This window comes from Panthera pardus, unplaced genomic scaffold (assembly GCF_024362965.1).
Source record: "Panthera pardus isolate Hobbes unplaced genomic scaffold, ASM2436296v1 HiC_scaffold_11, whole genome shotgun sequence".
In the NCBI taxonomy this organism is placed as follows: Eukaryota; Metazoa; Chordata; class Mammalia; order Carnivora; family Felidae; genus Panthera; species Panthera pardus.
Window position 1 is genome coordinate 89,180,984 of NW_026526666.1, and position 60,948 is coordinate 89,241,931.

Consider the following 60,948-nt stretch of genomic DNA (forward strand, 5'->3'; position numbering starts at 1 on the left):
AAACTCTGAATGCTTGTCTTTCATAAATACAAATTGAGACAGCAGATTAATTAATATAAGCAATGCATTTGGAATAAATTGGATCTGGGGATCTGTGGGCAGAATGAAAGGCTGAGGGCCACTGATCTAAACAAATATCTCATTTTGCAGGTGGGTAGACTGATGCCCAAGGACGAGAAAGGATCTGCTCAGGGTTGTCAATTAGTGGCAGAGCCAAGTGCAAAAGCTGGGTTTCCAAGATTCTAGGCTGAGCTTCCCTGGATCTACGTCCCCATCTTCGCAAGGACGGTCTCTGCCCCCAGCTACTTGGAAGCCCTTTGTCTTGAATCAGTCTCCTCCTCCTTCCCCTAGGCCCATCCCAAGGACTATAGTGGAGGGGGCCAGGAGACCCAACCCATTTCCCACCAGGGTCCCAAGGCCACCATCCGGTCCTGGGCCAGGAATTCCTTTCAGGGACTGAGCTAAACGGGGCGGAAAATAATGCTGAACCCCTGGAGGCCTCCAAGAGCCCCTGTTTCTACTGAACCCTGGCCTAGCAGGCCAGGCCTCCCCAAGTCTCCTCTCTGCCGGCTCTCCGGGCTCCCCCAGGCTTCCCCTTGTCAGCTCCCTTCTGCACACTCATATGTGTGTAGGGAGAGGAATGTTTAAACAAACTGCCCACATCCCGGGTTCCCTCTTCCCAGCCCTCTCCAAACAGGCAGGAGACTGTGCTAAACCCAGCACCGTCGTCCCTCTAGGCCAACCCAGGAGAGCCATGGTCAGAGGCACAGAGAAGAAGCCACCAAGAAATAGAGACACGGACACAAAGAGACACAGAAAGTGTGTCGGGCGACAAAGAGAGGAGATACAGGATGAATGTTTAAATCAAGATAAAGAAAGACATGGAGTAAGAGACGAAGAGAGTAGAAATGAGAAGAAAGAGGTGGAGGAGAAAAGGGGATTCGCGAAAAGGAAAATTAGAAGAAAGGAAAACAGGGAAAAGACCGAGAAATTAGAACTTGAGGAAAGTGACTGAGGGATCCATCTAATGGGCAGAAACGCGAAGGGAGAGAAAAGCCGAGACACAGAGAGCGAGGGCTTGTCGCGCTGGGGCGCGGGGGATGCGAGGGTCCCTGGGGGCGCTGGCGGTGCGGGGCGTGGGGGACGCGAGGGTCGCGGGGGTCCGGGTTGGGGGGACAGCCCCTTCTCCGGGAGCCTCGCCCCGCTGCGCCGGTCCCAGCAGCCACATTCCTCCGGGTTTCCCACACGCTCGCCATCAAAGAGTCCCCAAAGCCCAGCTTTTCCCGCGCCCCTCCCCCGCCAGGGCTGGAGAAGCTATTTTTCACCCCCTCCTGGTCTTTAATCTGTTGTGGGGAAAGAAAGCGGCTTTTGTTGGGCGAGGGGCTGCGCGGGGGGTGGGGAGGGGGCGCCGGCGATTGTGTGTCCCGCAGCTGCGCGCCTGGGGCCGCCGGGGGTGGGGGCGCGGGGCGCGGGCGGGGAGGGCCGGGGTGGGAGCCGCAGGGCCCCGGGGAGCAGGCGGGGAGGGCCGGGCTGGGGGCCACAGGGGCGCGGGCAGGGAGGGCCCGGAGGGTCAGGCGGGGCCGAGGTGGGGCACCCGGGCGCTGGCGAGGAGGGCCAAGGTCGGGACGGGGCCAGAATGGGGGCAGCCAGGGCTCGGGGTGAAGGCGGAGGGGGGGGGTCACAGTGGGTGAGGGAGTGGAGGAAAAGGCCACCCGGGCGTGCAGGCTCATTGTCCTCTTGGCCCTGTTTGCACCTGGCCCCAAGATTGAGGGAAGATGGACACATCCTGAGCAGGCACATTAGGGAGAAGGCCGCACGCCCAGAGAAGCTCATATACTAGGCAGGGGACCACGGGCACTCGGGGAGATACCCCCACCCTCACTCGCAACCCTCAAGGAGGGTCCCAAAACCCTGAGAAGGGCCAACGACACACACTCAAGGGAGGAACACACACGTTCAGAGAAGCACCCACTTACTCAGAGACGTACACACATGTAAGCTGCCTGACATCATGAGGGTCTGTGAATTTCCTTCCCTTTCCATCCTCAATTCCTCCTTAAGGTAGTCCCCATTCTCCAGCATTTGCTTCCTTTCTCCCTCCAGTTGATAAGCCTGGCGCATGCTTCAGAGCACAAGCTCTGGACTCAGGCTGCCCTGCTCTGCCACCCAACAGCTGTGTGACCTTGGGCAAGTCACATCACTTCTCTGAGCTTCAAACGATAGGATTGAGAGAGAGAAAATACATGTAAGATGCCTGGCTCATTGTTGGCACTCATCAAAAGCTGTCCTTTAAAAGGCTGCTGGTTGGGGCGCCTGGGTGGCTCAGTCGGTTGGGCAACCAAGTTCAGCTCAGGTCATGATCTCATGGTTTGTGGGTTCAAGCCCCATGTCGGGCTCTGTGCTGACAGCTCAGAGCCTGGAGCCTGCTTCCGATTCTGTGTCTCCCCCTCTCTCTGCCCCTCCGCTGCTCACACTTTGTGTCTGTCTCTCAATAATAAATAAACGTTAAAAATTTAAAAAAAAATAATAAAAAATAAAAATAAAAGGCTGCTGGTGCTTGGGCCCCTGTGATGACTACACTCATGAGTAGCTCCTACCTGTGCTTTCGGACACCCCTGCATTTCCAGCTCACTGCAGAGCTCTGGCCTGGTTGGGGATAGGGGACCCCCTTCCTCTCTGGCAGGGTCACCTTTATTCCCCTGCCCTCGACCTCAGTACCTGTCTTCGAAACCTTTGAACTGTGGCTGGGACCTAGGCCAACCCAAGACAATATCCGGGCTGGGTGAACATTGCTTTTCAAGGCCTTTCTTTTTTTCATTTTTTTTTTTTCTTGCCATATTTTTTTCTTCCTTTGGACTTCATCTTTCTAAAGCCTTTTCTGACCCCTTGTTAGTGGGAGCCCAAATACAACAGTCAGCATCTGTCTGCAGCAAAGACCTGAGAGTCACAGAATCAGAGTCATCCAGTATAACTTGCATCTAAGTTTTAAATCCCCCCCACCCCCAGATGGTCTCCCCAAAGTGATGACTGAGGTGGAACTTAATTCAGTACATGTTTACTAAGTGCCCACTCTGTGCCAGGCACTCTGAGGTCTACTGAAAACAGAGAGACAGATTCCACTGGCTACAAAGCAGGTGAGCTATATGCCTCCTATGGTGGTTGGGAGTGTTCAATGAAATCCTGAATGAAAGTGCTTTGGAACTAGTAAAACCTCGGCAATATGTTCATTTCCTTTTGTTGTTATTTAAGTCACAGTTGAACTTCCACATAACCTACTGATGCTTTCCAAATTCTAAAAGTTCCAAACTGTCCCTGCTTGATAGGTTATTGCTGGCCATACTCATTAGTCTAGAAATGCTAGGGCAAGGGAACCAGTCCTTTGTGTCTGCACACTGTGTGAAGTTTGAATGTGTGTCTCCATCCTTGTGTGCATCAATTTTTGAACCACAGGACCGGATTCAAATCTCGATTGGTGGAGTTCTATTTCCTACCAGCTGTGTGACAAATCTCTTTGAACTTCAGTATCTTTGTCATAATAGTACCTATCCCCCAAAGCCTCTAGAAGAGATTGTGTAAGATAGAGTTTATAAAGCACCCAACAAAGGATAGGTGCTCAGAAAATAAACTCCGTACCTGCTTCGCTGTGGGTGTCCACCCCTCCACCCAGATGCCAAGCCAGATCCTGGACATCTCATGGCCACTGCCTACCTGTTGAAACAAGGGGTTAGTTAACTTCTGGGTGGCATGGCTGTACCAAGCCAGGCTGGATTTGGGTTGGAAGAAGGAGAAAGGGAGGAAATTCAATTCCAAATCTGACTCTTTAATTTTTTTTTTAATGTTTATTTTTATTTTTGAGAGAGAGAGAGAGAGACAGAGGCAGAGACAGAGTGCTATTGGGGGAGGAGCAGAGAGAGAGGGAGACACAGAATCTGAAGCAGGCTCCAGGCTCTGGGCTGTCAGCACAGAGTCCGACATGGGGCTCGAATCCACGAACCTCGAGATCATGACCTGAGCGGAAGTCGGATGCTTAACCGACTAAGACACCCAGGCGCCCCCAAAGCTGATTCTTAAAAACAGGAGTAGTGGGGTGCCTGTGTGCCTGTGCTGACAGCCCAGAGCCTGGAGCCTGCTTCGGATTCTATGTCTTCCTCTCTCTCTGCCCTTCCCCCACTCTCTCTCTCTCTCTCTCTCTCTCTCTCTCTCAAAAATAAAAATAAACAAACAAAAAAAAAAACAACAGGAGTAGTCATTCTGCACTTTAAGAATAGATGTCTGTTGGGGTGCCTGGGTGACTCAGTCAGCCAAGTGTCTGGTTCTTGATTTCGGTTCAGGTCATGATCTTACGATTTGTGAAACTGAGTCCCACATTAGGCTCTGCGCTGGCCGTATGGAGCCTGCTTGGGATTCTCTCCCTCTCTGCCCCTCCCCCAGCTCAAAATTAATAAACATGAAAAAAGATTTTTAAAAAAGTAGAAACATCCCTTAAAGTATGGACAGGAAAGGGGTTTTTTTGGGGGGAAAGAAAGCTCCAAATTTCCAAGAAATTTCCAATGCTGAGTCTTTCTGTTAGAAAACAAAGGTTTTCTCTTGGGGCGCCTGGGTGGCTCAGTCAGTCAAGCATCTGACTTCAGCTCAGGTCATAATCTAATGGTTCATGAGTTTGAGCCCTGCATTGGGTTGGCTGCTGTCGGTGCCGAGCCTGCTTTGGATACCCCTCTCTCTGCCCCTGTCCCATGCTTGCTCTCCCTTTCAAAAATAAACATGAAAAAAAAAGTACTTTTTTAAAAAAGAAAACAAAGGCTTTCCCTTAATGTCCCCAATACCTTAGTGTCTGTCTTCCTATCAAATGCACCGCCCCCTCTTGCTTTTCTCTATCCTATAGAATAAAATACTGTCCGGCCCAGCTATGTTCCGAAAAGGTCCCCTGAAGGGGCAGAAGGAAAAGCATAGGCACAGAAGGACAGAAGCTTTGACACAGGCAGACATGGGTGCAAATCTTGGATCTGCCACTTACTGGCTATGTGACCTTGGGCAAGTATGTTAACCTCTCTGAGCCTCAGTTTCCTTGGCCATAAAATGTGTCTATGAGATAAGGTATGAGTAGGCACACAGTTAAGATTCAGTGAAGGATGATGATGATAGCACCAATTACTTCTGAACTATCGCGTAGCCTATCTTGGAGGCTCCTGGAATCCTCACCCCTATAAGGACTCATGCCTTAGATCCCCAGGCTTCCCACATTCCCCTTCTCAGTATTACCCACATTCCTGAGAACAGTCTCAGCAGGAGCCATTAAACTCACCTGGCACCACCCATTCCACACACCAGGGGCTATCGTGGCACAGAAAAATAACTAATTGGTTCCCACAGCGCTTTCCATCCCTCCTCCCCTTTCATCCTCCCAGCTGTGAGGCAGGTGGATATTATTTTCCTTCCCATTGTACGGAGGTGACAACTGAGGCAGAGTGAGGGGAGGCAGTCCATACAGGAATTTGAGCCTGGTCTTGATTCTGAATTGCCTGTGCTTTCCTTGTATCATAGGAGTTTCAAGCAGCACTTTGAGGTCTAGCCTTGCTAATGGGAGAAGGAGCGTGTTTTTTGTTTTTGTTTTTGTTTTTTTTTTGGAACATGTTCTATGTGTGTGGCTGGAAAGTCCTGAGCACACAGTTACAGGCACTTTAGGAGCAAACCAGTACCTATTAGGAAATGCAGCATCTGGGGATGTTCTGAGACCACAGCAGGCCACCCTAATGCTAATGAGAAGGGAGAGAGTGGACAGGGAGTCCAGTGAGGGGGAGGCCAGGGTCCTGGCCCCAGGTTCACGGCTGACATCCCCAGTAACCTTGGGCAAGCTTCTGAGGTTCCCTTGATTCCCACTTTGGAACACAACTGGAAAAAATAGATAGGTAGATAAATAGATAGAAACTCAGTTTAGGCAAAAAGACATCTGCGGTTCTCATCATCATTACTTTGGCTTTAAGCAACAGCTCAGAGACCCCCCACCATTTTTTAAAATTTTAGAGACAAAACAGTATAACTTAATAGTTCTGCCAACTCTTCAAAAAACAGAGAACACAACACTGAATTTTTTTTTCTTTTCTCCTTCTTCTTCTTCTTCTTTTTTTTTTTTTTCTTTCTTTCAATTTTGGCAAAGGAAGATTCAGTTCCTGGAAATGCTTACAAAATGATTCCTGACACTGGGAGGAGATAGTTTAAAAAGGAAGAAGGAGACGACAAAGAAAAACTATATACTTATATAGATCAAGGAAGAATGTGGAAAGAAAGGATAAACAAAAGGAAGAAAAGAAAGGACTAAAGGAGGGAGGGGAAAAAAAGACTTTAAAGGGCCCCAATTCAAGGAACGTTATCAAGTTCCCAGCATCTGCAATTGACAAGCCGCTCGCCTGTCCGGGCGGCGCAGACCCCGCCCCTTTCTCGGGTGTCGGGCGCTCATTGGTGGGGGCGGCAGTCGCCGACCGGTGACTGCCCGAGGAAAGGTTGCCTGGGACACGCATCCCTGTGTGAACGCATGACGTCCCACCCTGGCGCCAGGCTGTCTGGGGCTGAGTCTTAGATCAACACAGCTGTGGGACCGGGACCCACAGCTGGGCAAAGGAGCGGATTCCTCAACAAAAAATAGGATTGTGAGAAAAGTTCTGAAACAAAAACAGCGCAGACAAAAGCCTTAATGACATCCTTTCATAAAAATAAAAAATGCAAGAGGGGGGAAAAAGCTGGTAAAAGGAGCAGAACTGGGAACAGAAAGTTCAGAGGCATTTGGAATAAGAGGCTGAGGCCCCGCCACCACTAAACTAGCTGCAGAAGGCCTGAGCTAGCCCTCCGGTTCGCTGTTGGAAAAAGAAGTCTCTAGGGTTCAAACTTTATTCAGGATTCCCAACGGTACCCTGCTTCTTTTAGAATTAGAATCTTAGATTGGAGAAGACCCTCAGAGGTCGTTTGCTCTCCACCCCGCCCCCCTGGCCGCCCCCCCCCCGGCATTTTGCAGAAAATTCGGCTCAGAAAGGAAGGAAATTCGTCCAAGGCCACATTGCAAGGTGTTGGCATGGCCAAGCCACAATGCTGCTTGCTAATCCCACTGCATCCTTCTCCTGCCTTGTGTCACACAGCCCATGGGTATTTCAGCCTGAAAGCATCTGGGGAAATAATAAATGTGAAGGTGCTTTGCAAACAGCTACACAAGCCTGAGGCATCAGTGGTAGTAACAGAGGAGGGGAAAGGAGTGAAGAGAACCTGTGTGGACCTGTGGACGGAGCACCTACCACACACCTGGCCCCATGCCGTGTCCCCAGGCACCAAGGAGAGTAACAGATCTGGTGGAGGGAGCATGTCAGGTGCCTTGCAGAGCAGAGGCATGCAATAAGTATTTGTTGAATAAATGAGGTAGGTCTAATTAGCTTCATTTTATAAATTGGGGGATTGAGACACAGAGAGTTGACTTAGTACAACATCATTAGTAAAAGAGAAGAGATTTGAACATAAATCTGCCTGGCCCCAAAGGCCATAATTTTTCCAGAACCCGCCCCCCCCCCCCCCCCCCCCACACCCCGGGTTTGACCATTTTGCACAAACCACGGAAGTCTGCATGATAGAAAAAGAAAAGGTTTTCTATTTGGTCGCTCAGGAGTCGGCATAGCCACCATTTTCCCTTCCCATGACCAAACAGCTGGAATTCTCTTCTTTTGATGTCTGTAGTTCTAGACTGACTTGTGTACTCCGAAGTTGTTTTCTTCCTCCTTCTTGTGCTAGAGTATGAGAAACTTAAAACCATTAATATTCTAGAAGAAATCTTTAGAAGACCCCTTTCTTGGAACAGAGCCCTATGGTATGATGGCAAACAATGGTACTTCAGGGTTAGCTCTGCCATTAGCTATGGCGTGACATTGGACATGTTTTATAGCCCCTCTCTGGGCCTTTTACCGTCCCACACCTGCTTGTCCAAATTTCATAAAGCCTTAGATTCCTGGTATTGGGAAGGATTTAAAATAATCATTGACACCACCTCCCCATATTATTCCCAAGGCAACCAAGGCCAGGGTACCTAGGCTTGTTCGGGAGTGTGTGGCAAATTATTGGCAAGGCTGGGATGTTGATTCCAGTGTCCTTTATACTATGACTATTTTGAGACTCTCTTAGCTCTGGGCTCCCATTGTCCTGTTAATCAGTGCCACATACTATAGAACTCTTAATTGTTTCCTGTGTTAATCTTGTCTCCCCAAATTGTGAGATTCTTGAGAGCAGCAGTCACTGTTTTATGTGAGGGGACTCCATAAATATTTACCAACTGATTGATTTAGGAAACAACCATTGGGGGATCCCACCTGGTCAGTTCCAAGATGAAAACCAGCACTTTGAGGCTGCAAATTCCCCAAAGTTCTGGGAAGTTACAAGAAAACAAGCAGAGAATACTTGAGTGCAATGTCCTGTTGCAATACAGAGCTTAGCTCTTTCCTGGGCTCTCAGATAGAGCTGGAGCTCTTTCAGCAAGGCTAAGAATAATCAAGTCCAGGTGGCCTACCCTTCCATTGCAGAAAGGGACAGACAATAGAGTGATGAAATTACCAAACTATTGTTTTCTGCATAGAGGTGTGTGGAAAGAGCAAAGCAAGAATTAAGAGATTCGCTGACCCAGTGTGGGACTCCTAAAAAGACTAATGAAGAAACTATCCTGTCTGTAGGCCCATATTTAAAATCCAGTCCAAAAGTCTAATCAAACTCACTTCCAAAACACAATTGGGCATATATTTGGCTCCTTATGGAGTGCATAGGGCCAGAGGGTGGGACCTCCTTTCTTTCTCCATGCAAAAATCACGGATTCAGCCTGCTTTCTCCTTTTTTTTTTTTTCTTTTCCCCTGTTGCTCAAATAAATAGTGTTCTTTGCTCAAACCCCCTTCCCCTCCTCCTTCTGCAATCTCAGCGCCTAGCCCAAATCTGTTTTCTTCATTGTAACCTCAGCTTCACCGCAATTAATTTTTTTCCCCTCTGGTCACAAGATAATTCCTGACGCCAGTGAGTCTGGAGGTCAGACGAACAGCAAATTGGGGAACAAGGCGGCACTAATTCCTTACAAGTTTCCCTTGAAAAATCCTTTGCTTTAAAAAAAAAAAAAAAAAAAAAAAAAAAGCTTCTTTGCTGTTCAGGGATTTATGACCTCAGAGGAGCTGTGGGTTCGAACCAGTGTTGGGCTGTGGGTGGACTGGCAGGGGGCAGGGAACTCAAAGATCTGGGGCGCTGCCAGGAAAAGGCAAATTCTTAAAGTTAATAGTTTTAAGTGATTTTTAAAATCCTTGCTGGCAAAGAGGCCTGCCTCTCCCCAGTATCAGCGCTTCCTCATTCTTTGAATCCGCGGCTCCGCGGTATTCGGCGTCAGACCAGCCTGAGGAAGCCTGTTTGCAATTTAACCGGGTTGTGAACGCCCAGGGCTGGCGGAGGCGGGGCCGAGGGTCACGTTTTGCATAAGGGGGCGTGCCTTCGAGGCGGGCTCTATAAGTACGGGCCGCTGCGAGCGTGCGCGCGTTGCCAGCTGCCTTAGGGGTCCGTTGGCTCTCTGGGTCCTTTCGGCACCTCCGGTCTCATTCCTCAATATGAAGGCGCTGAGCCCGGTGCGCGGCTGCTACGAGGCGGTGTGCTGCCTGTCTGAACGCAGCCTGGCCATCGCGCGGGGCCGCGGCAAGGGTCCGGCAGCCGAGGAGCCGCTGAGCCTGTTGGACGACATGAATCACTGCTACTCGCGCCTGCGAGAACTAGTACCCGGAGTACCGCGAGGCACTCAGCTTAGCCAGGTGGAAATCCTGCAGCGCGTCATCGACTACATTCTGGACCTGCAGGTGGTTCTGGCCGAGCCCGCCCCGGGACCCCCAGACGGCCCGCATCTTCCCATCCAGGTGTGTGGGGGCGTGCGCGGGAGCCGGGGCGGGGCTGAGCTCCAGAGCCCGGATGCTGCCGAGACCCCCCCCCCCCCCCCAACCCCTGCCCCCGAGCGTTCCCAAATACCATGCATAACTTTCCCCTCTTTTCTTTCTCCCAGACAGCCGAGCTCGCTCCGGAACTTGTGATTTCCAACGACAAGAGGAGCTTCTGCCACTGACCTGGCAGTCCTGGCGCCTCCAGGTGAGTATCCGCCGCCTTCTCCAGGGGCTGGAGGTGGGGCGGTGCTTAAACGACAAATCATGGAATTGGTAGGCCTGCCAAGGGATTGGGGCCTCCTCAGCGTAGGGAAAACGAGGCGAGAGAGGGGCTAGTGACTTACCCGCGGTCACATCAAATGAATGACCGAACCAATTCCCATCCAGTGTGCGTTTCAACCTTCAACGCACTTTGCCCCTGCCCTCCCCCAGTGGCCAAAGACACGAGAAAGTAGGCGCAGGTAAATAAAATAGCCGTTCTGTTTGGGGTTTGGTAAAGGAAGCTGTGTCTTTCAGCCCTTGTCCAACTAGTGTCAATTCCAAGAGGGCGGGGTGGTTGCGAGCTCCGCCTGTGGTCCTTTGGCGCCAACTGGGTGGGGGCAGCGTGGGGCGCGGAGTTATCAGCTGGAGGTAGAGACCAAGTTTCCTCCCTGGCGCCGGGCAGTCTGCGGACGGCCCCCGCCTCGGCGCGCTCGGCGGAAACTGATGGCTCCCTGGTCTTCTTTCCTCCCCCGCCCAGAACGCAGGTGCTGGCGCCCGTTCCGCCTGGGACCCCCGGGACCCTCTACGGCCGGAAGCCCGAGGGCATGGATGGGCCCCAACCTCGCCCTGCCCACTTGACTTCCCCGAACCCCTGCCTCGAGGCTGGACCTGGCGCCCGGGAGCGAAGGACTGTGAACTTGGGTGGCCTAAAGGGCCAGAGCTAGCTCTGGGCACCAGCTGGGCAACGTCACCCAGCCCCCACCCCACCCCCAGGTTTTAAAGACTGTCTTTCAGAGTGGGGAGGTGGGGGGTTGGGGGGGGGGGAGTGGCTGCTCTCCAAAGTCTGCCAAGGCAGCAGTAGAGCTGGTCTTCTGGTCTCCTTGGAGAAAGGCTCTGTTGCCCTGATTATGAACTCTATAATAGAGTATATAGCTTTTGTACCTTTTTTGCAGGAAGGTGACTTTCTGTAACCATGCAATGTATATTATTAAACTTTTTATAAAAGTTAACATTTTGCATAATAAACGGTTTTTAAACACTTGAGTATATAGTTTGGTTCCTTAAGTTGCTAACACTCTGCGAAGACTGAATTTAGGGGAAATACATGTCCTTCTTGGACCTTGGGGAAAAAGCAAACTTGCTTATTTAAGGGGGATGGGAAAATGCCAGCTGAGACTGGAGTGTGGGGAGAGGGGGGCAGTGGAAAAGGCTCATGATGGGAGCTCCACATCCATTGAGGTTTGGGTGCAGAGAAGATCCTGGCCCTTGTCCCCTCATTTTACAGATGAGGGAAGATGTGAGGGGAAGTGACTAGCACAAGCTCACCCAGCAGGTTGGGAGCTCAGGATAGAAATTAGGTTTCCTGAGCCCCAGTCCTTAGGTCCCTTGAGCTCTTTGCTGCATTACCAGATGGTCGTCTTCTTCAATGTCATTAATGATTCATGAGGTCTTTCTAGCAGGGGATGTGGAAGAGTAGTCTCACCTGGTGCCCAGACGGGTGGTGGTTGATAGACCCATTTCAGAGATGAATAAGCACATGGGGGCCTGGTTTCATTTCCCTCCTCATGCTCTCTGGTTTGGCTTCCCCTTGGGCTTTCAAATTTGGAAAAAGTAGGAGAGGGGTTTTTCTCGTCCCTCAAATCCCTAGCCACTCTGATCAGAATGATTTGGGTGCTCGTTGGAAATACTAGTACCAACTAGTTGCGTCGTTGAGGGCTCTGAGACTAGACTGGGAATTTGAAGAAGCTGCCCTACTGCCTCCATTCCTTCCGGTATTTCCTTCCTATACACCTCCATCGGGAGTCTACTCTGTAAAGCATCTTTATCCCTTTTTCAGAAATGGAGAAACTGAGGCTCAGTAGATAATGGGTCTGAGTCAGGTTCTCAGAGCCCCTTGAGAGAAAGCGATGGGACTTTAACCTAACTACAGGGACGATAGTCGTAGGGGACAGGGACAGAGCCTGAGACTGGCCATCCCATAGGTCCAGGTCTGAGAGGAGGGCAGAAGACAAGACCCCCCCCAAACCCACACCATCCCCTTTTGCCCCCCACCTGGCAGCTCCCCAGGTGGGCTCCACCAGGCTCCTGGCCTCACTAGATTCCTGTTTATGATATGATCTCATCTGTGTTGGCCCCTGGCATGAGTTACTTCAATATTTCATAACAAACAGGTCACGTCATCACCCTTCATGCCTTAACCTTGGTGAGCTTTCAGGGGTGAACAGGGGCATGTGCAGGGGGGCGAGGGGGGGAACTTCTGTCTTTGCTAACCGGCTGACCAGCCGTTCCTGTTTCCTGGTTTCTTCTGACGATCCGATGGCAGGTATGAACACTCTTGAGAAAATACATGCACACACCTTTGAAGAGTAATAGCAGACCTCCAGTCCCCTGGGAAGTCCTCAGTCCCCATGTGTGGAACTCTTGCTCAAACCAGGTAGACCCAGGTTGGGTCCACCTTGGTTTGGATTGTTGGGTGTGCTTTGCTGGCTCTGGAGACAGACACACGGGTGCAGATCCTGACTCTGTCACATGCTAGCTATACAACTGCAAGCTAGACTGCCTCTCTTTGACCTTCAGGTTCCACATCTTAACTAATTGCTGATCCTGAGCATACTATTCGGAGGCCCCTGGCTCTACATTAGACCATGAACTGCAGTAAAGCCAGGCACGGAGCTTCTACCCTTTCTGCCACAGCATGCTGCTTCCTGCTCACTCAGAAGCGGTGGGACTGGAGAAGGCTGGAAGGAGCCGATTGGCTCATCTGCCAGGTGACCTTGAGCAAGCCGCTTCACCTCTCCAAGCCTCTCTCCTCCTTTGCCCAGCAGCTGGCAGCTCTCGAACTCTCCCTCCCTGGACAGAAGATAATGGTGGGAAAGTTCTTTGAAATGCATCACACACCTACAAGGTATTATTAAGCTAATTCCAAGGAAATTGCCTGTCAGTTCTGCTGAGACTGAGCTGTTCAGGTGGCCGGGACAAAAGCTGAAACCAGGCTGCCAATTCATTAGTCATTAGAGAGTGAAAGCAATTTGGCCTCAGGTCGGAAAAGTCTGAGAGAGAGGATAGTGTCTTTTGTCATAATCACCTATTGAGCGCCTGCCAGATGCCAGGCTCTATTTTATCTTCTTTCCTTCTAATCCTCACCACAACTCAGCAAAGTGGGTATCATTATCCCCATTTTACAGAAGAAACCGATTCAGAGGGGCTGAGGAACTGGATGCCGGTCACACCACAAAGAAGTGGCACAGCAAGGATTAGGAAGCCCAAGTCCGCGTAGCTTCAAAACCCACGTCTTCACGTCGACTCCAGGCCAGTTCTTCTTCCTCTCCATTCCCCGTGCCGGGTACTAGTTCAGTCCCCAGTGGGTGCTTGCTGAAGGAACGACCCAGGGCCACCTCGGGTCTCTCCCTCCTTTGTGAAAGGGGGTGACGGTCCTTCCCTTACAGGTTTGGAATTCAGATGAAAGGGAACATACATGAAGCATATGTCAGGCTCTCTGAAACACAAGGGTCGGTAAAACTCCGCGTCTTACGTCCATTATCGCATCAGCTCTGAAATAGGGCCATTTGGGAGAGATTTGTACTTTGTAAATAAAAAACAAAACGAGACTAACAAAACAGGCTCAGAACACGCGAAGTAACTTGCCCGAGGCCACCCAGCTCTTGAAGCAGGGATTCAAATTCATGCCCGTGACACCGGAGATGATGCCCTTTGGAGGAGGCCAGTGATAGCTCTCCCCAGCTGCGGATGCACCCGACAACCTTCAATTATCTGTTTTCCCGGCCTCATCACCTCTCACGGCCACCACTCTTCATTCCCCAGGCTACACTCTAAAGCCTCCTGTCGCTCTCTTTCCCGCAGAACTGCTTCTCGGCTCCCCTCTGCCCGCGCTCCCCACCCTGCAGCTGGGCAGCCGCTTTCCACCCGCCGCGGATCGGAGCCCGGCCGGGGGGTGGAGCCTCGGCCCACGTGGCCCGGAGCCCCGCAGGGCGGAGGCGAGCCGGCCCCGCCCCTCGCCCCGCCCCCGGCCCGGCGACCCGCGCTCCCCCCGCGGGCCCTGGGGGCCGCTCGCAGGTGTTCACTGGCGCCCGGATGTCTGAGCTCTGGCTCCGCTCTGGCTCCGGCTCCCTCCGCAGCCTGCGGGCGGGGCTCCCAGCCCATCCGGAGCCTCGCGGCGCCCCCGCCGCTCTGCCAGCAGCGCGGCCTCCCAGTTCCCAGCCTCCCGGCCTGGGGGGGGGCCCCCCACCCAGCGGAGTCGCTGACCCGACTGCTCTCCCGCTGCCCCCAGCTGCGCTCGGGCCGCTGCAGCCTCAGCGTGCCCCCACCCCGCTTCCTGCCTAGGCAGTTTTGCCCTGGCCGGGCGGCCGCCCTGGATCGCACCCCGTTCCTTCCTTCCTTCATTCTTTCAGGCTACTCGCATTCCTCGAGCGCCTGCGACGTGCCCCGCACAAGGCCAGTCCGACCTTCCGAGTGTGGCCCCAGGCCCACCGGGGTTCTCCGGGAAGCCTCTGTCCTCTCCCCCCCCCCCCCCCCCCCCCCCCCGTCTCCCTCCCCATCCCGCCCCACTCTCCTCGCTGATGTCCTGTTTCACCCACAATTTAGCATTGAATTGTTCTCTGGTTATTTCTCCTGTTAAGGGTCAGTCAGTGTCAAGGTCAAGGGGTCTCCTTGGGGCCCAAATCCGGGGTGAGTCTGAAAGTAGGGTAACGAGTCAGAGCGTGGCCAGAGTTGGAATTCTGCCAGACTGCGGCAGGGTTTGCGGATAAACCTGCCGGCCGATAAACCCAGAGCCTGGGTTAATAGACATGGTGGGAAGGTCAGTCTGAGTGGCATCAGTGGTCGAGGTTGGTGAGTCAGTCTATGGGTCGGGTAGGTGGACAGTCCAGATCAGGGCTGTGGGTTACTTAGGAAAGGATTTGAGGATTGCCTTTGACAAGTCAGATAAAGGGGGCGGGGGAGGGGGTGGTGCTGTAACCGTTTGAACTCAGATTCATATTCCTCCAGAGCTGGGGGCTGACTGTGGGTAGTCTCCCCCCTAAACCACCCAAGCTGTAGAACTGACTTTCCATCTGGGGACCCTCCTTGTCCTCAACACCACCGCCCCGCTCCACTTGGTGCCAGATGTAGGAGGCAGAGCCCTCACGGGGCCAGACCGTGGTCAAAGGGAGCCCAGGGGGGTAGTAACACTGGCCAAGGTAGGGAGGCCATAGGCTTCCGGCGAACCCCACCCTGGAGCCACCTTGGTCTGCAGGTAAGTTGATGTTCTTCCCTGCACCTTTTGTCATTTGCTCGTAAATCTAAAGCTTGTCATGGATAGAAGGGCTCTTCTGGGTCACAAATGTGGCCCAGAGAGGAGAAGGAACCTGCTCAGCGACACACAGAAAGTTGCTAGTCAAGACAGGACTCAGACCCAAGCCTCCTACCTGCCTATCTAAGGGCTCTTTTTGTGATATCTGCTTACCCCGAGCAGAGACCGTCATTCCCACTTTAGAGATGGGGCAGCTGAGACCCTGAGAGGCTTAGGGCCTCACACGCTTTCTACGGAGAGACTGTCAGGGGCTGGTCCACACCCCTGTCCCTCCGTGCACCCTGAGGCTCTGGAAATGTGAAGTCAAGGACGGTGGTTCGCTGGAGCATTGCCTCGTTGTCATTGCCACCCAGCCGCCTCCCTCCTGCTCTCATTAGGAGCAAATGAAACAAGGGTGGCCAAGCATGAGTTGGAAGCTGGGGAGAGGAGAGAAACACTTTTTAAGAACTGCTGGGGAAAAGCTTAGCTGGGTTCTTGTGGAAACATATGGAACTCATTACCCTAAGTCGAGGTGGTCCCTGGCCAGCTGGCAGTTGGTTTGGGGCTAAAAGTGTGAGCTGTGTGGCAATAAGGGTACCAAGGCATGGCGGACCCCCTGGAAATACCCCACCTGCTCACTGATCCAGGTTCTTCTTGAACCTGGTTTTGTTTCTAGTCCGTGCCATTTTTTAGCATTAAACCAAAAAAAAAAAAAAAAAGTTTAAAAATAAGGGTTTCAAGACATTCCAGGCTACTAGGCCACTGTAGGTCACGCGAGGAGGAGGTGAGGACTCGAGGACCATCAAGACAGATGCTACCGCACCACACACACACCCTGGCTCACACACATCCCTTCCCCAGCAGGGCCCCTGACAGGTCTTACTGTGGGTCCAGATACACGAAGGATTGATCCCAGCTTCCATTCAGATGGGTCCCAGGGAGCCTAAATGTTGGTCACGCATCTCATTAATGGCATTTTCCACTGTAGATTTGACTCCCTCTACAAAGAGAGCAGCAAGAAGGTGTTCAAAAGAGGCCACTCACTCGTGCACAGCATTTTCATCTACATGGTAATAGGAGACTTGAGGGGCTGCCTCTATTTCACTCCTGCGAGGCCCACAGATATTAGCGGACCCGCAAAAGGTCACCCTGGAGTAAGTGTCAGAGCCCAGGTCTCCAATACGGCCTCCACATCCAGTGCCGTTGACGTCTGTAGCTCTTTTAGAACTCTGTACAAACCAATGAATCACACAGAATTGGCCTCAGCCAGCTACTCGAGCCCTCCCGCATGTTCTGAGTCTGGGAATCAGACAGATGCTGGTTGAGATCCTGACTTTGCTACGTATCAGCTGCGCCCTTACAGGTAAGTTACTTATCCTCTCCGAGCCTCACATGACCGCTTTGATGATTCAATCAGATGACATATGTAAAGTGCCTGGCACTGGGTAGGCCCTGGGTGACCCCAACCACAGAGCTAGCTGGGCATGGCTGTCACATTCCTCATATAATTCTTTGCTCATCTTTCCAGGGAGGCAGTGTTGTTGGCATAATCCAATCACGGCATCTCAGCACTGCCTGCCCAGCACAGATGCCCTTCAGAGCCCTTTCACACGCACCCAGGAGCATCTGATCAGCGAGACAGCCAGGTGTCTTGAGGAGTAGAGCCGGGACTAAAAGCAGGACTCCAGCCCCCTAGTCTAGTACCTCCATTCCCAGGCTGTGCCACATTGGACAAGCTCCTTCACCTCTCTGAGCCTCAGTTTCCCCCCCCCCCCTTTTTTTTTTTAAAGTTTATTTGTTTCTTTTGAGAGAGAGCAAGAGAGGGGCATCTGGGTGGCTCAGTCGGTTGAGTGTCCGACTTCAGCTCAGGTCATGATCTCACGGTTCGTGAGTTCAAGCCCCACATCAGGCTCCATGCTGACAGCTCAGAGCCTGGATCCCGCTTTGGATTCTGTGTCTCCCTCTCTCTGCCCCTTCCCCACTCACACTCTGTCTCTCTCTCAAAAATAAATAAACATTAAAAAAATTAAAAAAAAAGAGAGAGCAAGAGAGAAAGAGAGAGGGAGAGAGAGAAAGGGAGAGAGAGAATCCCGAACTGACTCCATGCTGTCAACACGGAGCCCAACATGGGGCTCGATCCCACAAACCATGGGATCAGGCCCTGAGCAAAGATCAAGAGGCCGAGACAGCCAGGCGCCCTGAGCCTTAGTTTTTCATCTGTAAAACCCCCCACAGCACCTCTTTCAAAGGGTGGTCGTAGGAATGAATTAAGACAACAGAGGTAGAGTACCCGGTACAGGTGAGGGGCTTGGGGCTGGCAGCCTTCCTGATTTCATCAGGAGAAAGTCAAGCAGCAGCCAGCTGTTTCCTCATCATCCTCACCTGCAAGTCCTTTTGCCAGTGTTCAATTGAACTGACAACGGATAATGCGGATGTCCTAATTCTTGGTGTTGAAATGCTTCTGTGTGCCCACATTGCTCCACTTGGCGGCTGCGTGAACTTGATCAGGTGACTTGACTTCTTTCATCCTTAGTTTCCGCATCTTTCTGCACCTATAAAACGGGGGTGATCGTGCCTGCAACAGTTGTGAGGATTAAACCAGTTAACACACTGAACTCTCAGACTGGTGCTTGGTACATAAAAAGAGCCCCCCGGTACTAGTTGTCTTTCGTTATCTTAAGAGACCACGGGCAGTTTACGTTCTCATGCATTCTATAGCCATCTGTGCTTTATGAAGTCATAATGTCTCAATTTTTTAAGTAACGTTGACATTTCAGAGAGATGTGCAGGTTTTCATCACATGCCTTTCTGAGACCCAGCCAACTTCACACGTAGTCACACATGTGCACACGCCCCTGCACGTGGAGACACACACACTTTGAGAAAGCCGTGCTACACTATGCTGCTTCCCAAATGGGCTGAAACCACCCCTCTTACCTTGGAGAACTGCCTGCACTCTCCCTCCCCCTCATCATGCTTTGTGGAGTGAGACAAGAAAGGGTGGTCACCTCTCAGCAGGAGCGTACTCCTAGGCAAAACTGACTTGGGAGCAAGTCCAGGCTCCGGCTCTTAAGCTGAGAGTTAGAGCCCGGGTCCCAGTCCTGGCTCTATCCCTCTCTTGCTGTGCAACCCTGAGCAAGTACCTTCACCTCTCTGAGCCTTGGCGTCTCCTCTGTGAAAAGGGGCTGACCGTTTCTACCTTGCAGGATTGTTGTAAGGGTTAGAGAAACTCCTAGAAAGCCTGGCACACAGTGGCTGCTCCATAAATGAGAGCTGTTGAGAGCTTGGCTGTTTTTTAAATTTAGTAAAAGCTATCTTTTATATATTCCTCAATAAAATGGGGCCATTGTTTCTATGCCTTACATAATATGTTTTATTGGTTTTAAACACATCTGTTAATCCAACAAAGGTTCCCCCCCCCCAAACATTATTTTATTTCCCATTTTATTCATATTTTACAATGTCTGGGCAAATCATTGAAGCCTCCTGAGGCTCAGTTTCCTTATCTGTAAAATGGGGAAAATGCCTTCCTCACCAGGTTGTTTTGAGAATTTAATGAGGTGGTGTGTGTAAAAGTGCTTTGTAAAGTCAAACAAGTGGAAGAGATTATTTTCTGCCCTCGTTGCCCTTCCCCTCTCACTAGGCTGAATTCCTCAAAGACAGGAGGGAGTTTTGTTAACCTTTGTATCCCCAGCACTGAATGTGTAGTAATAAATCTAGTAATAACAGTGACAGCGATAAGAACTTTCATTTCTTGAACACCCACTGTGTGCCGTGTCCCAGACTAAGTGCATCATCGTAGGGGAAGGAGGAAGGATAGACATTTAGAAGTTTTTGGTTCCCTCTGCTGATTATTTAAAGGTGAAGGAATTGTTTCACTTTTCCCATGGGCAAGTTCTGTCTTCTGTACTGCAGATAAATTAATCTCATTCTCGGGTCTTATACATTGTTTGGCCAACTCAGTCGGGTAACAAGAATAGTAGTTTTTAGTTTCCTTATCCACAAAATGGGCTTGTGAGCAACTTGCCTCATATAAAAGTGTCCCACAAATGACAGCTTGCCTTCCCTCTTCTTTCCTCCCCACCTCCCCACACCTTTCCCTTGGAGAAGATGGTGATAGGTCAGGATGGTGATAGGTCAAGATGACTGGGCAGCAGAGGGCTGAGTCCCTTCACCCCTCTGGGCTTTTGTTTCTTTTTGGCACAGGAAGATCTTTCTGGAATAATTCCCTGATTCTGAAACCCTCTGAGTCTTGCCTCTTTCAGAAATTCTCCCTTATCGGCTACACTGCCAAATATTGGACGCACCCAAATACCACATGCCCCCCATGAGCATGTTGTGTGTTCCAAGATTTAATTTAGGGGCGCCTGGGTGGTTCAGCAGGTTAAGCCTCCGGCTTCAGCTCAGGTCATGATCTCACTGTTTGTGAGTTTGAGCACTGCGTCAGGCTCTGAGCTGTCCTGGAGCCTGCTTCAGATTCTGTGTCTCCCTCTCTCTCTGCTGCCCTCCCCCCAAGTGAAATAAACATTAAAAAAATTTTTTTTTAAAGTCCTAGAAGGCAGAGTTGTGTGTTAGGGGTTTGATTTCTATTTCCCTAAGCATTTTCTTCATCATCTCACTTCATCCTTTATAAACCTTTCAAAGTCCCCAGGTCACAGATGAGGCAGCTAAGTCTAAGAGACAAAAAGAGCCTCGGTTAAGACCACAGAGCCAGTCCTGTGACCCAAGACATGCCAGGAGCCTATAAGAGCTCAGGTACTCTCTAGTACCTTCTTTTCTTTTTTCTTTAAAGATTTTATTTGGGGCGCCTGGGTGGCTCAGTCGGTTAAACATCCGACTTCGGCTCAGGTCATGATCTCACGGTTTGTGGGTTCGAGCCCCGCAGCGGGCTTTGTGCTGACAGCTCGGAGCCTGCTTCAGAGCCTATGTCTCCCTCTCTCTCTGCTCCTCCCCCACTCTCACTCTGTATCTCTCTCTGTCAAAAATCAACATTAAAAAAAGATTTTATTTCTTTTTATCAGGTAAACTCAGCACCCAACATGGGGCTTGAACTCATGACCCTGAAATCAAGAGTCACATGCTCTACCGACTAAGCCAGCCAGGCACCCCCTTTGAGTGCCTTCTCGATACCAGGCTCTGTGCTTGGTTCATCCTCCCAGTAATTTAAAAAAGCAGATGTTGTCCCCACTTTCCAGACAAGTAAGCTGGGATTTGGACAGGTAAAGTAACGCGCCCAAGTCAGACAGCAGTAAGAGACAGAATCCTGATTTGATCAGGGCTGCCTCCTGAACGTGTGATTTTTGTTTAATATTTTGAGGCACTTTTGCCATTTGGGGGCCTCGGAAGACGGCCTCTTCGAGTCTCTGTAGTGGTAGTGTTGTACCCCAAAGCAAGGAGTGACTTTCAAGGCTGACCCCATGCCCAGTTTTCTCAACCTCAGCAGCAGGGTCAGGGGATTCCTAGAGCACAGCACACAGAGCTCCTGCAGCAGCATCTGCATCAAGTACCCCCATCCCCAAAGCCCATTGTCTCCCCAGGAGACAATACAGATAAAGGACCCAGCCTAGTGGGCTGCCTGCATCAATCTGTAACCATGGAAACCCCTAGGGAGACAATTCCAAAGCTCCCCCAGCCACCCTCCGCCCTGCAGCTGTGGCTCCAGGAACCCAGCCTCCAGCAGAAGGGGCATTGCTGATAATTGCCACCCCCCACCACTACCACTACCAAATGGGACACAGCTGGGCTCTCCTCCCCACGCATCGTCCCAGCCTCTCAGTCCTAGAACTGGTGTTAGCAAAGGGGCCTTGGATACATTTAAGGCCTAAAGTTTATTTCTGTTGCAGGAAGGTCAGTTCCGTGAGATTCGGGCGCAGGCTGAGATAGATCATTGATCCCAGGGTTGCCCACAGGGGGAAAGGGGACTCTGAATCCTTAACCCTTGAACTGTCAACCAGGCCTCCCGGGAAGGGCTTAGGTCCTCAGCACATGACTCCCCTCTGGTGGCCAGTTGCTGCAATTGTCAGTGGAGGCTCCAGGGAGGAACAAAAATGACTTCTTCCTGGGTAGCTGCTGTGATCCAGCCACCTACACATATTAGATCTAATCCTCATAACTACCCTGTGAGGTGGGTATTCTTACCCTACTTCCACGTACTGAAGCCAAGGCTTTCTGAGGAAATCCTGAAGTAAAGCTAGATGGCAGAGTGGATGAACCCTGGCTCAAAACCTGCCCCATCATCACCAGCCCTGTGACCTTGGGCAAATTACCTAAACTTTCTGAGCCTCCGTTTCTTCCTCTGCAAAGCTGGGGTGATAACAATACATAGTTCATAGGGATGTTATGAGGATTACATGAGTTAAGATTTCTAAGCTGTCAGAATGGTGACTGGCACATAGTAAATAAATACAATTCTGGGCCCTCATACTTAAGCTCTGTGCCTTCAAGGCATATCATTGAACTACTCCTGGCCTCAGTTCTTTCATCCGTAAAATGGGGCTAATCGTGGCTTCCCCACAGGGCTGTTGTGATCACGTGGATTTGTGGATATGGGGTATGAACGTGCTTGCTTCGCTACTGTTAGCATTGTTGCTTTTAATCTGCCTGTTGGGGGAGGGACAATCATGAGGGTGGGGGGCAAGTGGGATTAGAAAGTAAGGGGACGCCTGGGTGGCTCAGTCAGTTAACTGTCTGACTTGATCTCGGCTCAGGTCATGATCTCATGCGTTGGGCTCTGGGCTGACAGAGTGCAGCCTGCTTGGGGTTCTCCCTCTCTCTGTGCCCCTCCTCCTGCTCTCTCTTTTTCAAAATAAATAAACTTAAAAAAAAAAAAAACAAGAAGAGTAAGGCCAGGAGAAGTTGGTGCCTGAGAATACTGGCCCCTATGACCTCTTTGGCCCCACAAGGTCCCCAGGTCCCCTAATGCAGAGTCACAAAGAGATTCTGACAGTGGCCAGAGCTTTCCTGGGAAGAGATTGGGAGTGATCCTTCAGCCATTCTAAAAAACTTTCATTGAGTTCAGTTCAGTAAGCAATTCTCGCACTTCTGCTCTGTGATGGGCGCTGGGCTGGATACTGGAGTGTAATGATAGACAAGACAAGGAACAGCTTAAATCTGGAGAAGAGGATAGAACAGAAGAACCACTGTAATTACACTGTGAAATGATGACAGCTTGAGATTCTTAATAGGAGGTGGGGAGCAGGCATCAGAGTTCTGATGGGCGTGGGTGGTAGGAGCTATCACCACCCAGACCCATATGAACATCACCTGGACTCCAAAGGCTGGATGTCTTACTTATTTCGAGAGGATTCTGAGTCTTCTTTTCTTAGTTTTTTAAAGTTTATTTATTTATTTTGAGATTGAGAGAGAGAGAGAGAGAGAGAGAGAGAGAGAGAAAATTCCAAGCAGGCTCCGCACTGCCAGTGCAGAGCCCCACCTGGGGCTCAAACCCACAAACCCATGAGATCATGACCTGAGCTGAAGTCCAGAGTCAGATGCTTAACTGCCTGAGCCACCCAGGCACCCCGAGTCTTATTTTTCAGTGTTGGTAATTGATCTGGATCCTTGATTTTGCTGTCCCAGGTTCCAGTTCTGTTAATCTGAAGAGTTCTAGAACACCCACTGTTATTGAATGTTGTTTGAGATCACATATGTATACAAGGTACACAGCATTCTCAATGATTTGTGTATCTGAGAAACTTGTGTCTGAGAGCAGACCTTTTTTTTTTTTCCTGGTGGAAGAGACAAGACGCATGGGTGGCTTAGTCGGTTAAGCGTCCGACTCTTGGTTTCAGCTCATGTTGTGATCTCGTGAGTTGGAGCCCGCATGGGTGGCTCATGAGTGGAGTGGGTGAGTTGGAGCCCCATATGGGGCTCTGTGCTGACAGCACGGAGCCTGCTTGGGGTTTTTTCTGTCTCTCTGACCCTCCCCCCTCTCTAAATAAATAAACATTAAAAAAAAAAAAAAAAGAGAGAGGACATAGGTAAACAGGGAAAGCAGGGATGTTAGAGGGGAGTCAGAAGTGCATTCGATCAGAGCCTAAGGTCCTTGTGTGAAGGGGGCTGAAAATCAGAGGGGCTGGGGGCAAAGGGGTGGCCAGGCCATGGTGGGGAACTTCTTGCCAGAACTTACTAAGCTAGAGAGTGACAAGGTCAGGTGTGCATTTTAAAGAGTTCCTGCAGGAAGAGGAGAGAATTAATTGGTAATTGCAGGAATTGTGGGTGGCGCTTGCCTACCCTACTAGTCTGGGCATCTCTATTGGGACTTGAATCCGACTGCCCTCCTACAACATGGGACCACCTTCACAGGACCCAACATCTGTGAAAACCATCTCCAGGGTCTGGAGACATCTGGGAAGAATCCGACCAATTTGGTAGCCCTGGCCTTCCAGCAGGGCTGTGTTTTTCACATCTTTTTTCTCCTCCTCAAGCCCACAGTGTGTGTGTGTGTGTGGAGGGGGGCGGTCAGGGCTGACTTGTTGACCAGAATAGATAGCCTTGCAGATTTAGGGCAGTTGCCTGAGTTTACCTCTAGATGGCAGCCTTAACCCTTAAACCTCACCAGCTTCCACCCAAAGGCCAGGGAGGAGAGAAAAGGAATGACTACCAAGCTTGCCCAGCCACCTTAAGTGCACATCATTATCTCTGGTTTACAGTTGAGAAAACTAAGGCTCCAAGAGAGGCGAAGTCATGGGTCCAAAGTCACACAGATAGGCAGGTGGAGTGGAACTCAGCTTCTCTTCAGCTTCTCTTGAGCCGTAATTTCCTCACCTGTGAAACTAAACTGATCCACCTCTGGCAACGCAACCCTATTTTCTGTCACTATAGATTTACCTATTCTGGACATTTCACATTAATGGAATCATACAATAGATGGCCTTCCATGTCTGGTTTCTTCCACTCAGTGTAATGTTTTCAAGGGTTTCCGTGTTGTAGCCTGTATCAGTCCATCATCCCCTTTTATGACCGAATGATTTTCCATTGTACGGCTAACACATGAAATGTATCCATTCATCCACTGATGGACATTTAGGTTGTTTCTACTTTGTGGTTATTATAAATAAGTCTGCTGTGAACATTCATTCTCAATTCTTTTGGGTATACATCTAGGAGTGATATTCCTGCGTCTTATGGTAACTCTCTGTACAACTTTTTGAGGAACCGGCAAACTTTTTTTCCAGTTTACATTCCTCCTGCAGTGTATGAGAGTTCCAATTTCTCCACATCCTGGACACTTGCTTTTGTCAGTCTCATCAATCACAGCCATCCCAGTGGGTGTGAATCTCATTGTGGTTTTGATTTTCTTTCCCTAATGGGCAGAGATTTTTCTCCCTTCGTTCCCACAGTGCCCATTTGGCTTCTCTCTTGATTTTAGGTTCATTTGTTTTTTGTTTTTTTTTATTTTTTTTTATTTTTTATTTTTAACATTTTTTATTTATTTTTGGGACAGAGAGAGACAAAGCATGAACGGGGGAGGGGCAGAGAGAGAGGGAGACACAGAATCGGAAACAGGCTCCAGGCTCCGAGCCATCAGCCCAGAGCCTGACGCGGGGCTCGAACTCACGGACCGCGAGATCGTGACCTGGCTGAAGTCGGATGCTTAACCGACTGCGCCACCCAGGCGCCCCTAGGTTCATTTGAACAGGCAACACACTGGGGAGCCCTCAAACAGGAGGTCTGTACCTTCAGGAAGCTTCTATCAAGAATTTTGTATTTTGGGGGCACCTGGGTGGCTTAGTCGGTTAAGCGTCCGACTTTGGCTCAAGTCATGATCTCACGGTTCGTGGGTTTGAGCTCCACGTCGGGCTCTGTGCTGACAGTTCAGAGCCTGGAACCTGCTTCGGATTCTGTGTCTCCCTCTCTCTCTGCCCCTCCCCTGCTCATGCTCTGTCTCTCAAAAATAAATAAAATGTTTTTTTTAAAAAAAGGGGTTTTGTATTTTGATAAGCAAGGCTTTGAACAGAGAGAATCTGAGCATTTTTCAGGAGACGACACACCAGAGATGAGGTCCACCAGTTGGAATGGAAGTTTGCTTGGGTTTGGGGACTTTTCCAGAGTTTTGGGGTGTGTCTGCAATAGGGTCTTTCTCCCTTACCAGCTGTGTAGCCTTAAGCAAGTTCTTTAATGTCCCCCATGCCTTGGCTTCCTCGTCTGGGAAATGGCACTAAGCATCCCTAACTTATTTAGTTGGGTGGGGCACACTCTTTCCACCCTCACCAATGTCTGCAGCAGAACCCTGGATTCAGTAGCAGAATGTACCCTCCTTCACCTGGGACACTGGGGATAATAAGCTCTTTATTCAGAATGACTCAGTGCCTTGGGAGCCAGAGGTCTGAGTTCAGTTCCTGGTCTCATCTCTAACCAGCCCTTAGTCAAATCTCTCTGCATGTTTGAGCCTCAGTTTTCTCATCTGTCCAAATTGCACCTGTGTTATAGGGAAATATCAAGGTGATAGTGCATATAAAGTGCCTAGCTGGGTGCTTTATGCTGGGAGGTGCTCAGGAAACGTGAATTATCATCACCATATCACTGAGCGCAGGCCTACTATGGCCTGGCACCCTCAGAGAGGAAGGCAGAAAGATGAAAACAAAGCATGGGTCCTGTTCCCAAGGAGCCGAGAGTTTCCTTAAATGTCTGACTTCAGGCTTTTTGCTCCTGCCACTCCGCCATTTGAGTTGGGCCTTAAAGCTGGGTCAGAGTTGAGCATGAGGGGATGGAAGGGAGAAGGGGCCTTGGGGATATGGAGCCACGGTAGCAAAACCTGGGAGATGGGAGTGTGTAACCCATGAATGGAAAACTGCAAATGTTGTAGTTTGGTTCCACTGGGGCTTCTTCTGGTTCATCTCACACAAATCTTAGATAAAATATATTAAGTGCCGGGGCACCCGGCTGGCTCAGTTGGCGGAGCATGTACCTGTTGATCTGGGCGTTGTGAGTTCATTCCCACGTTGGGTGTAGAGATTACTTAAATATATGTTAAAAAGAAACAAATAAAATAAAATATATTAAGTGCACAATAGTGCCCCTCTGAGGACTTTGAGGACAACTTACTGAATCGCACAGTAAATAGGTCACTTTTGCCATCCCCATTTCAAAGATGAGGAAATTGAGGCTCAGAGAGGTCCAGTAACCTGATCAAGAGCACAAGCTACGAATGGATGGGGCAGGGATTCGTGTTTGGGGAGATAGACTACAGATGTGCTCCCACAGGAATTAGTCAGTTCCCAGGCAGTGAAACTAAAGCCAGCCCCAGCTGCCCGAAACTCAACCACAGAGAGCTGGCTCTTGGCCCCCTTGCTGGCTCCCTTCTTTAGTCTCAGCCCCACCCTACCACCCCCATTTCCCTTCCTGGCCCTAGGGCTCTGCTCCTTCCCCAAACCTGCTCTGCCACAATTCCTTCCAGGATCCTTCATCTGTAAAATGGGGATAATGATAGTGCCTGTCTCAGGGGGGTGTTGTGAGAATCATCACCACCACCATTTCAATAGTGCCTCAGAGTCCTGTGAAATCAGCGAGTAGAAGCATTGTCCGCGCTTGATAGTTGAGGAAACTGAGGTTGAGGGGTGGAGCAGCAGCCTGCCCAGGGTTGCTCAGCTAGGAAGCAGAGAACGCGACTTGACTTGGAGCCTCCTTACCACTAAACAGAGCTTTGTTTGTTGAGTCGAAACACACTACGCATGGGTAGAGGTCAAGAAGCACTCTGGGAGGGGGAGGCAGGCAGGGAAGGCTTCCTGGAGGAGGTGAGGTTTAAGCTGGGCCTTGAAGGATCAGTGAAATGTGTAGACTGGAGTAAAAGGGTCTGTGTACTGGAGATAAGGCCAGAAATGTAACCACAGCTGCTATTTCTTTATGAACTAGGCTCCGTGCTGACAGCTTTACATGCATTATCTCATGAGATTTCCCCACAATCCAATGAGGTGGGTGTTAATAGGGATGAGAAAAGTGAGGCTCGGAGAGTTTATAAAACTTGCCTGGGATCACACAGTTAGTAAAGTAACTACCTGGGTTTGGGTTTGAACCCAGTGCTGTCTGCTACAAAGTCTGGGCTCTTAATCACCGTGCATTAGTGCCATTTCATCCATGACATCTGAGTTTGAGGACCTGGTATTAAGCTGGGGACTGACTCTGGAAGGTTTTGAAAGCCAGGCTCAGACCTGCATAGAAATCACATAGCACCAGGCAGGAACCGGCGGACCTGAATTTAGCTTCTGACAGCTGCACCACTCACTAGCCAAGGTCACATCTTGGAGCCTCGGCATCTCTAAACTCGAGAGCCGGGGGGTGTAAATGGATTACCAGCAAAGAAAGTTTTGAAAGAGAGAGGGAGGCTCTTGTGACCAAAGGATTGTTTAGGAGAAACACGGAGATGTTCAAATATTTACTGAGTATTGGGCTCTGGGAATGTAACCGAGAACAAGAACGAGCTCCGCACTCCAGACCCAGCCCCCACCCAGGCCGGCATGGGGCAGGACACAGCTTGGGAGAGTGGAGGAGAAACCTCATATTGAAACAAACAAGGGCTCAGAAACAAACAAGGGTACACCTCTCTGTACCCGCAGACTGTGCCTCCCACTTGTGCCGGCACCTTGTCCAGATTGGACTGCCACTTCTCAAATCAGTGAATCTCTGTGTGAGCTTGGGCAAGTTACGGAGTCTCTCTGTGTCTCCATCTTTACGACGAGGACCATCAGGCCTCTTCCCAGGATTGTTGGATTCAATTAAATAAAACAACTCGTGTAATGATCTAACTAACGGGGAGCCTGACATATTGTAGGCACTCAGCAGATGTTAGTATCCTCCTATGAAGAGGTATAAATGTTAGGCTCCACCCATCGCCCCCTGCCAAGAAAGAAAACAGGTTGCTGGCTTTCATTTTAGCGGGGGAGAAAAAGGATATAAAAGCGTATATGCTAAGTAAGCAACCGTGCAAACTAACAAAAGGCCTTTGGCCTGGGCAACGTGCTGCTGGGTCTGGGCTCAGGACAGGACTCCGTGCCCAAATCTGCCCCCGCCCCGGAATCCGGGCCCATTACTCAGCGGGCCACCGTGCAGCTCCGGCTGCCTCTGCACGATACGGGACCCACCCTCCCAACCTGTTTCGCGGGCTGCGAGGGCCAGCGGGCGCCAGGCGACAGCAGGTGTGGCGGCCCCTTTAAGCAGCAAAGCTCGTGTTGCAATCGCAGTCTTGGGGACCGGTCCTTTCCGGGGGGTGGAGCCTGTGCGTGGTGCGGCGACCAACCAAAGCGCGGCATTTTCCGCGGGAGATCCGAATTTCGCGGCACGCAGTTTGGCGCTAAAAAAAAAAGGAGAAAAAAAAAGAGGCCCAGAAAGGCTCGGGGACTAGAGAGCCAGGCGCGAAGGAGTCGGTGCAACCGCGCCCCCCCCCACGCCGGTCCGAGCGCATCGCCTCTCCGCCTAGCCCCCGGCGACCCCGGAGACCCCTCCCGCGAGCTAGCCGGACCCCAAGCGCCGAGGCCTTTCTGGGGCGCGGGGCCGTCCTGGTCGCCGCCGCCCTCGGGGCGGCACAGCCCCTGGCCGTGTCGCCGCCGCCGCCGCCGCGGGGCGATCTCTAAGCGGGGATCTCCAAGCGCTGCTCGGCTCGGCCGCGGGCCAGGAGGGGAGGGTCCGGCCTTGCCCCACAGGCGTCCATTGGCGGCTTCCCCCGGCCTCCGCGCCATGCCTCCGGCCGAGTGAGCCTCCCCGGGCTCCGGAGCCCGCAGGTGCCTGAGGGCGCGCCAGGCCCGGTTGGGGAGGGGGCGCTGTGCTCGCCATGCTGCGAGGGCCCCGGGCCCTGGCTCCAGCCGCCGGGCCGCCCTCGAAGGGACTGCCCGCGATGAGCCCTACAGAGCTGTGGCCGCCCGGTCTCAGCAGCCCCCAGCTCTGCCCGGCCACCACCACCTACTACACCTCGCTGTACCCGCAGACTGTGCCTCCCACTGCGGCGCCCGGCACCTGCCTCGACGCCACCCCCCACGGACCGGAGGGCCAAGCTGTGCGATGCGTGCCGGCTGGCCGGCTGCCGGTAATGCTGGGGACCTCCCCACCGCCACCCACCGCTTCTCCCTGTGCTTTTGCGGGTGTGGGAAAGGAGGGAGGGGCGCCTGGGACCCAGTTTGAGCGAAGCAGGTCGAGTTGGGGAGGGAAATGAGAGCTTTCGGCTTCCAGAACAACCCACTGCCCTGCATACCTGAGCAGAAGAGCCCTTCATTTTCGGACTTGGGATGAAATAACCTCATCTATTGGAGTGGAGTCCCAACCCACCACCCCCAGTGCACCGTGTGACCTTGGGGAAGTCCACGGGGGCAACACTGCCACCATTCATTCATTGCTGGATCCAGAAACTCCTACCGGGCATCTGGTATTGTCCAGGTTCAGGGCTTGACCTAAGGACAGTGGGGACTTTAAAAAAAAACAGGGCAAGGGTGGGGGCTGTGTTTCAGGTCCAGTCTGCCTTGGACAGACTCCAAATTTCCCATACAGCCAACTCTTTCCCAGTTATCTGCCCTAGGTCTCCCCCCAGGCCCAGCCTTCCCTCCCAGCCAGCCAGTAGCAGGTGCAACTTGAGGGCAGCCCCTTGGGTTTCCTATTCAGATTGTTCTTTTCTCAAGCCCCAGGCCACTGCCAGGGAGGGCCCAAAGTGTGGCACCGGGTACAGGGTGTGTTTTGTGGGAGTGGAATTCCTGGAGCCCTTGAGAAGGGAAACAATCATAGGGTGGGGGTAGGTGGGGTGGGAAAAGCCCTGGGGGTACTGGGGGGTGGGGGTGGGGAACCTGGTTTCTGGTCCTGACTGCCACTAATTCAGTGGGGCCTTGCATCAGTCTTGGCACCAGTCTGGGCTTACATTTCCTTTGCTTGAAAACGCATGTGTATATGGGGTAGCTGGGCTAACTCATCTGAGGTCACTTCCAGCTCCAGGTCCTGGGTTTTGGAAATAGGCTCCAGGGAGGGGAAATGGGGGTGCTGTAGGCTTACTTAGTGGTGAGTGGTGAATAAGTTCAGGCACAGAGCTAAGACCAACCCACCCACACTGCCATAGAGACATCTGCTCAGACCTGTGTCGGTGAGCAGGCACGGACCCCCAGCCCTCCCTGTCAGTGGCTACCACTCCCTGCTACTGAAATTGTGCTTTGCCCATCCTCAAGGCTTTGAACCTTTCAGAGCCCCTTCCTGCACGTGATTTCTAACTAGGAGGAAGGAGGCAGGGGTGTTACTCCCATTTTGTAGGTCAAGCAGCCAAAGATAACTTGAGACCCGGCTATCTCTCTTATGTTCAGCATTACCCTGTGAAGTAGAAGGTATTAGTAGCCCCAGGGAGAAACTGAGGCACAGAGTGGGGATGTGATCTGTCCAAGGTCATTCAGGGGGATGTATGACCAAGGCTGGTGATCATTGGGTCTCTTCTCTGCAGCCTTAACTTTCCCCAGTGCAGCCTGACCTAGGAGCTGGGTGCCCCCGGGGGAGGGGGCTCTGTGGCGGGCGCAGTCTCTTCTGGCCAGCTGCTTTCAGGCGCTCAGGCGGAGTTTCAGTGGCTGAGTTTCAGTAACAGCTGTGGTTTTGAACTGCTTCCCTCCCAGAGGAGCCCGAGTGCATCTGTCTGTAGCTCCCTCCCAGAGGGGCTCAGTGATCACAGCAAGAATGGCCCTCTTTTACTGAACGCCTCTCGTGTGCCAGGCACTGCTTGGCACCCTCCGCGTTGTTATCTTGGCCAAGATGCCTGGGATGAGGCATCTCACAGATGAGGAAACTGAGCAGAGACGTGAAGTCACTTGTCCAAGTCACAAGCCAAGAAGTGGGAGAGTCTCCTTGCATCAGACTGCCCTAAAGGCCTGCCGGGCCCAGAGCCCCCTCTCCTGTGGGAGGCCCCATGGCCCCCTGCCTGTGGGCAGGCTTGGCCCCCTGCTTACTCATTTTACCAGGGTGTGACCTGGAAGAGCTCCAAACCCAACCCTGGGTGTGGCCGCTTGTTTTGTGGCCGGGTTGCAAAGTGCAGGGTGAGCAGGATTTGTTGAGGAGCTGCTGTTTAAAAGGACCTCAGGGGTGGCAACCAAGTTCAATGGCAGAACGAAGCCCTGAGCCCTGGTCTCCTCACTTCCGGTCCAGGGCTCTTTCCAGCACCCTCTGGGGAAGGCTTGCGGTGCTCCTCCGTGGCGTCCCTCCTCCGGCCGGGCACATCACGCTGTTCTGTCTCGTTCCCGCGGGAATCCGTGAAGAGGGTGGGGTTCTGTGCACAGTCCTCCTTCCTTTTAATTTGTCTACGTTTTCCAAATTCCCTCTGAGAGCCATGACAGCAAACGGACATTTTAAGGAACAACCATACAAGCCAGGTCAGAGGAGGAGATGTAGGGTACCGAGTGGCAGAGCTGGGATCTGGAACGCTTGTTCCTACCCCCGCCGTCTAAATGAGGACTTGGGGCTTGGGAGAACCCTGGCTCCGGCCCGTGTGTGCCCTCGGGCAAGTCAGCTCCCCTCCTTCGAGCCCCAGCTTCCTCACCTCGCTGCCCATGGTGGGGTTGTGCCAGGTGGTCTCGGACCCTCTCACTTCTGGGGCCGCCTGAGGAAGGAGCTTCGCTTTTGTCCTTTGGGGTTGGCAGGGGAGCTCGGATCCTGATCAGGCCTTTAGGAAACAACCGAAGGGGCTGCCTACGAGGGTCCAGGTTAGAGCCAGGCTGGCCTTTGCCCTTGGCACATCTCCGTCTCTTTCCAGCTTACCTCTGAACTGTCTTTCTCCTTGCTGGTGCCCCTCGTGCTTTAGTGATAGCCGCTTCCTTGTGCGAGCGAAGCGCTTTGCTGCACTGTTGCTGAATCCCCAGCCGCGGGGGAGCAGATTATCCCCATTTTACAGGTGGGGCTCAAGAGGTCGACTGTCTTGATGAGCTCACCCAGCTGAGACGGGGGGAGGCCTGGATGGGAACCCAGATGGGTCTGACTCCAAGGTTTGTGCTCAGGGCCCCCTTGGCCCTCATCTTCCTGGGCTTGTCCTCTGCCGCCTCTGTTCTGCAGGCTCAGGCCCATCTAGGGGCTGACTTTTCTCTGGGCAGTGCCCCAAGGTGTCAGGGAGATGTCCTTGGATGAGGGACATTTTGCTGCTTAGGAACACTTGGAGTATAGCATAAGGGTGAGGGAGAGTAAGAGAAGGGAGGGAACTGGTGTGGGCGTATAAAATAATGGGGGCAGGTGGGCACAGCCGGGCCTTGGCTCAAATTCCAGCAAATTCTGGGGGGATGTGTGTGGGACAGAGCTGAGGCAGCCTGGTACGTGGCTTTGGCGTCAGACAATCCCGGGTTCAAACTCTGGCTCTGCCCTTTGTCTGTGTGACCGTGGGCGTGTGTCTCACCCTCTCTGAGCCTCCATTTCTCGTCTGCCAAGAGGGATTGCCAACACTGATGTTGCAGAACCGATGAGCACGTGATAGGCCCAGTGCAGGTACTCTGTTCAAGGTCCTTCCTTCCTTCTCCCCACCTTGTAGGTGGTGAGATTCTTCCTCAAGTGTTCTGTGAACTCAGCAGGGCCTGGCTCCTGTTGGGTGGGGGAGGTGGATGGGGTTGGGGAGACTCTGGGCTGCCCCACCTTTGCCTCAGGTAGAACTCAGCTTGGCTTCCCTTCCCCTCCTTGCTCTTGGCCTTCCTTCTTGAGGGTGCTGGGATGGACAACCTCAATCAGGATTGATAAAGGCCTTGGAGCTCACCAGGTCCTGCTTACTTCAGCTGTTAAGTGGGGGTTGGTGGTGCTGGGGAGACTCAGTGAGGTGATGAAGGTTGGGGCCCAGCCCAGGGCATGTGGAAGGTCTCAGTGAGTGACCGGGCCTTTCTCTAGAGACAAGATGGGTTACATTCCCTAGGATCTAGGATCTCACCAGCTGAAAGGTTAGAAAAAGAATATCCCAGAGAGACTTCAAGAGGAATGAGCAGGGAAGTGTTTGGATCGCGTCCAGGTCTGGGTAGGGGTGGAAGAGAGTGGCATCGTATCCAGGCTCCTCAAACCCGGGAGCAGGTCTCCTGAAATCAGTCCGGGAAGGCTTCCTGGAGGAGGCAGGAGCGGGGAGGGAAACTGACAGCAGGAAGAGCTGTCACCACCTCCGACACCTGTCAGCCCAGCTGTGCTCAGCAGCAGTTAGCCTCAGCCCTGCCGAGCATGACCTCACTGTCAAAGGTTAAAATAGGCTTCTCTGTCCTGACCAGCTTAGGGGTGTCTGGGCGGTTGGGGGGAGAGGGAGAGGAAGGAAATGGGTTCAGTGGCCCCCAGAAGGGTGTGTCAAGGAAGAGGCCAAGCCTGGATTTCAGAGAGGGGACTCTGCATTTTCTGAACACCTACTGTGTCTGAGTCACAGGGTGAGCACTTTGCAGGAGTTAGCTCCTCTATTCCTTGTAATCATCCCTCAAGGTAGGTGATTTCTGCCTCATTTTACCAAGGAGGAAACTGAGGCTCCTAGATGCAGAGTACATCCCCAAGTCACACACAGACACAGTGAGTCCCTGAAGGAGCCGGGAGGTTCAAGTCCAAGCTGGCTTATGCCCCCGTGCCCTAGTGCCCTAGCCCTGCCCCTGCCCAGCCCTAACCAGGAGAGAGGCCCCTTCCGGGCCAGTGCAGCTTCTGGGCCTAATTGGGGCCTGGTGGCAGTGGGGTGGAGAAGAGCAGACGGGTCTGTGGTTTGATTTCCCCAGCAGGTGTTTCCCAAGCTTGGCGGGAACAGGCAGGGGGAGCAGGGGGACCTCAGCTGTTCGTCCTTGAGAAGCAGGGGAAGGATTCATTGTCTGCCCCTCTCAGCAAAGAATGGCAAATGGAGTCTATTCAGGAGGGCCTGGGGCCCTTGAGCCGGAGCCCAAACATGGGGGTGGGGAATGTTTGCTCTGCTTCCCGATGTGGGCACCTCCCTGGGGTGTGGCACTGAGCCAGGAAGTCCCCTGGGCCTGGGCGGATGCCCAGCCCCACCCTGATAAGGGCCAGCTGTGAGGCTGTGATGGGCACCAGGGCAGGCTGGGCCAGCTGCTTTTGCACTTGGTGAGGCGGGAGGCTCTCCCCAGCCTGGTGTGGTTTAGGTCCTACCCACTCCTTCCTCCCCGAATCATCCTCTGGGCATGGTGCCGATAGAAGTGACCTTGGGGCCTGTTATTAAGGAACCCCAGGCTCTCGGCTGGACTGGCTTCCATAGTCTTCAAGAGCATGGACCTCAGAATGGGAGTGTTGTGTGCTCTTCAGAAAATAGGACTCCCTGCGGCACCTGGCTGGCTCGGTCTGTGGAGCATGTGACGTGACTTGATCTCAGCGTTTTGGGTTCGAGCCCCATGTTGGGTGTAGAGATTACTTAAATAATAAAATCTAAAAAAAAAAAAAAAAAAGGTAAAGAAAAAAAATAGGATTTCCTTCCCATGAAAGCTCACTTTTTGAGCCCCTCCTATTTCCTCACCAAGTGCAATGATGTTTTCACCAGGACTGGTGGTAAACTGAGGCACAGAAAGTAGCTGCTGGTGGCCTCCATGCTTTGGCCCCAACTTGGGGAAAGGCTGAAGGAAGAATGATTCTCAAACCCTGTCTCTCTCTCCTCTCTCCAAGGCCAAAAGGAAGCTGGACCTGGAGGGGATCGGGAAGCCAGCAGTCCCTGAATTCCGGACCCCCAAGGGGAAGTGCATTAGACTGGACGGCCTCCCCAGCCCCAAAAGTAAGCCTTGCCGATTGGGCATCTAAGGGCGGGCCCCGGATGGGGGATGGGTAAGGGCAGAGGGCAGCAGCCCCGCCTGAATCATCAGGAGTGATATTTGTAGCACACTTCCCAGTTTACAAAGTAGTTTCCTCTGGGTTGTGTCACGGGACCCTGCCAGTAGGTAGCTCTGTCCCCCTCTCAATGATGAGGCAACTTGAGACGCAGAGCTTGAGCGACTTACCCAAGGTCACACTGCTGGTGAGTGGGGTCAGGACTCAAAGCCAAGCTAGCACTGCTTCTCCCACACTGCACACCGCTCTCGTGACCTGAACGTGATGACCAGCGTTTTACTTGGGAGCTTACTATTAAAAAAAAAAATTACATTTCCTGCAGCCTGATCTTTTTTAAAAGAAAGAATCCAGGGTCTTTCTCCCACATGCAGAGGGCTAAATGAATGACTCAAAGGGAAGTGAAACTTGGGTTGGTCTAACCCGCGTGGCCTCAGAGATTTTTAAGATCCAGGGGCTGCCCGGGTGGTGCCTTCCTAAAGTTAAGCTGCAGGGAATTTCTGCCTCTGCCTGCTGGTATTTTCAGTCAATATCCTGGTTCCAGCTGGAGTTTTAGAAATTATGTTAGAGAGGAACAGTAATTTGGGGGGGGTGGGGTCAGAGACCTAATGAAGAAGTTATGTGACCAGGTGGGAAACATGAGGGGCAGGAATTTGGGGATCTTGGGGCACCTGGGTAGTTCAGTCGGTTAAGCGTCAGGTGTCCAACTTTGGCTCAGGTCATGATCTCATAGTTCATGGGTTCGAGCTCTGCATCGGGCTCTGTGCTGACAGCTCAGAGCCCATAGGCTGCTGCGGACTCTGTGTCTCCCTCTCTCTCTCTCTGCCCCTCTCCTGTTCACTCTCTCTCTCTCTCTCTCTCCCTTTCTCTCTCAGAAAAATGAATAAATAAACATTAAAATTTTTTTTAATGAAAAAAAAAAGGAATTTGGGGGTCTGGACAAGGTTCTACCCTGATCTGACCAATCACTCCTCTTGTGAGCGTTAGTTGTCTCATCTATAAAATGAAACACGTTGAGATCAGGAATAGCAATAAAGTTTGCTCTCCCTTTGATTGGTAGAGGCTGCCGGGATCATTTTATTGAAAGGTACTAAGTGCACTGATCAGTCAGCAATGTCTGTCAAGGGTGCAAAACCTGACAAAAACAGCCTGTGTGCCAAATGCTTGCCATCTGTGTGTTAGGGGATTCTAAAGTCCCCTTCCGGAGGAATCTGAGACTCTCTAAAACTCAGTTTCCAAAACTAGTCTGGCCACTAGCAAGTCACTAAATTTGCAGAAGTCTTCTTGTGGTTTAAGATGCTGCAGCTGAGATGTGGTCTTGGGACATCCACCTCATTAAGAAAGGATCTTTTTTCATGCGCCTGCCCGGTGTGATAGTATAGGGCTGATTCCTTTCAGATAACCATTGGGCTGCACATGGAAAGAAAAAGCAAATCTATACAAATGTTCTCGAATCCCAGCCCGTTATTCTCTCCCTACCGTAATCCTCGATTCCTGACCTAGCTGGCGGGATAGGGTGATGGTTAAGAAGGAGGACTGCAGCCGGACTGCCCGGATTTAAATCAGCTTTGTCACTTTCTAGCCGACTGAGCTGAGCACGTTCCTTCACCTGTCCGTTCTGAAGTGTACTCACCCGTAAGATGGGACGCCTCTCAGGCAACAGCCTGAGAGGGTGTTGCAAGGATTAAATTTGTGGTATATGGAAAGTTGCTTAGAACGGTGACCAACACACGATAACTATTTGTTGGTGTTGGTGGAGGTGGTGTTTCTAGGGCTGCCCTAAGCTATAATGGGAAGGGGCTGTGAACTAGGAGTTAGGATGCTTGGTTTCCAGTCGCGCCCCTGCCCCTGCGAGACCTCAGACAAGTCACGTGTCCTCTCTAGGCATCAGGGTCCCTGCCTGGATGGTGGTGGCGAACGACCTCCTGCCTCACAGTGCTCTGTAAACTGGAGAGGGGTTGCTCCAGCCCTCATGCGAAGGGTGATACTTAACGGGTCCAGATCAAAGGATGAGGTTGTGACTGGGCCCCTTTCCTCTTAGCCCCCAAGTCCCCTGGAGAGAAGACTCGGTATGACACGTCGCTGGGGCTCCTCACCAAGAAGTTCATTTACCTCTTGAGCGAGTCCAAGGATGGCGTCCTGGACCTGAACTGGGCAGCTGAGGTGCTGGACGTGCAGAAGCGGCGCATCTATGACATCACCAACGTGCTGGAGGGCATCCAGCTCATCCGTAAGAAGGCCAAGAACAACATCCAGTGGGTGTGAGTGCCTGGGCTGGGGCCGATGGCACCAGTGGGTGCACGTGCTGCGGGTGGAGGTGCGGGGTGCACGGTATGCAGTGGGTGTGTCGGGGCTGGAGCTCAGGGCGGCGTCCGATAGGCTCACGTACCTGCCGGGAGCAGAGCCAATGTATTTAAGAGGGAGGTGGAAGGACAGATGTATATGCTGGGAATATACTGGGAAAGCAGGTTGGGGCAGCGTGGAGAATGATTTCTAGGACACGCAAAGGCCCAAGAGAGGACCCAGATCCTCTTGAGTTGGGATCCCAAAGATTCCCCTCTTCCAGCTTAGGAAAGTCCCCTGGGAGCTGGGCTGTAGCAACCCACACTCCTTGCAGCTCTGAGGTAGGAGTCCGCCAGGCTCCTTTCCTCCTACAGAGAGCAGAGCGGGCCTGCAGCCCCTGGCACGACCCCGAGGGAACCCAGGCAAGGCGTTTGGGGGAGGCGGGGGGTGGCATAGGCATTGACAGCCCCCCAAAGTGGGGTGAGGCTTGATTTGTTTCTTTTCCCTAGCCCAACCCTCAGACCTCAAGTTCCAGTTCCTAGCAGCTCCCCAGGAGCTAGGCAGGGCCCCTGATCTGCACAACCCAGGGGGCGCCGTTGTAGACCGTGTGAGTGGCCCCATCCTGGGGTTTTGCACCGCCCGTTTAGGCCTGCACAGCCGCCCTGGGGTTGGGGCTCCTGGATGTGCGCTGAGACTGACACTGGGGGACTGCTCTGTTCCCAGAGGCAGGGGAATGTTTGAAGACCCGACCCGACCTGGGAAGCGGCAGCAGCTGGGGCAGGAGCTGAAGGAGCTGATGAGCACGGAGCAGGCCTTGGACCAGCTCATCCAGACCTGCTCTCTGAACTTCAAGCACCTGACCGAGGACAAGGCCAACAAGAGATATCCTGTTTGGTGGGGGGAAGAGGTCAGGGAGCAGGGCCTTATCGGAGTTGAGGCAGCACCTCCCTGCAAGGCCTAACTCAGCCTCGGGGGCTGGCATATCTGTTTCTTCCTTCTTTGGTGGCCTGTCCTCACGAGCCTATCGAAGTTACTCTCCTTATAAAAGTAAGTCCAGTTTCTTAAATCTGGAAAATGGAGAAAAGAACTAGGTGCCCCCTTAATGTAGCCATTGTTTCTTAACTATGCATACACAAGGGCACGGGTTATTAAATGTAGTGTGTGCCTGCTATACATCACTTTAAAAATATTTTTTTAACATTTATTTTCAAGAGACAGACAGAGTGCGAGTGGGGAAGGGGCAGAGAGAGAGGGAGACACAGAATCCCAGGCAAGCTCCGGGCTCTGAGCCGTCAGCACAGAGCCCGATGTGGGGCTCGAACCCACCAACAGTGAGATCATGACCTGAGCTGAAGTTGGGCACCTAACTGACCTAGCCACCCAGGCGCCCCTACATAACTTTTTTTTTTAAGTATTTATTTTTGAGAGGGGCAGAGAGAGAGGGAAAGAGAGAGAGAGAATCCTAAGCAGGCTCCATACAACCAGCAAGGGGCCCGATGTGGGGCTCAAACTCACAAATCGCAAGATCATGACCTGAGCTGAAGTCTGACACTTAACTGACTGAACCACCCAGGTGCCCCATATGTAACATTTTATATCCTGCTTTCTATCACCATAGACCGTTTTTATGTTGTTACAAATCCTTCCTAACTATTTGCTTGATCCATGAACGTGTTGCTATTGTACCATTTTTTGCCAAACAGCAGTCTCATAGGATTTAACCTCATGTTCAGGATGATTTGAGAATGTCCTACTCAGACCACATTCTGGTTTGTTAAGGCCTAGAGTCAACACTTAGATTGATTTGAGATTTCTGCTTTTATAAAGCAGCATTGTGATGAATATTTTTGTAGAGAGAACATTTTCCTATATTTTTTACTTATTTCCTCAGGTTGGATTCCTAGGACTGACACTATAAGCATGGGCTTTGCTAAGGCTTTTCATACACTTTTCCCAATCAGATGGTTCTACCATCTAATTGGTCTTTGGATCTGACTTTGTGTTTTTGGAAGGATTCTAGGCATTGTGGGAAACATAAAGAAATAAGATGGAGCCCTCCGGTCTCAGAGCTAATGATACAGTCTGAGATGAAGTCTTTACATAAAAAACCGTTATGAGGCAGCATTAAGAAATGATGTATACTCCTGTTTGTTTTCTTTTTAAAAAAAAAAATTTTTTTTTTAACATTAATTTATTTTTGAGACAGGGAGAGACAGAGCATGAACGGGGGAGGGTCAGAGAGAGGGAGACACAGAATCTGAAACAGGCTCCAGGCTCTGAGCTGTCAGCACAGAGCCTGACGCGGGGCTCGAACTCACGGACCACGAGATCATGGCCTGAGCCAAAGTCAGCCGCTTAACCGACTGAGCCACCCAGGCGCCCCTCCTGTTTGTTTTCAAAAGGGATGCGGGGTAGCCTATGATTGTACAAGAACAGGTTATGGTGTTTGGTTATTTCTAAGCTGTAGATGGACCGAGAAAGAGATGTCCAGAGGCTTAGGCTGGCAGGCCGGGGGTTTGAATTGTGACCAGCTACTTCTCTTGACTCTCCTGCCCCTACACTGGCCTATGTGACTTACCAGGACATCCGTGCTGTTGGAAGCTTCAAGGAGCAGACAGTGATCGTTGTCAAGGCCCCTCCTCAGACAAGACTGGAAGTGCCCGACAGGAGTGAGGTGAGAGGGAAGCATTTGGTGGAGAGCAGGCTTAGGAGGGTCCCAGGCTGCTCTGTATGCTCTGTCCCTGGTGCTGCCTGACCCCAAGCTTCCCAGGTCCGTTCTGGTACCCATTACAAGATCAGTGGTCCCCGAGCTGGGGCAGAAATGGCAGAAGCTGGAAAGGGCAACAGGCATCAGATGCTGGCCCGAGAAAATCTCCGTTCCTGGTATCTTTCTTCATCCCATGGTCCCCAACATTTCTGGGCACACGCACACATGTGCCCACACATCGTGGTGTTAGCGCTCACAGTAATCCTTTCCTGCTAACTGTGTTTGGCGAGGTGAAAGACCAGAAATTCTTAATACTTCCTTATGAGGTCCTCTGTGCTTTGACCTCACCAACCTCTTCTCATATGCTGCCCCATGGTGTCTTTGCTTCAGCCACACTGACTTACCTACAGCTTCCCCGCCACACTAAGCTCGTCCCCAGGGTAAGACCTTCACCCAGGCTGTTCCCTCCAGCTGAAATGCTCTTCTCTTTCTCTGCCTGGTTTACTGCTGTTCATCCTACTGGTCTCAACTCAAACATCACTTCTTCAAGGAAGCCTTCCCTGATTACCAACCCCCCCCCCCCCCGCCAGATTTCATTACTACCTATGCTTTTCTACCACACTTGACCTCCGTTTGCTGGGTGATTAGTGATTCTGTGATTGTGTTCTGCTTCACCTATTAGAGTGTAAGCTCCACAGAAGCATGCCGCGCTCCTGTGGTACCCCCCCCAGCCCAGAGCTGGACACATAATAAATGCTCAAGAAATAATTGGTTTAATGGAAGGACATTAAGATAAAGGAGGCCCCACCTCTGTCTTGGAGGAGCTCGGGACCTAGTGAGAAAAAGACCCAAGCAAGCAGTCATCCTGCCATTTATAGACTCCAGGTGCCCAGAGAAAGGACAGTTGGAGGAAGAGTCCATAGATGGCTACAGGTTAATTGGGTCCTAAAGCATGAACAGGAGTTGTCAGGGGAAACGGGTGGGCAGAGGGCAGTGCAGGTGCACCGGGTGGAGACCTAAATGCCTGTCGGAATAGCATGTGTGCAGTTAATCATGGAGGGAAGAGGCAGGGGCGGGAAGGCCAAGTTATCAAGACGCTTTGTTACAAGTAACAGAAGGCCAAGTCCAAATGGCTTAAGTTGGGGGTGGAGGGGACTAAGGGGAAGCAAGTGACAGGTCCAGAGGAAAGACTTGGGGATTGCAGGCAAGGCTAGATGCAGGAGCTCAAACTATGACTTTCAGTTCGCCCCATGCTCTCCATCTTTCTCTGCCATTCTTTATGCTTCCATTAAGGCAGGCTCCCCTTTTCTGGTGGCAAAGCTAGTTTTCATGATAACCACCAGCTCGGTGACCCCAGTGGGAAGGGAGCTTCCGTTTCCCACGAGTCCCGCACGAGTCCTGGGTCCGATGCTCCTGGACTGACCTGAGTCGTGCGCTACCCTGAACCAGTCACCATCACGGTGGCTTTCTCAGCCTGTACCCCAAGCTCACCCGTAGGAGTGGGAAAGAGTGCTGTCCCCCCAAAGTACATGAGTTGGAGAGGAGTGACTTCCCAAAGGAAAATCAAGATATTCTCCCTAAAAGAAGGGGACCTGGGGACCGGACAGGCAGCAAGAGCGGATGCCCACCACAGGTCAGACAGGGCAGGCGTCAGCACCAAGCTCAGGAGTTGCGCTGGCTCACGTGGATGGCGGGAGCCGTGGGTGTCCATCCATACACCCCACCCCGACCCATGAGTCAGTGCCCAGCTGCCCAGAGCCATGACCTGGCTTCTCTTCTTCCTCCAGGAGAACCTGCAGATATATCTGAAGAGCACGCAGGGACCCATCGAAGTCTACCTGTGCCCAGAGGAGGTGCAGGAGCCGGACAGTCCGACCAAGGAGCCCTTCCCCTCCCCCTCCCCCCTCGGCCCCATCCCTGACTCCACCCAGCCCAGCAGCAGCACTGACCCTGGGATGACAGAACCCATGGCCTCTCCAGGTAGGACCCTCTGTCCAGAGGGACAGGAGGTGGGGAGAGCAACCAGCCTTCGCGTTTCCTCTTCCATGTCAACATTTGTTGGGCGGCGAAGAGGGGTCCAGTCCTTCTCCCCCGCTTGTGTGTTTGCACATCACACTTTATAGAGCACATGCGTGTTCTTGTCCCAGGGGGGAGGCTAATGCTGCTCTGGGCCAGAGGGGTCCTGGGTCTGAATACCAGCACTTCCAGTTACCAGCGATGTGACCTTGGACAAGTCACTTACCCTCTCTTTGCTTCAATTTCCTCATCTGTCAGTTGGGCATAGTAACTAACAGGATCTACTTAATAGGGTGTGAGAATTAGAGGAAATAATATAGGCAAAGCACTTAGAACGGCACCAGGCAGTAACGGCTAACTAGTCTTGTCATTATTACTGCCACTAGGGCTGGTGCCACACTTCCGTGGTGACTACGAACGACAAAGCCCCTGGCACTCAGTAAGCCCTCAGTGAATGGGAACTACAGATGTTTGAAGGAAGGCTCAACTAAGATTTTTTAAAATTAATTAATTAATTAATTATCTATTTATTTATTTTGAGAGAGAGAGAGAAAGCATGAGCAGGGGAGGGGCAGAGAGAGAGAGAGGGAGAGAGAGAATCCCAAGCAGGCTCTGTGCTGTCAGCACAGAGCCTGACATGGGACTCGATCTTACAACCGGGAGATCACGACCTGAGCCGAAATCAGGAGTCACACGCTTAACCAACTGGGCCACCCAGGTGCCCCTGGGAGTTTGGAAAATTAATTAATTATTTTTATCTTTTATTTATTTTATTAATTTTTTGTTATAATTAAGATGTTTAATTTTTCTATTAAAATTTTTTAATGTTTATTTTTGAGAGAGAGAGAGAGAGAGAGAGGGAGACACAGAATCCGAAGCAGGCTCCAGGCTCTGAGCTGTCAGCACAGAGCCTGACCTGGGGCTCGAACTCACAAACTGTGAGATCATGACCTGAGCCAAAGTCGGAGACTTAATGGACTGAGCCGCCCAGGCGCCCCATGACTAAGATTTTTTTAAACCATGACTTTATCAGGTACATCTATTATCACGTTACTTTTCACAGCCATTGTTGAGGTAGGTGTTCTTGTCCCCAGTTTAGAGGTAAATAAACTGAGGCATAGAGGTGATGTGACTCTCCCCATGTCCTCTCCCAGGCCTCTCCCCACGAGGCTCAGAACAAATCGAGGAAGGGGTTCCTGACTAGAGAGGCTCACCCCTGGCTGGGAGGTCACTGTACGGCTAAAAAAAGCTGGCTATACCTGACAGGAAGTAGCATGAGTTGAGTCATGAGCAAAGAGGCGGGAGAAGTCCCAGGGAAGGAGTCTGGAAGGAGTAGAAATGGGAGCCCGGGAAGGACCTTCTTCCAGGATGGTTTATGCCCTTTACTGGGATCACACATCAGGTCAGACTGACAGATCCTTTCAGGTTGTGGAGGCCAGTGTTCAACTTTCTGTTTTCTTAGCAGCAGAATTCCCTTAAGTAGAACCCTGGTGTTTAAAGAAGCCAGAGCTCAAGCTGGTCTGACGGAGGAGGCTTGGTGGGGTGTCCACAGAACACAGACATGGATTCCATTTCTTTTTTTTTTTTTAATTTTTTTTAACGTTTATTTATTTTTGAGACAGAGAGAGACAGAGCATGAACAGGGGAGGGGCAGAGAGAGAGGGAGACACAGAATCTGAAATGGGCTCCAGGCTCTGAGCTGTCAGCACAGAGCCTGACGCGGGGCTCGAACTCACGGAGCATGAGATCATGACCTGAGCCGAAGTCGGACGCTTAACTGACCAAGCCACCCAGGCGCCCCTTCCATTTCTTTAACTCAAGGGTTCACAAACTATTGCCTGCAGGCCAAATCTGGCCTGTTTTTAAGCAGCCCATGAGCTAAGAATTGTTTTCACATTTTTGAAGAGTTGGGGGAGAGGAAGAAAGTGACTGTGTGACAGAGATTGTAAGTGTTCTGCAAATCCTAGAATACCATCCGGTCCTTTACAGAAGTTTGCTGGGCGCTGATATAACTCAGCCCTTCATTTTACACATGAATAAACTGAAGCGCAGAGAGGGCAAGTGACTTCCCTAAGGTCACACAGAGGCAAGTGACTTCCCTAAGGTCACACAGAGGCAAGTGACTTCCCTAAGGTCACACAGAGGTTGGCGGCAGAGCTTGGACAAGAGCCCAGACCCCCAGCTGATCTCTCCTGTGTCCTGGTCTGGTCCGGGGATCCGGGCTTCTCCCGGCACCAGCCATCTGTCCCTCTGGGCACCTCCCAGTGTCTATCTCCCACTCCAGACCTGTGCCCCACCCTGTTCTCTCTCCTCCCTCGCTCTGCTTTCGCACTTCACTGTCAACATGTGTGCGTCTCTCCTGAGTGAGAACCACTTTCGCTTCGGATGTCCTCTGAGACTTGGGGCAGAGGCGGGGGACCCTCCAACATAAGCGAGGGCGAGGTTTTTGCCTCAGTTTTACAGATCAGCTGTGCTCCCAGAAGGAGTAGAAGCTGACAAAGCAGTCGGTGGTGGAGCCAGCCCAGACACCAACCATGCTGGCCACGTGGTCTCTTGGCGACATCCTTGCCGAAGGGAGCAGGGGGGGTGTTTTCTGGAAGGTATCCGTGCCGGCACGCACGCGCATACACACACTCCGCGTTCTGGCCCGAAGCAGAGTCATTTTGAGGTCTGAGCACCAGGGTCCACATCCAAAGAGGAGGCCGCAATGGTCTTGGCACCCAGGTTCTGGCGTCGTGCAGGGGAATCACTAACCCTTTGGGGCCTCGGTTTCCCTCGTCTGTAACGGAAGGGCTTTGGACGGAAGGGCTTCTGGAATGGTCTCTGACGTTTCCCCACCTCTGACATTCTGAGGTCAACCTAGATGTAGCTGTAGCACAGGAGAGGACTCTGAGAGACTCGGGCTTGAGTCTGCACCTCACCTGCTGTGACTTGGTGACTGTAGGCGAGTCACGGTGGCCCCTTGGAGCCCCCCGTTCTCACGTCTCTAAAAACTGGGACGCTTAAAACTCCCTCACGATTCCTGGACGATTTACAGAAAGTGACACAGCGTGAATGCGATTTTTGAAAAAGCTTATACGAACCGGGCGCCTACTCTGTGCGGTTTGGAGATAGAGGAGTGAGTCTGAGCCATCCGAGTGCGCGGAGGCCCAGATGTAAGGAACGGCTCCCTCTGGGGGGTGATAACCGTGCAGGAGACCAAGGCCCAGCGGAGGCTTTCACGCACGCACGTTGTCTCGTTCCTGCTCAGCAGGGCAGCGAGCTGGAGCCTTATTCTTCCTCTCGACGAAAACGGGGGCTTCACCCGGTGGGGCGGGCGGGGCTGGGGTCCGAGCCCAGGTCCTCCCCCTCCTCCCGAACCAGGCCTTTTACTAGAACACCTCCCTGCAGGCCTCTGCAACACGCTAAAAACTACTCCATTTTTTTTCCATTCAGATATGTTTAATTGACTTCTTTGAGCCTCAGTTTCCTCATCTGTAAATAGGGGTCACAATATTGCCTCCTTTGGGGCCACCTGAGTGTCTGAGGAGGTCAAACACACCTCTTCCTGGGAGCCCAGCCAGCCAGGGTAAGCCCTTGGTAAAGCACAGTTCTTCTTACCATTGACCAGGGCAGCACTCAGACAAGCTGCCCTCTACTTGCACTTATCACTGAATCCTCTCAACAACCCTGGGAGGTGGGTAGAATCATCCCCATTTTAGAGGTGAAGAAACAGAGGCTCATGCACATTAAGTCGCTTGCCCATAGACACAGGATCAGGCAGGATGACAAACCAGCACAGCTGTATTTTCCAAGGAATGCGTGGTTGGGGGTTAAGTCATGGCTCAAACGGAGATTCTGGGTATCAGAATATCTTTGGGGGGTGGGGTGGGTTCTGGTGCCCTATTCCTCATCCCTGTGTAAGAAGTCACCTTTTTGCCTCTAGGTGGAAATGCACCTGGTGTGCTGGAAAATAGCTGGGGCCAGTGTGGCTGGAGAGGCTGAGTGTGAGTGGAGCGAGGCTGGGACAGAGGGAGTAGAAAGGCAGGCAGGGGCCAGATCACGCAGAGCCTTCTTGGCACTGGTTGAACTTGGATTTTATTCCCAGCCATTTAAAAAAAAAATTTTTTTTAATGCTTACTTATTTATTTTGAGAGAGAGAAAGGAGAGGGGGAGGGGCAGAGAGAGAGAGAAAGAGAGAGGGAGAGAGAGAGAGAAAGAATCCCAAGCAGGCTCTGTGCTACCAGTGTGGAGTCTGATGTGGGACTTGAACTCAGAAACCATGAGACCATGACCTGAGCTGAAATCAAGAGTTGGACGCTTAAGCAACTGAGCCATCCAGGCGCCCCAATTCCCATTAAAAAAAATTTTTTTTTTAATTTTTATTCATTTTTGAGAGAGAGAGAGAGAGCACGAGCTGGCGAGGGGCAAAGAGAGAAGAGGGAGACACAGAATCCCAAGCAGGCTCCGGGCTCCAAGCTGTCAGCACAGAGACCGCCGTGGGGCTCGAACCCACAAACTGTGAGATCATGACCTGAGCCAAAGTTGGACACTTAACCGACTGAGCCCGCCAGGCGCCCCCCCCCCCCCCCCCCCCACCTCCGCCAGCCCTTTTTAAGCTAGAACACAGACTTCAAGAGTCGAGGCAAGCTGACTGGTAAGGAGGCCCCGGCCGTGGAACTGGCAGAATTCATTCAGTTGTGGAAATGACCCATCTCGCTGCCGGGCTGGGTGCTAGGGAAATGGCGGGACTGCATGCAACTCTTGGGCCTTTTGGCTTAGGCAGCTGAGTGGGTGGTGGTCCATTCACTGAGGGGGGAAGACCAGGAGTGTTTGGTTTTGACGTGCTAAGTTCTGGGGTACCTCGGTTCTCTAAGCAGAGGCGTTGCAGGAGCCGAGAACTCGGGGGCGAAGTCTGTGCCAGACGCGTCCACTGGGAGCGGGATTGAAAGCCAAGGGGCAGCTGTGGTCACCCGAGGAGATGTGCAGCCAGAGAGGGGAGTCTGAGGCTGGAGCCCTGGGGCACTGAGGGCTTAGAAGTTAGGAAGAGGAGGATACAGAGCAAAGGGGACAGGAGAGGTAGCCAAGGAGGTAAGAAGAAAACCAGGAGACTCTAGTCTATTAGAGCCAAGTGAAGAGGTGTTTCCAGAAGGGTGTGAATAACGGCACCAGATTCTGCTGGAAGGTCAAGTAAGATGAGGATAAGAACTGACCATTGGTTCGGCAACGTGAGGTCACTGGTTCAGTGGCGTGGTGGGGACAGACCTCAGTGGAAGAGTGAAGAGTGGCGGGCGGGTAGAGGATACATTTGGAGGGGGTAGAGGGTAAACACAGGCAATTGCTGAGAAGTTTTGCTATGAAAAGGAGCGATAAGCTGGGCTGGGAATTGGAGAGAGTCATGAGGCCGGGGAGGCTGCTTTTTAAAGATAGGAGTCATTAGCGTGTCTGTGTGATGATGGGAATGATCTGGGAGAGAGAGAGAGAGAGAGAGAGAGAGAGAGAGATTGGTGATGCAAGAAACAGAGAATGTGATTTCAGGGGCCAGGAACTTGATGGTGAGAGGGGGTAGGGGTTTTTGGGTTTTATTTTTGGTTTTGTAAGATTTTTAAGTAATCTCTACACCCAACGCGGGGCTTGAACTTTTAACACCAAGATCGAGAGTCAAGGGTCGCGTACTCTACCGACTGAGCCAGCCGGGAGCCCTGAGAGGGTGGGGTTTCGAGAGCTGGAGATCCCATCTCCTCCGAGAGGAGGGGAGGGAGGGTAGGAAAATGAGGGCGGTGGCTAGAGCGGTACCAGGAGGGTACACAGGGAGAAGGGGGCACGGTCGTCCAGAGGACGGGAGGGCTATTCTTGTGCTCCGAGGTCTGACCAGACTCTTTGGGACAACAGGCCCGGGTATGACCTTTGTCTCTTTGTCTCCAGGACCAGCGCTGACTCCCCAGCAGGCCCTGCAGCTGCCAGCGCCTCCGCCACCACCACTGCCACTTGTGCCCCTGGAGGCCACCGACAGCATGCTGGAGCTGCCACACCCACTTCTGCAGCAGACCGAGGACCAGTTCCTGTCCCCCACCCTGCCGTGCAGCTCCCCCCTGATCAGCTTCTCCCCGCCTTTGGACCAGGACGACTACCTGTGGGGCCTGGACGGGGGCGAGGGCATCAGCGACCTCTTCGACTCCTATGACCTCGGGGACCTGCTGATTAACTGAGTGGCCCTGCCTGCCCCCGGCAGCCCGCCCCTGTCTCTACCTCCTCACAGACTGGCGGGCCCTCTGCCCGCATAGGGACGTGGGACACAAGGTGCCGTCCTCAGGGTACGGGGGTCTCCTTTTCTCCTTTCTTACCCCCAGCCGGCCGAAGCTGTCTCGGGGGGCCATGTAGGGGATTCGGGTGAGGAGCGTATCAGAGGTTGGGTCCCCTGCTTCCTAATGGAAGCTGAGCCCGGAAGGCCCATCCGGCTTCTGACCTCTGACCTCTCATGCGAAGAGCCACAGGTGAGGCAACCAGGTCCAGGGAAAGGGCCCCGCGCGCCCCCCCCCCCCTTTTGAGGGGGAATTAGGACCCTGAATTTATCAAGAAGCACTTAATGCCTTTGTATTTATTTCAGGTTGAGTTTTGTTTGTTTGTCTTCCCTGAGTTTTTAGCAGGGAGATCATTCCAGTTTCTAGTAAGACTTCTCAAGACAGGCCCGGAGCTGTCCACCGTCCAAGGGCAAGCCAGGGCTTCCAGAGCCCCAGGCCAACTCCCCAGTTTCCCCACATCAGTGGGCTGGGTCTCTGGGGGGCCGTCCCGTCTGCTAGAACGCTACTTGCACTTAGGGCTCGTGATTCTAGTACGTGGTGGCGTGGCATCTCCAGCTGAGGCGCCAGCCTTGGATTCCTGGTCTCCTCTGTCCCAGAGATGGCGGCAGGGAGCCACCCCAGGGTAGGCGGCATTGAGGCTCCAGTTCTGGAAACCTACTTCCTATGGAATCCCCTACCTCTCCCTCGGGACGTGAAAATCAACCTTGCAGGGAGTCGGCACAGAAGAGCTCCCGGGGAAACACGGACAGGGACGTGGAAGGCGCCGAGGGCACCCTTCCTCTATTTCTGCCTCTCGCTTGGGACAGGTGCTGTCTTGCAGTGAGGACCTGGGAGGGAGTGGCAGCCCCCCCAAAGAGACAGGTGGGATGAAAACAAGAAAATGCCAGAAAGCACCCCCTCTGGTAGCTGCTGGTATAGTCTCCCCCTTCCCTGGAAGGATTTTTTTGTTTCTTGGAGGCAGTCATTCTCTAAGGACCTCCTCTCCCCACCAGCTCTCACACAGAAAGACCTCCCTCTCTCCGCCACACCCCCCCCCCTCCCCAGCCAAGGACAGAGGTGACCAGGACTTGGTGGCCTTTTGCCTCCTTTTGTCACAGGAATGCCGAAGGGCTGACAGGAAGCAGTCTTAAGTGCACACCAGACCTTGGCAGCTAGTGGGGCGATGGGTGTACGTTAACTCTTCAGGCGTAGGGTCCTGAGAAGGTCTCTTGCCCTCCTCTCTCCCCTCCCCGCCCCGGAATGGCTTGACCATCCCAAGGTTTCTCTGGAGCCCGCTTGGGTATGGGGGGATCAGCTCTCCTCCCTACCCAACCTGGGGTGGGGCTGCTCTGGGCTGAACCAAGGCTGTGCCCTCTGGAGAGAGGCAGCCAGGGACGGTGGTCTGAAAGGGCCACCACCCACCCTCAGGGAGCTAGGTTTCCTCAGGGGCTCAGCTGGGCAGCACTTTTGTTTTTCTTTTTTTGAGTTTGTAGCATTAAGTTGGTTTTAAATATGAAGTTGGCCTCACGGGATTGCTCTCGAGCTGACCAGAAGCTGGCATCTGAAGTTTGGGAGGTAGACTTGTTCGGACATGGGGGTCTGATGGGAGCTAAGGCCCACGTGGGGACAGTCTTGCCTTGTCGTTTTCTCAACTTCCCGGGCCCCTAACTGCCCTCTCAGGAGTGGTCAACAGGTCACAGATGCCTCGTGCTGTGAACAGGGCTAATTTTGTATGCTTTGCAGAAGCTCCCCAGATACTCACAGGGGGCTCGTCAGAAGCCTGTCTCGAAGCCCAGTATGTCCAGGGTCAAGGGACTACCTTGGCCCTTGGGCAGGGGGAGGGAGTGTTGCATGGAATCTGGTTGGGGGCATGTGGGGCTAGAGATTGAGATCTCTGGGCTGCCATTTAGCCGTGCCCCATCTCTGAAGACAGAGACGTTTGACTTCCATGCCTTTGGCTCTGTCTAGAGTGTTCTCCTGGAATTAAAGCAGACAAAAGGGAGAAGAGGCTTGCAGGACCCACCGGGAATGAGTTTAATGGCAAAGTCTGGCCAGAATTCAAGCTCATTCCCCAAATTCCCAGCCATAGTGCTGGACAGACGGGCTGCCCCTTGGGCCCATGGCCTGTACCCTGAGCAGCTGCCCCTGTCCTGTGCTATCCCCTCCATACCCTGCCTGGCCCCCGGGGCTGGACCGCCTAGGCCAAGCCTCCGGCTAGGGGCAGGGGAGTTGGGAGGGACACAAGCCCATGCCTGTTTCTTGCCAGTGACACTTGAAACCTCTCGAGTTCCGTCAGGTGCTTTAAGAATGCATTTTGGCTGGAATTTCCTTTAGGGGCCACATGTAAACTTGAGACCTAGCCTCTTTCTGAGATATGTTATTGCTGTCAGGATGTTTCCCCAGCTCCATCGGCAGCCCACAAGTCACCTGTGTCCCCAGGGGCACCAAAGGTTCGGGGGCTCCAGGGAACTCGGTAGCATTAAGTTGTGCGGTAGAGTTGGAGATTCAAAGAGATTTCTTAAAACCAGGGACATGCTCCCATGTCCCTTCCCATGAAAAGTGTTCATTAGATCAGTGTGGTGTCCCTTCTCCACAGCAGTGCTGTGGTTGGACTGGTGTAGCTGTGGGGGGTGGTGAAGCTCAGAAAGCTGGTTCTGGGATGGTTTTGACTTTCCTTTCCCTCCCCAAGTTTTCTCAGCCTCAGTTCTGCACAGCCTGTAGTTTTCAGTGAAATCGTTTGGGTGTTCGCACATCTGAGCATCGTGTGGCTTTAGTGCATTTGAAGTGAAAGCCTTTTGGGGTTGTTTGCAAACAGCTTTCTGGTTCTCATCGTGTCCCAGGGTCCCCACCTCATCCTGGGACACCATTCTCCCACGAGGACCCTTGGTGACCAGAAGCCCAGCCAGCCTGCTGGCTCCTGGGTGAGTGAAGAAGCCTTGAATATGGCACGTGTGTCTCGAGGGTAATTAGGCCCAAGAGAACTCGGTCCCCGTGCTGGGACTCTGTACAGGTCACTTCCCTCTGGTCTGGTTTTTCCCTGGGTCCTGCCTTGATGAGCACCATGTAAACCTCCTTGTGTTGTGATAATTGGGCATTAAATGGCAACTCTGGACACCTTGATTCTTGTGTTTTCTGAAGGTCATTACCGAGTGTGAGTCTGGGGACTATCCTGACCACCTGGCTGATTTCTCCCCAGAAGCAGCCTCCCTTTCCCACATTGGCTTATTACCATGCCTGAAATGTCACCACTAAGACACTGAAAAGTTAGCACCCAGATCTAAAATGTGAACATCTCCCCTGCTCTGGGTCCATCACCTCTCATTGGACTATTTGGACAGCTCCCTTCATCTTCTCACTGCCACCCATTCTTCTCCGTCCCATCCTATCAGTGGTTCTCAAAGTGTGGTCCTCTGACCAGCATTACCTGAGAACTTGTGTGAAATGCATATTCTCAGGTTCTGCCCCAGACCTTCTGAAACTCAGGGCGGGACCCAGAATCTGTAACATAGTGAACCCTTCAGGTGATTCTAATGCAGCTGAAGTTTGAGTACTCATGCCCTCTACCACCCCCAGAGAGTTCCTTCTAAAATGCAGGGTTTTGGGGCGCCTGGGTGGCTCAGTCGATTGGGCGTCCGACTTGGGCCCAAGTCATGATCTCACGGTTTGTGGTTTCGAGCCTCGCGTCGGGCTCTGTGCTGACAGATCAGGGCCTGGAGCCTGCTTTGAATTCTGTGTCTCCCTCTCTCTCTGCCCCTTCCCTACTCACGCTCAGTCTCTGTCTCTCAAAAATAAATAAACATTGAAAAAAAATTTTTAAATGCAGGGTTTTTTTTTAATGTTTATCTATTTTTGGGAAAGAGAGAAGAGAGCAGGGGAAGGGCAGAGAGAGAGGGAGACAGAGGATCTAAAGCAGGCTCTGTGCTGACAGCAGTGAGCCCGATGCCAGACTTGAACTCACGAACCGTGAGATCATACCCTGAGCCGAAGTCAGGTGTTTAACCACCTGAGCCACCCAGGCGCCCCTAACATGCAGTTCTGATCGTGTCACTCCTACTGAACGGATGGCTCCTCCTTGCCCTCAGGGCCCCTTCACTTGGCATGAACGTCCATTTACAACATTACTAGTGGCTTACCCTCCCTTTTCACCTCACTGGCCACTCCATCCCACTACCCATAGCCACACTAGACTTCTTAGATCCTGAAAACATGTTTTTCCTCTGCTGGGTCTTTATACATACTGTTCACTTCACCCAGCATGCCCTTCCCTCCATTTCAGCTAAGCAGGTGCCTGCTTCTTCCTTAAGGCCCAGTTCAAGAGCCTTTTTTATAGAGTTTTCTTAGACACTAACATGTAAGCATTAATGTTTTGTACATAGATATGGTTATCTATGGGTTATTGAATACCTGCTATGTGCTAGGCACGGAGGAGACAGAAGTAAATAAGAATGGTCCCCATCCCTAGGGTGTTCATGAGACACAAATGCATAAAAATATAGTCACAAATAATGTGATGGTTGCAGTAATATGCGTTTTAGGAGTTAGGAGGGTGGTCATTAGGGAGGGCTTCCTGGAGGAGGTGAAAGCCCGGGACATTAGCAAAGACAACATAAAAAAAGATGTCACGTATTGAGCTTTGTGTGTGTCTGGGCTCAGCGCCATGCTAAATCCTTCACACAACATAATCTCTGACTTCATAAAGTCAGTGTTCTTGTCGCCACCACTTTACAGATGAAGAAACAGCTTAAATGAATGCTCAGGTAACCCTCATACTTTGCTCATGGGAATGTCAAACGGTACAGCCACTTTCGAAAGCATTTTTGGCACAAAGATAAGCTTAAAACTATCGTAGGACTTGGTGATGGCGACCCTTAGGTGTCTACTCAAGAGAAATGAAAACATATGTCCGTGCAAAGACAAGACTTGCACATGAGTGTTCATTGCAGCATTATTCGTAATAGCCCCAAGCTGGAAACGTCTAAATATCCATCAATTGGCTCCTCTGAATAGAGTTGCAAAAATTCTCAACAAAATACTAACAAGCCAAATCTAGCAACGTGTAAGTAAAAAGGACTGTATGCCATGGGATTTATCCCAGAAACGCAAGGTTGGTTTAAAATCTGAAAATCAACTAATGTAATGTATCATATCAGTAGAATGAAGGATAAAAACCACATGATCATCTCAGTAGATGCAGAAAAAACATTTAACAAAATTCCATACCCCTTCATGATTGAAAACACACACACACACACACACACACACACACACACTCCTACACTGAAACTAATATAATAACTATACTAGAATTAAAATAAAAAAACTTAAAAAGAAACCTCAACAAACTAAGGATAGAAGGGAACTTTCTCAACCTGATAAACGGCATCTATGAAAAATCCACAGCTAGCATCATACTCAATTGTGAAATACTGAACGCTTTCTCTCCTAGATCAGAAACAAGATAAGGAGATCTACTCCCTCTGTTTCTATCCAGCATTATACTGGAGGTTCTAACCAGGGCAATTAGGCAAGAAAATTAAATAAAAGTCATGCAGATGGGAAGTAAGAAAAACTAGCTCTATTTGCAGATAACATGATCTTGTATATAGAAAATCCTAAGGAATCCATTAAAAAATATAAAACTAACAAATGAGTTCGGTAAGGTTGTAGGATATAAAATCAACATACAATAACCAGTTGTAATTTTATGTACTAGCAATGAAAAACCCCAAAAATGAAATTAAGTAAACAATTTAAATTATAATAGCATCAAAAATAATAAAATAGTTAAGAATAAGGTTAACAAGGGGCGCCTGGGTGGCTCGGTTGGTTAAGCTTTTGACTCTTGGTTTCGGCTCAGGCCATGATCTTGTGGCTTTGTGAGTTCGAGCTCCGCATTAGGCCATGTGCTGGCAGCATGCAGCCAGCTTAGAATTCTCTCTCCATCTCTCTCTGCCTCTTCCCCACTCACGTAAAATGAAATAAAGAATAAGGTTAATACTAAAGAAGTGCAAAACTTATATTCTGGAAACTACAACTCATTGTTGGAAGAAATTAAAGAATACCCAAATAAATGAAAAGACAGCTCAATAGTAAAAATATAAATAACCCAATTAAAAAAAGGTCAAAGGCTATGAATAAGCATTTCTCCAAAGAAGATATACAAATGGCCAAAAAGCACATGAAAAGTTCTCAGCAACATTAGCCACCCATCAGGGAAATGCAAATCAAAACCGTGAGATATTGATATCGGGGCACCTGGCTGGTTCAGTCAGTAGAGTATAAGACTCTTGATCTCAGGGTTGTAAGTTCAAGCCCCACATTGGGTGTAGAAATCACTTAAAATAAATATCTTAAAATGACAAGATAATCACCTTTTATCTACTAGGATGGCGATAATCAGCAAGACAATAAAAAGTGCTGTGGAGGGGCGCCTGGGTGGCTCAGTCGGTTAAGCTGCTGAGTTTGGCTCAGGTCATGATCTCATGGCTCTTGAGTTCAAGTGCCACGTTGGGCTTTGTGCTAACAACTCTGGGCCTGGAGCCCGCTTTGGACTCTGTGTCTCCCTCTTTCTCTGCCCCTCCCTTGTCGTGCTCTGTCTCCCTCTCCTTCAAAAATAAACACTGGGGCACCTGGGTGGCTCAGTCGGCTGGGCTTCCGACTTGGGCTCAGGTCATGATGTCATGGTTGGTGAGTTCGAGCCCCGTGTCTGGTTCTGGGCTGACAGCTCGGAGCGTGGAGCCTGCTTCGGATTCTGTCTCCCTCTCTCTCTGCCCCTCCCTCACTCATGCTTTGTCTCTCTCTCAAAAATAAATAAACATCAAACAAATAAATAGATAAATGAATAAACATTAAAAATTGTTTTTTAAAAGTGCTGTGGAGAACTTGGAGCCCTTGTATACTGCTAGTGGGAATGTAAAATACGACAGCCACTTTGAAAACAGTTTGGCAATTTCTCAGAAAACTAAACATAGAACTACCATGGAGCCCAAGTAATTTCACTTCTAGGTATATACCCAAGAGAAATGAACACATATGTATGGCCACACAAAAACCACACAGATGTTTGTAGCAGCATTATTTACAATAGCCCAAGAGTGAAACAACCCAAATGTCTCTCCACTGATGAATGGACGAATAAACGATAGTATATCCATATAATGGAATGTTTTTTAGCAATAAAAAGACATGACGTACTGACATGTGCTACAACATGGATGAACCTTGAAAACATGATAAGTGAACGAAACCACACACAAATGGCCACATATTATATGATTTCATTTATATGAAATGCCCAGAATAGGTAAATCTATAGAGACTGAGGGTAACTTAGTGGTTGCTTAAGACTTTAGAAGAAGGGGAAGGGAGAAGGGGAGTGACTGCTAATGGGTACAGGGTTTTATTGGGAGGGAGTAATGAAAACACTCTGAAATTGACATGGTGATTGACATACAACTATGAATATCCTAAAAACCACGGAATTGTATACTTTCAGTAGGTGAATTGTATGGTATATGAGTTATAACTCAATAAAGCTATTATTTTACAAAAGGACATAGGGATCTTATTGGGGGCATGAAAATGTTCTAAAGCTGATTTATGGTAATGGTTGTAGTTACTTGATAAAATTTCTAGAAATCATTTCATTGTACACCTGAAATAGGTTAAAAAAAATTTTTTTTGAGAGACAGAGAGAGCGAGCGAGCCCGAGCAGGGAAGAGACAGAGGTTGACAGAATCTTAAACGGTCTTCATGCCCAGCATGGAGCCTGATACAGGGCTCAGTCTCTTAACCACGACATCATGAACTGAGCCAAAATCAAGAATTGGACATTTAACCAACTGAGTGACCCAGACACCTCAGGTGAATTTTATATTATGTAAACTATACCTCAATAAAGTTGTTTAAAAAAAATAAAGAGTTTCCAGGTAATGCAATGAGAGGCAAGGCTGAAAATGTATGTGAAAGGGAGAAGTTTCTAGAAAATAATAAATTTACCCAAATTGACTCAAAAAGAAATAGAAATCATTAACTTACTTGTATTGATGTTCAAGAGGTTCTGACTCCAAACTGATGCCAGAGCCAGATGGATTTATAGGCAGGTTTTTTTTTTCATTTTTAAAGTTTTTAAATTAATTCATTCATTAATTATTCTGAGAGAGATAGAGTGAGTGGGGGAGGGGCAGAGAGAGAGGGAGAGAGAGAATCCCAAGCAGGTTCCGCACTGTCAGCATGGAGCCCGATGTGGGACTCAAACTCACGAACCAAGATCTGAGCCAAAACCAAGAGTCACATGCTTAACCGACTGAGCCACCTAGGCGCCCATACAGGCAAGTTTTATTGAACCCTGATCTTGAACCTGTACATATTTCAGAGAATGAGACAAAGGGAAGTCATCCAATTTTTTTTTTTTTATAGGTAGGATAACCTAGATCTCCAAACCAGAAAAGGACGATACAAGAAAAGAAAATTGCAGGGGGAATTCTTTTAAACATAGAGACACAAATCCTAAACAAAAATTAGCCAATTAAATAGAGACTTTAAAAAAAAATAATAGCCAAGTTAGACTGATCCCAGGAGTGCAAACACATTATCTGCACATTTGCTGCAAAACTCCAAGCTGTTCTCATGTGCAGAATGCAAGATAGAAATGCTACTGGGTGCCTGGGTGGCTCAGTTGGTTAGGTGTCCAACTTTGGCTCAGGTCATGACTCAGGGTTCCTGAGTTCTCGAGCCCCTGTCAGGCTCTGTGCCGACAGCTCAGAGCCTGGAGCCTGCTTCAGATTCTGTGGCTCCCTCTCTCTCTGCCCCTTCCCCCTGACCCTCTCTGAAAAATAAATGCACATTAAAAAAAAAAAAAGAAATGCTACTTTTGGGGGCACCTGGGTGGCTCAGTTGGTTGAGTGTCTGATTCTTGATTTCGGCTTAGGGCATGATCCCAGGGTCATGCTATCAAGCGCCACATCAGTCTCTATGTTAAATGTGGAGCCTGCTTGGGATTCTCTCTCTTTCTCAAATAAGAAAAAATTAAGAAATGCTACATGAGGGAAGTTTCCCCAAGAATCTGTTGTTCCTCGTTTATTCATTCAGCAAATATTTGGGTGCCTATTAAGTACTGGTTACTGTTTTGATACGAGTGCATAACATAAATGCCTGCCCGCAAAAAAGGAAAGAGAGCAATGTATATGCTCTTCTACATTACTACATTAACCAATTAAAGGAAAAAAAAAACATGTAACCATCTCCACAGATATGAGAAAAGCACTTGAAAAATTCAACACTCATTTATGATTATTAAAAACCTGATACATGACAAGACCCAGGAGTTACTATTTTATAGCAAATATCGTATTTAATGGTAAAACCTTAGAAACAAGATACCTACTATCACTGTTACAAATCAACATCATCCTGGTGAACCGGGACAAAGCAATAAGACAAGAGGGAGAAAAAAGCCAGGATCTGACTGCCCCCAACCCAATGCAGTCGACTCCTGTGCTGTCCTTAGATGAGGGTCATTTATTTATCAGACATTTACTGAACATCTACCCTGTGCCAGGGTGGGATCCTAACTACCGTTTCTTGTCAAGAGTATTGACCTATTTTAAGAATTGGCTTCTTCTTTCCATGGATGCACATGGCCTGGCAGGTGTGTCTGCAGCACAGCTCTTGAGGCACCTGAAGGGTTCTAGATTACAGCAAAGAGAGAAGACCAGACCTCCCTGGGGATTCTAAAGGAGAATTTCTAACAAGGCTCAGCAGTGTGACAATACTATTTTGTTATGTATATTCATACATTTTGTTTGCCCCTTGATCCTTCCATTAATCCTAGGGGAGTAGGATGCAGTGTCCTAGTAAATCTTAATTCACTGGTGTCAGTCTTAAGTCAATCTTCAAGTGACCACAGCCATGGGTGACCAGCAGGATGCCCAGTGTATCTGCTGGCCAGTGGGGCTGTGTTGACCCAATCAAAGCACACATCTCTCCTGGTGCATGCACTCACACGCATGCGCGCGAACACGTGTGCGTGTTCGTGTGTGTGTGTGTGTGTGTGTGTGTGTGTGTGTGTTCCTTCAAAGGGATCACTAATCACCAGGCAGGTTATTTTATTTCCAACATGGGGACCACTGCCCTCTGGTGGCCACTCTGCCAAATGCCGAATTTAGGAAAAGTATTACCCTTTATTGAGACCATTAGGAACCAAGTTTTATTTAATCTCCATAAAACCTTATAGAATAGGTATTATCCCCAGTGCGGCTCAGAGAGGTGAAGTTACTTGCCTGAGGTCACACAACCAGAAGTGGTGGACAGGCTGTGATGGGTGAGGCAGTTTAGGGGGAGGAAGAGGGGCCCCTCATCTGCTTCACCCTAATCCCAGCCCTGGTGATGGCATGGGACTGGAATCGGGTCAGCCAAGCTCCTAGGTTCATGATCTTAACCACCTGGTGACCCAGCCTCCTAACAGTCATTATGGGGGTTCCATTCTAACCTTGGATGTTTCCTTTCTGTGTACAATCCTAGATGCTTGTAAAGCAAAGACACAGCCTTTTGCCCATGAAGAACGTGACTTGTGTCCTGCAAATGTAAGTTGTGAAAAGACACCTTGCTCCATGGAGTGCCTGGCTGGCTCAGTTGGTAGAGCATGAGACTCTTGATCTCAGGGTCGTGAGTTCAAACCCCATGTTGAAAAAACAAAACAAAAACCCACCTTGCTCCAGGAGCAGCAAAGGAAGCATGGTGTGTGTGTGTGTGTGTGTGTGTGTGTGTGTGTGTGTGTGTGTGTGTGTGTTTGGTGTTCTAAGGGAACAGGTCCTGAGGGGAAGCTGGAAGGCAGTGTCCTGGCCACAAGGAGTCTTCTTCCCCGGGCAGTGCATCCCCTGAGACAAGCCAGTCACCACCAGGCAGGCTCCTTAGAGGTGCTGGGGAAACCCTTGCTGGATAAATGACCATAAACTTGCAACAGCTGACCTGCTGTCCCTTGCAACGATACACATGATCGTTATTGCACCGTGTGGTCCTGAGGCGCAGGGGGAAAATGCTCGCGGTGTGAAGGTAATTAGCATTCCGCTGACCAGACATACCCAGCTTGGCTGTTTTAGCTCTTCTCAGTTTGCCAGCATTTTGCATCAGAATTCAAGTCAGCAGTTTTCCCTGAAACTAATACCCAAGTTTCTATTGAGCAGCCACTAGGAAGTCAAAACACAGGGAGAGGGCAATTGGCAGAGGGAGAGCTCTAGGCCATTTAGTCAGCACCAGCAGGGCGCCTGGTGCTGCCCTAAGCCTGGTCCTCTTTACTTCAACCCAGTGGGGCAGGAGGTGGGAAGAATGAATCCTTTCAGAGGTGAGAAAGCAGCTCAGAGAGGGCAGGGGGTGTATCTAAAGTCACACAGTGAGAGGCAGAGCTGAGATCTGAGTCCAAGTCTAGCCTCAAGCCAGCACCTCGACTTCTGTGCCTGTGGTCCTCAAAGAGTGTTCCCCAGACCAGCTGCAGCAGGATCACCTGGGCACTTGTTAGAAATGCAGATTACCAGGCTCCCCGCAGAACTACTGAATCCGAAACCGTGGGTGTTGGACCCAGCAGCCTGTGTCTTAGCAAGCCCTCCAGGTGATTCTGTGTGGATCTCAAGTGCGAGACCCACAGACCATTGCTATTGTGGTCCCTGAGCCTCACCTTCCCGCAGTCAGATGGGGACCAACCGGAGTGGGACAAGCCAAATAACTCCGGTCAAGACATTTTAGGATAGTGCCAGGGGGAGGGAGAGAGTTCTGGGGCTTCTGAAAAGGTTTCATGAAAGAGATGACATGTGAGCCTGGCCACGACGAATGGAAGGACTTTAAGGATTATAAATGGAAGAAACGGGGCACCTGGGCGGCTCAATCAGTTAAGCGTCCGACTTCGGCTCAGGTCATGATCTCACGGTTTGTGGGTCTAAGCCCCGCCTGTGTCGGGCTTTGTGGTGACAGCTCAGAGCCTGGAGCCTGCTTCGGATTCTGTGTCTCCTTTTCTCTCTCTCTGCCCCTCCCCCACTCGTGCTTTTTCTCTCAAAAATGAAGAAACATTAAAAAATTTTTTAAATAAATAAATGGAAGAAAAAGCCTTTCAGGCAGAGCAGAGGCACGGAGGCCAGAGAGTGCCTGTTCGTAAGTGGGATAGAGGTCAGTTCATGAAAAGCTTTGCAGGCAAGGCTGAAGGGCCTGGCCCTTATCCTGGAGGCAGTGGGGGGCCGTGGTAGGTTTTTGAACAGAGGTACGCTCAGTGCAAAGTTCCGGTGTTTCGCAGCATTTTCCTGCTCGCCCACTGTAGCAGGCAAAATAACGGTCCCCGACGATGTCCATGTTCTAGTCCCCAGAGCCTGTGATTGTGTTATGTTACATGGCAAGGGGAAACGAAGATTGCAGACGGAGTTGAGGCTGATAATCAGCTGACCTTGAGATGGGGAGCTTGTTCTGGATTATCCAGGTGGGCCCAGTATAATCACAGGGTCCTAATAAGTGACAGAGGGAGGAACGTCGGAGCCAGAGCCAGTGAGAGACTTCAAGATGTTGCACTGCTGCCTCTGGGGACGGAG

At 51.1% G+C, this 60,948-nt stretch overlaps 2 protein-coding genes across 2 annotated transcripts; both read left to right on the plus strand.

The window, feature by feature from the left end:
• The first annotated feature begins 9,519 nt into the window (after positions 1 to 9,519).
• Positions 9,520 to 11,169, plus strand: ID3 (inhibitor of DNA binding 3). The gene is made up of 3 exons (XM_019461767.2): positions 9,520 to 9,903; positions 10,047 to 10,129; positions 10,664 to 11,169. Exons 1-2 carry the CDS (start codon positions 9,604 to 9,606, stop codon positions 10,104 to 10,106), a joined length of 360 nt encoding a protein of 119 aa, XP_019317312.1. The 5' UTR covers positions 9,520 to 9,603; the 3' UTR covers positions 10,107 to 10,129; positions 10,664 to 11,169.
• Positions 11,170 to 28,733: 17,564 nt separating this feature from the next.
• E2F2 (E2F transcription factor 2) lies at positions 28,734 to 51,499 on the plus strand. The gene is made up of 7 exons (XM_019461766.2): positions 28,734 to 29,429; positions 34,958 to 35,063; positions 37,155 to 37,374; positions 38,120 to 38,278; positions 39,956 to 40,070; positions 41,891 to 42,083; positions 48,024 to 51,499. Exons 1-7 carry the CDS (start codon positions 29,178 to 29,180, stop codon positions 48,305 to 48,307), a joined length of 1,329 nt encoding a protein of 442 aa, XP_019317311.1. The 5' UTR covers positions 28,734 to 29,177; the 3' UTR covers positions 48,308 to 51,499.
• The last annotated feature ends 9,449 nt before the right edge of the window (positions 51,500 to 60,948 follow it).

Coding starts and splice junctions, on each gene's coding strand:
- ID3 (XM_019461767.2), top strand. CDS start 9,604: ATGAAGGCGCTGAGCCCGGTGCGCGGCTGCTACGAGGCGGTGTGCTGC. Junction 9,904..10,046: donor GCCCGCATCTTCCCATCCAG/GTGTGTGGGGGC, acceptor TCTTTCTCCCAG/ACAGCCGAGCTCGCTCCGGA.
- E2F2 (XM_019461766.2), top strand. CDS start 29,178: ATGCTGCGAGGGCCCCGGGCCCTGGCTCCAGCCGCCGGGCCGCCCTCG. Junction 38,279..39,955: donor GAGGACAAGGCCAACAAGAG/ATATCCTGTTTG, acceptor TCCTGCCCCTAC/ACTGGCCTATGTGACTTACC. Junction 42,084..48,023: donor AGAACCCATGGCCTCTCCAG/GTAGGACCCTCT, acceptor CTTTGTCTCCAG/GACCAGCGCTGACTCCCCAG.